The sequence below is a fragment of the Candoia aspera genome, chromosome 7, assembly GCF_035149785.1.
Source record: "Candoia aspera isolate rCanAsp1 chromosome 7, rCanAsp1.hap2, whole genome shotgun sequence".
NCBI lineage: Eukaryota > Metazoa > Chordata > Lepidosauria > Squamata > Boidae > Candoia > Candoia aspera.
The window spans coordinates 7725-77871 of NC_086159.1; the positions used below are offsets into that span (position 1 = coordinate 7725).

The window sequence follows — 70147 nt, forward strand, 5'->3', positions numbered from 1 at the left end:
AGGACTGAACTCATTTTCAAACACAATTAAGCTTGATATGCAAGTTCTCTTTTTGATTCACGCTTCTACTCTGCAAGATTGCTGTTAGCTGCTTGGAATTCTTTTATTAACATTTAAAAACTCCATCAGTCCGGAGGAGGATGAAGATTTCTTCTGGGATGTGGGGAGTGTGGAGCTCCTCTCCCGGGCATCTCCTGAGTCCTCTCCTGTAGGTGCCTCTCAGGGGGATTCGTGAGCCAGGCCTCAGCTTTGGTCCAGCCCTTGGAGTTCCTGGGATGGGTTTAGGGACTGCTCCCCTCTGCGAGCTCGCAGTCTCTCACAGGAGGTGCTCAGCTCCTCACTAGCTGTCCCCCCACTACTGTCATGATCACCATTGCGATGCTTGTAACACCGCAACGGCTCGCATGACAATACAGGGTAATGGGTCCCTGACAGATTAAGGCAAAAGGCAACCATGAAACAAAAGGGAGCAACAGGTGCTGGAAACAAAGTATCAACCCAGGCCCGTGGCACGGAAGATAAGGATACAAAGTTGCAAAGAGGTAATTGACAAGACAAATGGAGAGGCACGCCCAAGCTGTCAAAAAGATTAAGAGCCTGATCGCCCAGCAATGAACCATCACCGGTCAGAAAGGCGATCGAGGCAACGCCCGGAGCACAGGAGGGGGCTGCACGACCCCTCACCTATCGAGGACGAAACCGGTGGGGCTCGTGGGACGCACCTGAAATAAGGTGGGGTGGAGTGCTGACCGGCGTGGGCTATTTAAATCCCGTTCCGGCGCGCTCCCCTCACTCTCAGCTTTCTAAGGGCATGCATTCTATTCCCAGATAAAACCAGAACCTACAGTCTACTCTAGCGTCTGTGTTTTTATTGGGTCTCAGGCAGAGCCTGACAACTACCTATTGGGCAGGGAGTGTGCCAGACGTGCATGGCGACTTCATGGACATGGATTCTTCTGCCAGTCCTGTGTCCCGGGAGCAACTTATTCAGCAGCAGGAGAATTAACTGGAAAAAGAACGTATTTACGGAACGTATAGTTAAATGAAGCTCACTGAAGTTGGATGTGGCAATGGTTGCCAAGTTAGAACGGTTTCAAAGGAAAGAGAGAACACATTCATAGCAGATGCAGACTAGTCTTGATGGCTGAATCATAAGCACCCTACCCTAATCAGCTGTTGGGGTCTGATAGTGAAAGAAGGTAAATATCCTTCTGTCTATGCCTATGAGTTCTTAATGCACTTGATTGCCATTATAAGTCACAAAAAAAGCTCTTCAGCTAATATGGTCTTAGGGTTCTTCTGATGTTCTGATATTTGTTATGCATCAAAAGTATAAAGCATTCTACAGATTGTTCCTTATGATGTCAAGACATTCCATTACCATGGATGCACACAACTTTCCACAGGTGTTAGTTGCTCTCAGCTGCTTCCTTACCATTTTCTTCATGTTTGATAGACTCCTACTCGAAAACAATTATTTAAGAAGTAGGGAAGGCAACTTTACAATACAGGTTAGTGCTTTTCACAGGATTCATGGTGGAATTGCATAGGACTCCCCCTGGATATTTGAATCTGCTTTCCACAGTCACTGTTGGGAAATGCTTTATTTACTTCACAATCAAATCTAAGTCTCTGAAAATTGAAGTAATGGAGGCTTCCACACTACAGATAAACTTCATGACCTGCTAATAATTCAACATTCTTTGTGGACAATTAAAAATTATGAGCATGGCTGACTGTGATGCCCTTATGAGCCTATGGAGGACAAAGGGAATGTGCTGATAGAATGTATGAAGCTGATACACTATCAGTAATGCAAAGAAATGTTGGAATGCAGGGAAGACATTGCAGAAATATAATGGAATTTAATTCTTTTAGAGAAGAGTTTTCTAATACCATGGTTGACTGGGTGAGAGAGTGTGAGAAACACTGCCACTGCTTTTGCTACTTCTGTCACATTTGAGGGTGGGGTGCCATTGCAGGGCAGCTATTTTGAGATTGGTCAGAGGAGGAAGAACAAACCTGCAGTTTGTGCTGGAGGATAGCAAGCTCATAATAAGACCAGTGGGAAGTGAAGTTGGAGTTTTTGAGGGGGGCAGTTGGGCTGTTTGATTTCCTTAAGAAAAAAGCTCTGTGCGTATTGTGGGGACAGGGAAATGCTTTGGTCTATTTTGAAGCGAGATAAGGGTTGAAGAATATTTAACTGGATTGCTTTAAGGGTTTGGCTGATTTTATTTATCTTTAACTATTTGGATTAAAATTATTAAGGTAGAATAAAGAAAATAATAAATGTCTGGTTTGGGGTTTAATATGATTAAGATTATTAAAATTGTTGTATTATCAAGTACAATGGCAGACCATTTATATGTTTTTTAGTTTGATCTTTATTATAATAGACAGGAATGTATAGAATAGTAGTAGGAAAGAAATAATTAAATAAATGTTATCTTTGGGGGGGGAAGTTGATTAGGAGGTGTTTTTTTTTAATATAAGGGGAGGGAGCACCTTTTTTTTTATAATGTGCCAATGGAATGATTTATAGAAATAATGTGATCTTGGTTTAATATAGAGTAAGAGATTGATTATGGAAAATTGTTGTATATCCTTGCTGTTAAAAGTTGGAAGTCACCTCTTTCTGTAACACAATTCCTTGTGTTTCTACACCTTTTTAGTTTTTTTTCTTTCTTTGTAGTTTTTGTTGTTGTTGTTGTTCTGTAGTTTTTATCTTTGCTTGAAATTTAATAAAATTCTTATAAAAAAAATAATAAGACCAGTGGGAAGCTATTGCTTGAAATCCAACAGTAAAAACAAAAACAAAAAGCTATGTTATTCCTGCCTGGGAAGTAAAGCCTGACAGCATGAATTACAGAGGCTACATTAACCCTATCCAAGGAGAGAAGTTGGTGATTAAATGCAGCTCAGAGTAGCCACTCCTTGCCATCACACTCCCTGAGAATTCAGGGACAGTGTGTGGTGAAGAAGCCTCCCCAGGCTGCAGGCCTGCTCTTTTAGGGTGAGATCCCCATCCAGAGCAGGTATTCCCTCTGATGGGACAGAATCAACAATAACCAACAATCCAGTGTGACTGAATTCATCTTTAATTTGTACTGGCTTCCTTCTTATCATCCTATTATCATTACACTGTAATTAAATCTGATCGCAGATGTGAGAGATTTTCTCTGCACAAAAAAATTCAAAAGTCCATCATAGTTCATCACCAAGGCCTTTGACAATCCTCACAGGTTGAATAAGACCCCATGTCATCTGGACAGCCTCCTTGAGTGACTTTCTCAGAAGCTGAGACAGTGAGAGCGGTTGGGAGATTTGACTTGGTACATGACAAAGTGCAGGTCACCTCAACAGCGAGTGTAGTTTGAAATTCAGTCACTGCCTGGATCTTATATAGAATGGTTAGTTGTGAAGTCAAGTGAACATGGGGGACATACTCCTTTTAAAAGACTAGGTGGTCCAAACTAGCTTGAGCCCACCGTATGTCTTCTAGGAATCAATGCATGTGGGATTGACAATCATGCTAAGACTTGACATTAATACATTATATTCAGTACATGCAAACAAGGTAATATATTTGTGAGGTAGACACTATTGCCCTCCCATTTCTGAATCTACATTCTCCCATCATTCCGTATGGACTGCTGTCCTCCTCAATGCATCCTGTTCGAAGGGTGCCACCACAAGGGCCCTTGAAAGTCTGACTGTATTTAAACAGGCTGATCATAGAATCATAGAGGTGGAAGGGACCTTGGAAGTCTTTCAATCCAACCCCAAGCCCAGGGCCAGAATCCTCAGACTACCGCAGACAAATGACTAGCCAACTTTTGCTTGAAATCTTCGAGTGATGGAGCACCCACAACTCAAAGGGACAGGCTGTTCCACTGCTTCATGGCACTTGGGACCTATAGAAGATAAATACCCACCCTCTTCTTGTCATGTTCACTGATTCAATGTAGTTTATACATCGTAACGTTTCACATGCCATGGCGCTGACACGCATTTCTGTTTGGGAGGGAGCTGCTGTGAGACCTTGTACCAAGCTCTGTATGTGAAATCAGGACAATGGAATGTGTTTGGGTTATTTTCTCTACTCAAGGACTTTTCCCACAGACCATCAGAAACCGTTAGGAGCACCTGGGATTGTGGACTTGAGAAGATTCTACGGGGGGAGGGATTTCGTTTGCACCGAGGGTTTTTAGTTTGAATTTGGCGTGCTTTCATCATTCTCAGCTTTCTCTGTGATCCTGCATACTGTTCTTTAATAAATCAGGTATCTTTGAATTCCTACTTATGAGTCTGATGATGTTTTAGAATAGGCAACCATTACACTTCTTCCCTGTGACAGCCCTTCAAGGATTGCAGCCTTTTCCCCTTAAAATATGCTTATTTCTTTTAGCTGCTTAACCTATTTATTGTCAGAATCAACAATGCAAGATCCTTTTCAAAATCATGGGCAATTTCCTAATATATCACTAGGAATATTAACTCAGCTTCTGAAGTTTGGCTCAAATTGCAGCATAGCCTATTTCTCTAGAAGCAACCCAGGGCTTACCACAGCCATTGGGGCCTCTCTGCCACCTCCCTGGTAGAGCATTTGCTCCTGCCAACACGCAGCTTCCACCTCACAATGGTTGTCATGTCATGGGGCATGTTTCTTATTTCCAGCTTTAGCTAAAGAAGTTCCACAGGGATGAGTCAAATGCCTTGTTCCTTGGACTATGCCACATTCACAAGAACTTCTGAATCCAAAACTCCTGAACAAATCATCCCTGGTTATATTAGTGATTATGGTATGTGATATATTCTCAGCTGCTATGTATTTTAATTTTTGTATTATTGTAATTCTTTTTACTTTAATTTTGTTTGCTGCCCAGAGTCTTTCATTGAGATGGGTGGCCATACGAACTGAATAAACAAACAAATAAACAAATAAATAAATCCCTCTTCTGGGCCTTCACCGAGGAAAGAGGCACTCCTTTCTTTTAAAAGCTTTGCCTGTCATCATGCATGGATGTTTGTAAAAAAACATGGCCTGGCCTGTCTATCCTTCAGGGCCCCAGTGCTCAACTCTTACAGTTAACTACTGCATTGAGTTTTGGGCACACATTCAGTGACAGAGCAGGAATGTGCGTTTTTCCATTGCAGGTTTTTCCCTTGTATGAAAAATACAATCTGATGGCAACTGAGCAAGGACTGGGTGTAATGGTTGCCTATTCTAAAGCACTATCAGACTCATGAACAGGAATTCAAAGATATCTGATTTATTAAAGCCGGAAAAGCAGATAGGAAAGATACAATGTTGCAAAGAATGACATTGACAACGCCCGACCACTTGGCACGCCCGAACTGTCAAGAAAAGCACGAACATTATCGCCCGGCTTAAACTCATCACCGGCCGGGGGAAACGATTAAAGAAACGCCAGGGGCATCCAGAGGGGGCTCCGCGACCCCTCACCCACCGGCAACAGGACACTCGGGGCTCGGGGCACACCCAGGGTAAGGAGGGGTGGAGCGCTGACCGGCGCGGGCTATTTAAATCCGTTCCGGCGCGTTCCACTCACTCTCAGCTTTTTTCCTAAGGCATGCATCCTATGCTCAAATAAAATCAGAACCTAAACTCCCAACTAGCGTCTGTGTTTTATTGAGTAGTAGGCAGAGCCTGACATATCTTCATCCATATGTCATGGCACCTCTACTGGTTCTCACAATTTCTGTCAGTTCTCTCACTTAGTGCTGCCCTCAATCATTTTCTTCTGTTTGGTGTTTTCCTTTTCTTGAGGAAATAAAGCAATAAATTATTACTACCTGCCATGCAATCATGAAAGATATATCCTTCTTTTAGTTTGTTTCCATTTATCAGCTCTGATTGGTGCTAAGGGATTGTTTTATTTATTTATTTATTTATTTATTTATCTATCTATCTATCTATCTATCTATCTATCTATCTATCTATCATCTATCTATCTATCAGATTTCTATCACCGCCCATCTCTCCCAGAAAGGGGACTTTCTTCATTTCTTATCTTTTCTTTCTTTTGCTCTCTTTCGGCCACCTCTTCTCAACAAATATAATAGAAGGAAACCTATAGAGAATAGATGGTAAAGAATAAAACTATTGTGGCAAAAATACAGAAGCATATATTTCATTATGACTCATTTCCTCTGAAGGTACAGGTCTGTGATCTGGGGTTTCTTCTGGACTCACAGCTCCTGCTGAAGCACAAATGGAGATTATGGCACAACAGCCTTTGCCTAGTTAAGTTTGTGTGCTAGTTGTGGACTTTTTTGGAGTGAAATGTCTTGGCAATTACATGTGCCTTTATCATCTCATGACTGGATCACTACAATGTGCTCTATTGGGGGAATGTTGGTTGTTGCAAAATGCAGCAGACTGCTTGCTGGCAGTACTACAGGTGCAACATTAGCTGCCACTGTTTCCTGATACACTTAAAAGTGCTGTTTATAAGGCCTTTTGTGGCTTGGGCTGTGATTATCTGTTGGAACATCTTCTCTGCATCTTCCAGTCCTAGTGTGCAATCCAAGAAAAGTATGCTACATATACATTTTGCTCAGGATACAACAGAGGGTCACAGGGGTTGGGGGGGAGATGGGCAGTGGCAAAATTTAATAATAATAATTTTTTTAAAAGTAACGAAGAAGGAGATTGTTGGGCATTCCTAGAGTAGTTCATGTGGAACATGGACTGGTGATACTGTGTGTATCAAGGAGGAGGAATCTGCATTTGAAGCAAACAGGTCCAGGAGAGCAATCTGCTGAGAGAACAGGCTGGTGGAAAGGACTGCAGTTTTTGGAGAACAGGCCAGATGCCAGCGAGGACAGCTTGACAAAGGAGCTGGAATCCCAGAAGCTGAGAAAAGAGTTATTTTTTTCCCCTCATTCCATTTCCAACCCTAGGATAGAGGCAAGCTCAGAAATGAAAGCACAGAAAGAAGCTGCATAAGGGAGGGAGTGAAACATTTAAGACACTGTACAAAGCTCCATTTAAAATTGTCTGTATAGAACTGTACATGTATCATTTGTTAAGCTAATACCACTGCAAATACAGAAGAACAGTGTGTGTGCACATCTGGAAAGTTCCTGTTCTTTTTTCCTAGCCTTCAACAATCCCCTTGACCTGTATGACTGGCAGCAGCTGTCCCAAGTCTCATGCAGGAAGGCATCTTTCCTCTTGCCTGCTCCATGATACTTTTAAATAGGTTTCTTCCTGTTGCATCTCACCCTGCAATGGAAGGCTAGCATGGCTTTCCATGTGCAAGTATCTGCCTAACATTAAGCCCATGACCTCTCAAATCTAAAACAGAGAAGCTGGTGCAGCCAACCCATAGCACGGTAGAGATAAGGTTTTTCTAATACACATGCTTATCTTACCATGACTTCATCTGTATCCAAGTACCGAGTTGCTTGACACCTAACTTGTAACCAATCATCTATAATTTGAGTCTTTTTGTTCCTATAAAGTAGATACAGCCTGTATTTGGCAATCAGAGGGGGTCTTTCATCTTGGGAGTGTTGGTAATGTGATAGTATTGCTTTGTGTGAGTGACCAGGCTCTGTAGAGTCTTAGAAATAAACTATTTGGAGACTGTGTATTAGGTTTGTGGTCTTCACTGAGTAGATGAATGAACCGGGATGAACCTCTCTGTAAAGACAGCTGAGAAGGGAGAGGTTGCTATGGTTCTCATGAATTTTCTCTCAAATACCAGGCTGCCAAATTCACAAGATAAAACAGAGAGAGAGATGATCACAACAAAATCAAGAGTCACACAATAACACAATGGTTGAATATATTTATTTAACCAAAAGGTAACCACATGTTTTTAAAGTATAAACAAACCAACTGCTTATGTATCCACAGGCCAGGGTAAAAAGAATCTTAATTTGCATTTCAATAGCCATAAATATAAGGCACAATGAAACTGTCTCTTAGCACAAATCCAAATTGGAATCAGATTTAACACGGTCCCAAGGGCTGAGCTTTTAATGGTTAGAAGAACAAGAACTCCCATGTCTGCAACTTAGCTTGGAGCTCCTTGGCATTACAACCACAAGACAAGGACACAAGCTAAGTTACAGACCATGGGACCAATCCCCCCAGAGCAGCAGCTCTTTGCCAAAATGTAGGAAGTGCCATCTCCCTGGCTGAGCCACTCAATTAATTGCCAAATGTCTCCCTTACTTACTCTTGGCTGCCTGCCACTGGGAGCTGCGCCAAGGCAGCCACTCTTGCTCCACTGCCACGGCCACCGCCATCATAAACTTCTTGTTCAGTAGCCACTCTTCTAAAACTTTTAAACCAAAGAAGAATATTGCAGAAGGCTCCCACCAATATGAGCTGCTGAGACATGTGGAGGCAACTCTAGGAAGTGGCAACTTACAGATGGCTGTGATGCTGCCTGAGGGCAAAGATCTAAATGAATGGGTTGCAGTGAACACTGTGGACTTTTTTTAACCAGATCAGCATGTTTTATGGGACAATAACAGACTTCTGCACAGAGGAGAGCTGTCCAGTGATGTCTGCAGGGCAAGAATATGAGTACCATTGGGCAGATGGGACAAATATAAAGAAGCCAATCAAGTGCTCAGCACCAAAGTACATTGATTACCTTATGACCTGGGTTCAGGATCACATGGATGATGAGACGCTATTTCCATCCAAAATAGGTGTTCCTTTCCCAAAGAATTTCGTGTCTGTAGCTAAGACCATCTTAAAGCGTATCTTCAGAGTTTAGGCTCACATATGTCACCAGCACTTTGATCCTGTTATCCAGCTTCAAGAAGAAGCACATCTCAACACATCCTTCAAGCACTTTATCTTGTCCACTTTTGTATGTGGGTTACACTTCAAGAGCAGTGAAAACAAGGATCTGTGAACACAAAAGCTGTATCAAATGTCAGAAGGTTACTTCTCCTCTTGTGCAACACTTCAGAGCCTCGAACCACACGGAGAGCCAGATACGTTTTTGGGTTCTGGAAAAAGTTCATGCTTCAGGTACTCAGCTTCTTCACAGATTGAAAGCTAGAGAGACTTTCTGGATTTTTAATTTGCATACCTCCATTACCCATGGAATGAATGAGGAGATAGATTGGTTATGTTTATGAATCTATCTTATCTTTGGTTATAAAGTTTATCTTTTTAGTTTGTTATTCTTTTCTCCCACTTCCCTCTCCTCTTCTACATCAGCTAGGAGTTTCACTTTAAATTCCTTGTACTGAAGTCAGATGTTAGTCATTACTGCACCATTCTATACTCCTTATTTAATTTGGCCAGGTTCATTTCATTTTATTTATGCAGATGGTATCTTTCACCCAGCTTATGCACTTGCTTGGATGTAGGTACACCCCTAAAAATAAATAGTGTATCTTCTTACCACTATGAATATAATTTAAACTTATATTTAATCATTTTAAGGTGTGGAGTGGTCTATTTTACAGGAGTTTATAACAAATTATATTTTAACTATACTACTCAAGTAAGTGCTATTTTTATTTCTATTTTTATGTTATGTTTATGTGCATTATTTTAATTGGTTATGATTAGGGCGAGGATTTCTAGGACATGTCATATTTTTTCTGGAACCTTTATTTGAATTTATAAGTAAGTTAAAACATGTTTTAGAGTAATCTGGTAAGAATTAGATGCTTTTCATTTTGCCTGAAAAGTCATATTTTGACTTTTTAAAGGTGTTATGTCATATTTCTGCTTAATTTTGTAACCAACATCATATTTTGGTCATTGGCAACCCTCCTGATAACCCAGCAATTTCAAGCCAGCAAAGAAAGTGAGAATTCACCTGTTTTTTTTCTTTTTCTTATTCAGACCCCAACTCAGGGAGATGTGAGTGTGTGTGTGTGAGAGAGAGAGAGAGAGACAGAGAGGGAGAGAAAAAGAGAGGGAGGGAGGGAGGGAAAGGGAAAAGGCTTCTCCCCTGACCAGGCCTGAAAAAAAGGTGAAAATTTGCCTGTTTTTTTTCTTTTTCTTATTTGTTCCCCAACTCAGGGCTGTGTCTGTGTGTGTGTGTAAGAGAGGGAGAGCAACCTTTTTTAAAATGACCTCAGCAGGCAGAGGCTTCTCCCCTGGTTGCAATACGTAGATGGACTAGCTTCTTTATCCCGCCCCGTCCAGAGGCAGGTAGCCCTTGCAAATTTCCCACATTGCTCAGGCAGGGGTGGCATGCGTCAATTCTGAGGAACGCCCTAGCCTTCAGGTCCAAAATTTGATGGGACATAACCATTGATACGACTGAGGTACACTTCAACCGATGCGTCACTCCATCTGCCGTTGAAGGCATTTTATACCTACTGCCAGGTGTTAATAAGAGGCCGCTCCTCTGGAGACCAGATCCTTTTTGCAGCCGCTTCACTGAAGTGCAGACACTGCTATGTGAAGATAGTTCTTCCACTTCATCTGCTGTTGGGACGTAGGGTCCTCCTCCACCTTCAGAACCATTGACCATCTTCTCCTGTGACCCTGGAAAGGGGCCCTTACAAGGTGCTACCAGCCGGGCCAGCTGGACCAAGGTTTCTTAAGGAGGTGTTGCTCCTCCATCACTCGCCCTTTGTCCTGGCTTGTGACAGGCGCAGCCTGGCTTCCCAAATGTTGGGCCCAGGATGGCAGGTTTCTTCTCCCCTGACCAGGCCTGAAAAAAAGAGTGAGAATTGGTCTATTTTTTTTTTCTTTTTCTCATTTGCTCCCCAACTCAGGTGTGTGTGTGTTTGAGGTGGTGGAGTCACGTGAGAGCTGCAGTCTGATTTCAACATGCCTAAAAGTAGATGTTCAGTGAGTGTGAAATTACAGCGTCTTGTTCAAGAATTTGGGGAGCAGATTTTCAGTAGCAATGGTGATATTTTGTTTTCTAAATTGTGTGATGTTAAGGTATCGGCCCAAAAGTGTGTTAATACTCAACAACAGTGTGACACCATGAAACACAAGAGTTGTTTAGCAAGATTTATCTTCACTGAGAACAGGCAACATCTCCTTTTCAAGAGAGCTTCTTCAACTGCAGGTTCATCAAATACCCAGTCAGAATTTTGTAAGGATCTCTGTACAATTATAGTTACTTCAAATATTCCCTTAAGGAAATTAGGTAGTGGTAGCCTCAGGCATTTTTTGGAGAAGTACACCAATCACCCAATTCCAAATGAATCAACTGTAAGGAAAAATTACATCTCTGCCTGCTATGAAGGTGTATTAGGAAAGATCTGCTGTTGACAACAATAAGATATGGGTTTCAGTAGATGAAACAAGTGATGTAAACAGAAGATATGTAGCCAATGTTATTATTGGTGCTCTGAAATGTGACTAGCCTGGTGAAGTATTTCTTCTAACATGTGAAACTCTACAGAAAGTAAACAATTCCACTATTGCTATGCTCTTTGACGATTCTATGAAACTACTCTGGCCAGATGGTGTAAAAAGGGGAAATATCCTTCTCTTTGTAACAGATGCTGCTCCATACATGACTAAAGCAGCCAAGGGACTTAAACTTCTTTATCCAGAAATGATCCATATCACATGCCTTGCACATGGTTTACACAGAGTGGCCGAAGAGATTCAAAGCAACTATCCTGATGTAGATAATTTCGAATGGGAAAAAAATGTTCATTAAAGCTCCACTTTGTACAAAAGTGCTCCTACTTTGGCTCTCCCTCCCCAACCTGTCTTGACACATTGGGGGGACTTGACTGCATGAGGCTATGTATTATTTCACAAATTATGCTTCTTTGCAGTGGATAATTAAAGAATTTGACTGTTGTGAATCTTCCTCCATCAAGATAGTGCAAGATTCCTTTTCTGAAACTTGGCTGGAAACTTAGCATATATAGGATCTAACTTCAGTGGATTATCAAGAGCAATCACCCGCCTTGAAACTGTAAGAATGGAACTTAGTGATGCACTGAACATTGTAAAACAAACTGAGAGTGATTTAAAGCAAGCAAGGGGGAAAGTGGCTGAAAAAATTAGTGATAAAGACTTCAAGCCAGAATTTTCTCCAGATGAGTTTGCTTTTTTCAAATTTGTTCCTATAACCTCTTGGGATGTCAAATGGAGTTTCTCCAGATACAAGAACATACTGGTGGACAACAGAAGGAGTTTTGAGTTTGATAACCTCAAGATGCACATGGTCATCCAATGCACTTCTGCTGGTAATGAAAACTAATCCAGGGATGACCATTTTACTCTCAAAATGTTCATTTGATTCTTTCAATAGTAGCACTTTTGCACTGGAAGTGAAGAAAAATAAACCTTTTAATTCGTGTGTGTGTATGTAAGCACAGTTTTTTAAAAATTGGGTGCTAATCTCAGAAAAATTGTAAAGTCATATTTTTACTTTAATTAGTCATATTTAAATGGTCTTAAGGTCATAAATGCTTGCATCTTCAGGTCCTAGAAATCCTCACTCTAGTTATGATATATGATTATTTATACTTTTTTCCTTTGTTTTTTTCCAGCATTATTATAACCCTCAATTTGTGACTACTGATGAAGGCTCATAAGCTGAAACACATTTAGTCAGGTTTTTGCATGTTAGCTAGTAGGGTTGCTTGATTATCCTTGTTTTTGTATTTATTCATATATATTGGCTGTTTGGAGCCTTTTTCACTGTTTTTTTAATGTTACTATTGTATGTATGTTTTTATAATTCCACATCCAACACTAGTAAACAATATTGTACAGTATAATTTGCGGCCCATCATATTGTTACTTGACCTTGTTGCTACCTTGTTTTTTTCTGGTTGTGTGTTCCCTTCTTTTTTGTTCCCTTACTCACTTTGTCATCTCTCCTCAATCCCCCCAGAATGAAGTCTAAGTTCTCCTCGACATCTTGTAGCACCTCTAATTACACTCTCCAACCTGTTTGTTTGTTTCCATACAGAATACACAGCCACTGTGTTTCATCCTGTTCTCCTTCATTTGACCAGTATCTTAACAGACAGCATGGCACAAAAGACAAAGCCAAGAGTTAAGAAAAGTATAGTCAAGGAGCAAAGCACATCTGGGCAATTTATCAGTGAGAGAGAGCAGTACCTGCAGAAGGAATATGCCATCCTGACAGAGCATATCAAGACATGTTCAGATCGAGTGGATCACTTTCAGGATGAAAATGAATTCCTAGACAAGGAAGCCCAGGAGATCCGAGAAAACAACAAAGCTTACCTTGCCTACTTAACCAAACACACTATCTGGTGCCAGAATGCCATAATTACCTTAAATGACAAGAACTGTTCAGATCTAGCATATGTCCTAAAGCAGAAGGATGAGCTAACTTCTCAATATACAGACAAAGAGAAAGAAGTAAGGAGCCAGTTGATTGAGATGGAGACCAAGTATTCCCTCATGAACAAGGAGGTTGATGAGCTGAGGCCCTTCAAAGAGCTGCAGTCAGAGCAGCTAGCCCATATCTGGGAGCTGGAGAAAGACCTGCTGGCCATGAAAATCCACCATTCAGAACAAATGCACATGGTGAAAAGCCAATTTCTGCAACAGAAGGCAGAATATGAAATGGAATCCCACCAGAGAGTCCAAGCTTTGGCCAAAAAGGCTGAGAAAGAGGCCGTGCGCAGTCTGATCCAACATACCAAGCAGATAAAAGCTGAAAATTGGAGACTGCGCAATGAACTGCTGAACCTCATTAAGAGAGCCCAGGGCCTAAAAGCCATTGTACATCAGCTCCAGAAGCAGAAACAACAGCTTCTTTGGGAGCTCCAGCATGGTAAAGGTCTGGCCCATATGAATCGCTGGCTCACTCAACAAAGGGGACCAAGGGGCAAGACCAACCTATCCACCAGGACTAAGCTAGGCTTTCCTCTCCAACCACCCATGAACAAAAGCCCAGAATCTCCTACAAGTATCCAAGTGGCAGCAAAAAAACAGTCAACAACTCAGACTCAGAAGACCAGTGTGGGAGAAACCATTATGCCTCTGGCACAAAGTTCCCATAACTTGAACAGCTTGCACGAAAGGCTTTAATGGAAGCAGCATGAAGGCTGGTTTAGCCCTGTCATGGCATTCAGAAACAGTCTTAGCACCATCTCCCTAATTAAGAAGATGATGAGGTAGCATCCCTTCTAGGATTTTTCTGTCTTAGAAAACAGTAGTAACAAGTGCATTCTACTTTTCACTTTCACAGCTAAGGAGGTGGGTAAAATAAAAATAAAGAATTCTGAAAGCCACTGATAACTGGGTCAGATGGTTTAATTCATGCAATTGGGCACCTGATTACTGATTGAGAAGCATGCTGTTTCCAGATTATACTATATTTGACTCTCAATTGGACTGTGCTCTTCCAGAGAGGGCAGGCTTATAATCTGGGGATCCTCCTGGACTCATGATCTTGCTGTAGGAGTGGGTGGAGGCCATGGCTAGGAGGGTCTTTGTTCAGCTTTAGCTGTGTGCCAGTTGCAGGCTTACATAAAGATCCTTGATCATATTTATGACTGCTTGGACAGGAATGCAGCATTTAACAAGAGCCAGCATGGGCTTATTGTGAACAAATTAATGCCAAACTAACCTTACCTCCTTTTTTTTTTACCATTACTAGCTTAACAGATCAATGGAATGGCATGCACATACTTCATCCAACTCATGGACCAAAACTCTAACCCTAACCCTAACCCTAACCCTAACCCTAATGATGTTAAATAGCACAAGGCCCAGAACAAAGCCCTGAGGCACTCCACGTGATTCTTCCCTCCAAGCTGAAGCCATTAATGAGCACTCTTTGGGTGTGGTCATTCAGCCAACTATGAATCTGTCTACCGGTAATATCATCTAGCACATATTTTCTATTTTATCTGGCACAATTAGTGACAAATCCATGCTGCTTCCTGTTAATTGTAGCAGTCCTATCCAAGAGCTCACAAACATGCTGCTTGATAATCTATTTGAAGAATTTGCCCAATGTAGACATTAAGCTGACAGGGTCTTCCTCTTTTTGAAGATGGGGAAGCATTTCTTCTCCTTTAATCTTTTGGGACTTTGCAGAACTGCTCTCAGCAATCTTTGAGAAAAGCAATCACCTCTGCCAACCCTTCAATGATATAATCCATCTGGCTCTGAAGCCTTGAATTAATTTTAATCAGGTAAATTCTCTCTGTCCTCTACCTATGTATCCTACCCTGCAAATCCTATGTCTGCCCCATGCCATAATGATGACCAGTTGGGGCTCTGTTTCCCTTCTTTTTTAAAAAAAATTATTAAGAATTATAAATGGAAAGAATAAAATTCAATACAAACTACAAAAAAACACAAACAAAAAAGGGAAGGGGTGGGAATGTAGAAAACAAAGAGGAGGGAGGGAGGGAGGGAGGAAAAAAGTAACTTCCCCCTTCATCCCAGCAGGTAAAAACAATTTTAGTAGCTTATCACCATCTCTAAATAAAACATATTCTCTCTTCTCCCCATAACTCATCTCTTAGATTAAAAAAAAAAACAATATCCAAATGCTTTGTTAACCATTCTTTGCCAGCAAGCATCCAGTAAAGACAACTAGATATCACTATTTTCTTCTTTTAGCCCTGGTCAAACAAGCCAACCTTATAAACCTTCCATGAATTTTTAAAATTATTCTTTGTTGTTGTTTATTCGTTTAGTTGCTTCCGACTCTTCGTGACTTCATGGACCAGCCCACGCCAGAGCTTCCTGTCGGTCGTCAACACTCCCAGCTCCCCCAGGGACGAGTCCGTCACCTCTAGAATATCATCCATCCACCTTGCCCTTGGTCGGCCCCTCTTCCTTTTGCCTTCCACTCTCCCCAGCATCAGCATCTTCTCCAGCGTGTCCTGTCTTCTCATGATGTGGCCAAAGTATTTCAGTTTTGCCTTTAATATCATTCCCTCAAGTGAGCAGTCTGGCTTTATTTCCTGGAGGATGGACTGGTTTGATCTTCTGGCAGTCCAAGGCACTCTCAGAATTTTCCTCCAACACCACAGTTCAAAAGCATCTACCTTCCTTCTCTCAGCCTTCCTTATGGTCCAGCTCTCGCAGCCATATGTCACTATGGGGAACACCATTGCTTTAACTATGCGGGCCTTTGTTGTCAGTGTGATGTCTCTGCTCTTAACTATTTTATTGAGATTGGTCATTGCTCTTCTCCCAAGGATTAAGTGTCTTCTGATTTCCTGACTGCAGTCAGCATCTGCAGTAATCTTCGCACCTAGAAATACAAAGTCTTTCACTGCTTCTACATTTTCTCCCTCTATTTGCCAGTTATCAATCAAGCTGGTTGCCATAATCTTGGTTTTTTTGAGGTTTAGCTGCAAGCCAGCTTTTGCACTTTCTTCTTTCACCTTCATCATAAGACTCCTCAGTTCCTCTTCGTTTTCAGCCATCAAAGTGGTATCATCTGCATATCTGAGATGGTTAATGTTTCTTCCAGCGATTTTAACTCCAGCCTTGGATTCCTCAAGCCCAGCATGTCGCATGATGTGTTCTGCGTACAAGTTGAATAAGGTAGGGTGAGAGTATACAGCCCTGCCGTACTCCTTTCCCAATCTTAAACCAGTCCGTTGTTCCGTGGTCTGTTCTTACTGTTGCTGCTTGGTCGTTATACAGATTCTTCAGGAGGCAGACAAGATGACTTGGTATCCCCATACCGCTAAGAACTTGCCACAATTTGTTATGGTCCACACAGTCAAAGGCTTTAGAATAGTCAATAAAACAGAAATAGATGTTTTTCTGAAACTCCCTGGCTTTTTCCATTATCCAGTGGATATTGGCAATTTGGTCTCTAGTTCCTCTGCCTTTTTTAAACCCAGCTTGTACATCTGGCAATTCTCACTCCATGAATTGCTGAAGTCTACTTTGCAGGATCTTGAGCATTACCTTCCTGGCATGTGAGATGAGTGCCACTGTTCAATAGTTTGAACATTCTTTAGTGTTTCCCTTTTTTGGTATGGGGATGTAAGTCGATTTTTTCTAGTCTGATGGCCATTCTTGTGTTTTCGAAATTTGCCTGCATATAGCATGCATTACCTTGACAGGATTTTGAACAGTTCAGCTGGGATGCCATCGTCTCCTGCTGCCTTGTTATTAGCAATGCTTCTTAAGGCCCATTCAACCTCACTCTTCAGGATGTCTGGCTCTAGCTCACTGACCACACCGTCAAAGCTATCCCCAATATTGTTATCCTTCCTATACAGGTCTTCTGTATATTCTTGCCACCTTTTCTTGATCTCTTCTTCTTCTGTTAGGTCCTTGCCATCTTTGTTTTTGATCATACCCATTTTTGCCTGGAATTTACCTCCAATGTTTCTAATTTTCTGGAAGAGGTCTCTTGTCCTTCCTATTCTATTGTCTTCTTCCACTTCCATGCATTGCTTGTTTAAAAATAATTCCTGATCTCTTCTGGCTAACCTCTGGAAGTTTGCTTTTAATTGGGCATATCTCCCCCTATCACTGTTGCCTTTTGCTTTCCTTCTTTCTTGGGCTACTTCTAGTGTCTCAGCAGACAGCCATTTTGCCTTCTTGGTTTTCTCTTTCTTTGGAATGTATTTTGTTGCCGCCTCCTGAACAATGCTGCCAACTTCTGTCCAGAGTTCTTCCGGGACCCTATCTACTAAGTCCATTCCCTTAAATCGATTCTTCACCTCCACTGCATATTCCTTAGGAATATTAGTGAGCTCATATCTAGCTGATCTGTGGGTCTTCCCTAATCTCTTTAGTCTGATCCTAAATTGTGCAAGAAGAAGTTCGTGATCGGAACTCCAGTCAGCTCCAGGTCTTGTTTTTACCGACTGTATCGATGTCTGCCACCTTTGGCTGCAAAGGATGTAGTCAATCTGATTTCGGTGTTGTCCATTTGGTGAAGTCCATGTATAAAGCTGTCTCTTAGGTTGTTGGAAGAGAGTGTTTGTTATGCAGAGTGAGTTGTCTTGGCAAAATTCTATCAGCCTATGTCCTGCTTCATTTTGTTCTTCCAGGCCATGCTTACCTGTAATTCCAGGTGTCATTTGACTGCCCACCTTAGCATTCCAGTCTCCCGTGATGAAAATAACATATTTTTTAGGCATGTTGTCCAGTAGGTGCTGCAGATCCCATAGAACTACTCTACTTCAGCTTCTTCAGCATTTGTGGTTGGGGCGTATATTTGGATCACTGTGATGTTAGATGGCTTGGCCTGAATTCGAATTGAGATCATTCTATCGTTTTTTGGATTGTATCCAAGCACTGCTTTAGCCACTTTACTATTAATTATGAAGGCTACTCCGTTTCTTCTGTGGTCCTCTTGTCCACAGTAGTAGACCTGGTGGTCATTTGATGTGAAGTGGCCCATTCCAGTCCATTTCAGTTCACTGACGCCCAAAATGTCTATCTTTAATCTTGACATCTCACCAATAACCACATTCAATTTGCCCTGGCTCATAGATCTTACATTCCAGGTTCCAGTGGTGTGTTGATCCTTAGAACATCGGATTTGCCGTTCACCACCAGCACCGTTAGCCGCTAGCCGTCCTTTCGGCTTTGAGCTAGCTGTGTCATCACGTCTGGGGCTAGTTGAACTCATCCTCTGTTCCTCCCCAGTAGCATTTTGACCATCTTCCGACCTGGGGGGTCTCATCTTCCGATGGTATACCGACGTATCTCTGGTTGTACTGATCCATTTAGTTTTCACGGCAAGAATACTGGGGTGGGTTGCCATTCCCTTCCCCAGGGATCGCATTTAGTCTGACCTCTCTGTCATGACCTTCCCGTCTTGGGTGGCCCTTCACGGTTTAGCTCATGGCATCATTGAGGTGCTCAAGCTCCAGCACCACGACAAGGTAATGATCCTTTGCTGAAGAAAATTATTCTTTAACCCCTTCAAAAAAAAGTCCCGGAGGTAGTTTGCTGGTCATCTGTGTATCCAGGCAAAAATCATTCAGAACTTCAACAGATTTTTGTGTATGTCCGTAGGTAACATTCATCATTTTGTTTGTCACTTCTAAAAAAGTCTTTCCAAACCTCAGCAGAGCTCTTTTGTATATCTAGAAAAAAAAATATCCAAATCAGTTTCCTGGTTGGGTATCTATTCATCTTCTTTAGGGAATAAGTCATCCATCAGATCCTTTTGTATTACATTTAAATTCCCCTTCAAATTAATTTCATAGACATCCATTGCAACTTGTTCTTGTTTTACAACTTCATTAAAGCATATTCTGTCCAGTTTCTCAAGAGATTGATCCATTCTGTCCAGTAACTTAGCTGAGAGGTATTCAAAAGTTTGCACTAAGGATTTCTGCTTCATTTTCTTCATCCTTTGGCTCCGTGTAATGTCCAGCCTTGAAGGTTTCCTTATCATAAAAAAACCATAGCAAACACCATTTTCCTGTGAGAAGATATCTTCCAATGAATTCAAAACTATAATTCCAAATCCCTCTGGCCCCTTAATCCATTATTAACTTTCCAAAATCCATATACTAAGCACCCGTTCGCTGCATAGTCCAAAAATATCATATATGTTCAAAATGTTTAAAATCAAATTTACACCATTGTCTTTTAAGGAGGCAAAGACTCACCCGATGAGTAAAACTTTGCTGGTGAGGAGGGTCTTAAACTCTCCAATATACAAAAAATATTTTAAAAATCCAAAAAAGTTATTAAGATATAAGGCTTGGTCAAGCTTAATGTCCATAAAGCTGCTTTGCAAGTGTGAACTTGACATAATCCCAACTCCCAACCACATAAGCCGGCCATAAAATGGCAGTTTCCACAGTCTACTCATGAGTAGCGGCTGTCTGGAATCACATGATCTCAACTATCTCTCTTTTGTTCTAGAGAGATTATGCCAGCCCAGATCCAGCATCCAGCCACAATTTCCCTTGCAAAAGCTGTCTTCCTAGCCAGCAAGCCAGCAAGACCATCAGCTCACCATGTGGCTCACAGGAAGTCAGGGCTCTGTTTCCCTTCTGAGAGAAAACAGATGCAAAAAGAGGTATTAAAAAGTTCTGCCTTCTCACTATCATCCATTACCAATTACCAGTGTTCTCCTTGCAATGGACTTACAGTCTCTTCAAATTCCCTTTTTTCCCTAATGTACCCATCTATATATAGCTTCGTGCAGGGCACGACGGGAAGGCAATGGCAAACCACCCCGCTATAGTCTGCCAAGAAAACGTTGCAAAAGCGGCATCCCCCCAAAGGGTCAGACATGACTTGGTGCTTGCACAGGGGACCTTTCACACTCACACACTCATCTATATGCAGATGATACCTAGCTGTCTATCTCAATCCCAGGCTTACCAAATGATGCTGTCACAGTCTTATTGCAGGCCTCTACTTCAGTCCCAGTGCCACCTCAAGCCCCACGCTGTGGCCACCTCAAGCCCCACACTGTGAGGAGTGCCACCTCAAGCCCCGCACTGTGGCCAGTCACCCCAGTGCCACAGTGCAAACTCTAGCTGCCCCGGCCACCCTGCACTCAACAGGTCCTGCCACGCCCAGCTAACCTTTGCTGTCTTTCTCCTGCTGCTGACGAGGCATGCCTGGCCTGGCCCTATGTGAGGCAGCTGCTGGCCATGCCAGGCTTTCGTCCCAAGGCCACTCACATCATTCTCCAAATAGCACATGTTGTTCTCGCAATGCTTCAGAGGGTCTCAGAAGCTTTCTGAAGGCTTTCTGAAGCATTGTGAGAACTGCATGTGAGATTTGGGGAATGGTGCAAACAGCCTCAGGAAGAAGGCACCAGCTCCCTTGCATGGGGCCAAGCTGGGCACGCCTCGTCAGCAGCAGGAGGAAGACCACAAAGGTCAGCTGGGCACGGCAGGGCCTGCGGAGAGCATGGTGGTGGGGGCAGCTGGGGCTTTGTGCTGTGGCACTGGGGTGGCTGGCCACGGTACGGGGTTTGAGGTCATACTCCTTGACAGCAGCACCAGCAGCACTGGGGCTGAAGTAGAGGCCTGGAGTCTGTGGTGGCCAGCTGAGATTGAAGTATCTGAGCACTGACTTGACACTCTTTTATTAATAATGATGGCTATTGATAACTAATCAGATCTATTGCAGTAAAACTGATATTCCTGTAATGTAAAACAACCCATTCCAGTCCACCGCAATTCACTGATTCCCAGAATGTCTAATTTTGACATTTCGGTTCTTGGAACTTCAAGGTTGTCTTGGTTCATAGTTCTGAGATTCCACGTACCCATGGTATGCTTACCTTTACAGTACTGAACTGTTCTTTTGCCTCTGGACACATTAGCAACTAGATGACCTCTCAGCTTTAATCCAACCATATCATGAACACATCCTACTAGTACTTGCAGTCTGCTCTTCCCTGGTAACTCATTGGTTATTTTCCAGCTTGGGGGAGATAATCATCAGTATCACATTTACTCTAGTTGAGAATGTCAATTTGTTTTCTTGGCAGTAAGTTGGACTGGGTTGCCAATTCCCTCTTTAATTGGTCATATTTAATTTTATTGCTTGTCTGTGACCTTGTCCATGCCTCAGAATATACTGTAGACGCCCAACAGTATAGCTCATAGTATCGTTGGGATGTGCAAGCCCCTTCACCACTACAGCGAAATGATCCATGAAGATGAATCATGTCCTAGGTTATGTATTATCTTTGAGAAATTCTGTAGAATTGGCAAAGTGCCAGACACTGAGGAAAAGCAAATGTTGTTTCTCATTTCAAAATGAGGTAAAAAAGGAACAACAGACATCAAAGATTCTAGAGTGGGTCACAGAGATGGCTTTATACGGCCTTTGAAAACAGTGCTACACTGCCAACTTGGTGTGATGATTCAAGGCACGGGACTAGAATCCAGATCGTGCTAGTCCTGCATTAGACACAAAGCCAGCTGTGTTGCTTTGAGCCAGCCACACTCTCTGAGCCCTAGGAAGAAGATAATGGCAAGCCACTTCTGAAAAACATTGCCAGGAAAACTGCAGGGATGTGTTTAGTAATCACCAGCAGTAAAGATTGACTTGCACCAAAATAAATAAATAAATAACCAAAACCCCACATAATTTGTCCAGAATTAGTTTTGCTATGCTAATTTTATCTCAGTTTTGATCCAGTGACTTTAATAGATTGTAAGAATATTGTTAAATATAGCTGGAATTCAGCAAAGCATTTGACAAAGTACCCCATAATAAGCTAGCAAGCATAGTTAAGCATCAGCTGGATGGTATACACTTGAGTAGCTGGCTCATAAATAGTAATCAAAGAGTGCTTATAAATAGTTCCTATCAAATTGGAGAAAGGTATCAAGTATAGTGCTACAAAGTTAATCCTGAGTCCTCTAGTTTTCAATACTTTTATTAATGTCTTGATGGAAAAAATGGAGAAAACACTTACCTAATTTGCAGATGACATGAATTTCAGTAAGACAGCTTACATCCCAGAAGGTTGCTTTCAGCATTACTGTATTGAACATTCAACATCTAACCATTTCCACTGCCATTCATCACCTCTTTTGATAGCCAACGTGTTGATTTCATAGTATTCTCTATTTACTTTATCTACACTTTATCTACACTTGATACAGCACTGAGATGTTGCTAGTTGTTTCAGATGGAGGCTACACAATCGAGTGCAACAGCTAACCACTATCTATAACGTAACAGAAGTATAAAGCAGTATATTCTTTGGATTGTGTTTCTGGTACAGTACAAAAAAAGTCCTTTCCTCAGTGTCATCTCATTAAGTGATGCTGCTCCTGGACTCTAATTAGCTAACACAAAAGGTGTGGTGAAACTGCTGGTTGGGAATATAAAGGTATTATTCCCTATCTCCAATGGCTTATTCTCATGTGACAGAGGAATAGTCCTGCTTCTGCTCTGCCACTAGAGAACACCGTAGTTTATTTTGCTGAAAATTTCTATCTCATAAATTGTTGTTGTGAGCCACTCTAAGATGGGTGGCCATACAAATCTTTTAAAGATTTTAAAGGTTTTTAAAACTCTGGAGCCTTCTAGAAATAAGCTAGAGCAGATGGGAATTGGAATCTGACATATTTTAAGAGTTGAGATTCGGGAAGGTTACTATAGAGAACCAATGCCATATTTATGCCCAATCAAATCATTAATTAGAAATAAAATAACATTCAAAACATAACAGCAGATCAGTTTATTAGTACTTAGAAACACAAACTTGATTCAAAGCCCTAGGAGCAAATGAGCTCAAACATACAAATAATATTTAAAAGCATGCAAGAAAGGAAGGCTGTTATGACGAAGATCTTCCACTGGGCTTGGCCTCCTCCTTCTCTACCTCAGAAAACTTCCTTCTTCAGCAACAGATTCCTTTGCTATACAAGTCCTTCACTAGAATAGTCAAGGGTGGTTGGCAAAGTCTGCACTGAGTTTCTTCATTATGGCTCCGTGGCTCAGGCCCTGCTGCGAGCGCTTTGTGGAACTATAGTTTTCCTTCACATATTTTGCAAATGGAGCAAGTGGTGCTTTAGCTGGTGTACCATCTTTGAGCTTGGACTGGCAAAGCACAAGCTGCCCCTTGCAAAGAGCACAGACAAAGCGCTGCGTGTCCAGGGATTTGGAATGGCGTCCAATTCTGAAAACCAAACACAAGAGGAGCCTTAAGACAGAAAGCTGCTAAGTGAGCACCCACCAAGGAAAGGAGAATGCTGCATGCATTTACAGACAAAATTATAGAAGTAAAACCCTTAGGAAAGACTTGTGCCTTCAAGTCAGTGTTGACTCCTGATGATTGCTTGGACAAGTCCCTGAAGTTTTCTTGGCAAGATTTTTGGAAGTGGTTTGGCACTGCCTCCTTCCTATGGCTGAGAGGGAGGACTGGCCCACAGTCACCCGGCTGGCTTTGTGCCAAAGGTGGGACTAGAACTCGGTCTCCAGGTTTCTAGCCTGATGCCTTAACCATGACACAAAACTGGCTCTCCAGAGGTTACAAAGAGATTACAAAAGGTCAAACTGCAAGGAACACAAAGCATAAGGCTGACAGTGAGGCTTTGGGGTAAGAAAGAGGTGAAGAGGTTAGGTGTGGGGGGAGCTCTAGACAGCCTTCCTTAGGCCGGCTCTGGATCACTTTGCACTCATTAAGCTTAACACACCTGAAGCAGCCCCAGCAAGTATGGTGGCCACATGATCTATAAATTCCCCAGAGATGACAAGGAACTAGAATCCTGCATCCACTACCACATTTTGTGCTTCTGCAACATCACACCTGATACTTCTTTTGTACTGTGATACATAAATTCAATCAGTGAATGTGGTAAGAAGTGGGGTGATGGCAAGATCAAAGCCTGCTAAAAACAGAAAGGAAAATAAGGATGCGATCAAAAACCCCTCTGTTTGGGGGGGTGGGGGGAGAGATAGAGTTACAAGTGAACAGAAGTATGGTTTACTCCAGTCTGAAATCAGTCCTTCCCCTGAAGGGAAATTCTTAGGCAGAAACAAGCTCTCCTCGGGTAGCCTTAACTAGCCAGGGATGGCACTGAGCATCTAGTGTGTTTGGTCGGGCAAGTGTTCCAACATCTCATTTGCCTCCTCAGGGGTGATCAGTTGAATCCACCCACATTGTGAATATCCACAGGAACTGCTTTAAAGGCTATACCCTGATGAGATAGCAATGAACCGACTAATACTGCCAGAAGGAAAAAAAAATCCCATCTGCTGACAATGATGCTAGGCAGGCCTGTGCAGGCACTATCGCCTGGCTGAAACCTTCAAGGAGCACACTACCTGCTCAACAGGCATCCCAGAGCAAACATCTCCAAATGGCTACAAAGCCACCCCCACCCACCAATGAAACCTCAGCTCTGACCCAGAAACCTTCTCCTGCCCAGAGCCCAACCTTGCTTCTCCTAAAGACACATGCATAAGCTTTCCAAACTCTAAGCTAAAGAAAAGCATACTGGAGAAAACTCTCAGCAGTGTCTGGTAGGAAAAAGGGCAGCATTACATCATTAAATTCCCATAGCTCTAGGCCTACAAAGTACCAAAACAGAGTTAGAAACATCCAAGACATAAAACATCAACCAATATACCATGATAGCATCACCATGGAGGCAAGTTAAGCCTCCACATTCCCAAATATATTCCTAAACAGCCAAGTCTTTGTGGCCCTTCAAAAGCCAATTAAGGTGGAGGACTGGATAAACAGGGGTAAACTGTTCACAGGAGAGGGACCGTCACTGAAAAGGATCGTTCCGGGAGCCTCATAGATGGCATTCCCTCAAAGGGATCCTCAGCACATTTATCTTCCTGATCTCACTGGGTGGGCAGTGTTTGACCTCTCTGGTTCCAAGGACCCTCCATCTTCAGTCTTTAATGGGGTGGTACTTGCCCATGTGAGGCTGGTGTGCAATCTGGGGGTCCTCTTGAACTCACAGCTGTACTGGTTGCCAGTTAGCTTCCAGATGCAGTTCAAGGGGCTGGTTATCACCCATAAAGCCCTGCATGGCATAGGGCCTGGTTACTTGAACGCCCACCTGTCTCCATATGTTTCCACCTGTCCAGTAAGATCAGCTAAAGTGGGCATGCTCCAGGTCCCATCAGTTAAGCAGTGTCATCTTGTGGGACCTGTGAAGCATATCTTCTCAGTGATGGCTCCTGCCCTGTGGAATATCCCCCCAGAGATTTGTGCTGCTCCCTCCCTTCTGACTTCTTGTAAACTGCTTAACAACTGGTTGTTCCCCCAGGCCTGGGCTAGGATGGGGGCTGAGCCCCTTAAGTTCTTTGGGGGGGGCTGTTTAGGATTTTGTTTCCAATCAATTTACTTCTTTTTTTCTTAATTTATTTGATAGTCAGGCAGCCTGAAATAATAAATAAAACTAGAAAAGGCAGTCTTGTAAGTATCCAACAATAATCCATGAAGTCACAACCAGCACCTTGAATTGCACATGGAAACTAACTGGTAGACAAAATGGACAAATTTCAGTGTGCCTGTCATTACACAGGACACTTCATGCTATACCAATTGAAGCTTCCAAATAGTTTTCAGGGACAGCCCCTTCCACAGAAAATTGCAATAGCTCAGTGTAGTATGAAGGAATTCTCCAAAAGACTATCACACAAAAATCTACTAATGATTGTTTAGAATTAAAAGTTCACCTGGAAGTCAACTTAAATCCCATAACCAGGAGAGGGAAATGGCTGATTCCAAGGTGATTGAGAGCGAACTATTAACATCTCCAGCATAAACAATGAATGGTCATCAAAAACTCTGCACATGTTAGATAAATAATTATATCTTGAAAATACTGGCTATATATACCGGCTAGACTTCAGAAAACAGTTGAAGACCTGGTTTTGTAACCATGCTTGGAGGGGGGAGAGAAAGAGCCATTCTTGGGGCTGGTTAGTTCCCTAGTCCAGCTGGTCTTACCCCTTATGGGCTGAATTAGATCTGCCCTTACTTGGATTTTACTGTATTTTACATTTATTGATTACTGGTATTATTTATAATTTTATTGAATTTTAAATTGTTTTTACTGTGAACCGCCCAGGGTCCCCTGTGTGGGGGAGATGGGCGGTGATAAAAATATAATAAAAAAATAAATAGCCCATGTCATTCATATTGAACTATACAGCACAGTCAAACATCAGGGCTGACCACAGGAAATGTTTTATGAGCTTTTATATTATGTCATAAAATATTTTATGATAATTTTTATGTCATAAAATGTTTTATAAAATTGCTAAATTTCAATTCCACAGGAGTCATGGGTCCCAGATTTTGGACACATTCTGCAAGTTAACCCATTTGAGGTACCTTGGTTCAAAAATTGTTGGCCTATGATGCACCATTTTGCCCAGTTAAAGGTTACAAACAAACAGACACAAGAGTTTTGGTGGTATTTGACGGTCAAGAGGATTACCTTCTCCTGGCTTTACACTCAGATATGAGCTGATGAGGGCTCATGACTACGCATAAACCTCAAGATCTAGAAATGGCCACAACTGGCAAATACCCTCCGCATGCCATTATAGGGTATTCTTAACCTTAACCTAATTCCTCACAATAGCCCAGTAGCAGAACTTCTTTTCCAGACTTACCCATTCAAGAACAAGTGACTCGGAAAAAAGCAGCTATCTATAAATATAAGAGCAGAGAAGTAAACTCACTTCACTACTCTCACTGATAGGGTCTAAATCTAGCCCGCCTGTTTTTGTATGGCCCAAGAGCTAAGAATGGACAGTTGGGTGAGATCACCATGCCCAAGCCTCAGCCAAGCTCCCAGGGTGAGGGGCAGGGCATCTTGGGTGCAGTGGCCTATCAGCAGCCTCCTTGCTGGTGGGCTGGTCCTATCAAATGGTTGCCACACTCCTTGTCCTGCAGATCTGCCAGCTGCACCTGCAGAGGTAGAGGAGAGGTGGGTCTACCAGAGTCTCCAACCTCGCCTAGGACACCACAGCTAAAATATTTACTATCGGGCCCCCTACATAAAAAGTTAACCCCTAGCATAGCTTAACTGTAAGCAGTTATCTGTGTTCAGTCCCTTGGTTCTGTGTGTCACACCAGCATCTCTCTAGGTATCTCTTCTCCTACCTCATTTCCGAAGCTCCATGATAATCCAAGGAGCCACTCTGAATTGGCAGTAGAGAGAGGATGCTTAACAGCTGTCCTGTCAAGCATTGTTATTGACCACTTATCCCAGTGGTCAGCTAATCACTCCATTGAATTTCCTGGCAGAGCTTCAAGAAACTCCTGAAGTGCCCTTTGGAAACTTACTGGATCTATTAGGCACCTGGGAAAGGCCAATCATCTTTCCTCCTTGCACAGAGTGGTGCTATTGGAAAATTCTATGGAAATCAAGGAGTGATCAAAGTATGACAAAGGACTAATAGAAATGTCCCCTATCACATGTTATAGTCTTGTCTGAGTCCTGAGTCAAAGGCTAAAGAGGCAGACAGACAGCCCAAAGAACCAGCAGGCAATCAGGCCCCTGTGGCAGCTTCAGAGTCAATAAGACTTAGCAGGTAAAACCTGATTCAGATGAGGGGCAGGGTTCTGGCAGGGGTTAGAACACATCAACGACCACAAAGGGCTAAGCAAAGGCTTGGCACTCAAGCCAGCTCATGGAATTCTCTGGTCCTCAACCTCAGAACTGCTGCAGAAAACTCTCGTGGCTCTGTCTCCAACTCTCTCCTGCTAGCAGTTTGTTGACTTCAAGGTAAGTTATGAAATCTGTGAACTTTCCAGATCTGTGTAATTACTTACCCAGCTACTTTCAAGAAATTTACAACACAATTTCACCTTTCAAATTTGCAATTGCCTGGCTTTCTGTCCTGCACTGACTGGCACAGGACATCATATCTCAACTGCTCCAAAGATTAAAAAAAAAAACAGGTCTAATGTGGAGCCTCCTGTGTGGTTAAGGCCCATGATCACCAGGAGCAAACCAGATTGTCGTGGTAACCAAGAACGTATGAGTTGCCTCCCCTCCCAGGGAAGATCAGTTGAATTCCCCCAGCACCAAAAGCCTGGGGCACTCCAGTCCCAAGCCGCTTCAGCTCCTATCACACTTTTAACCATTTTACCAGATATGCAAGAAAAGGATCAAATTATCCCAAATTCAGAAAAGCACAATGCACACATTCTGATAGCAATGACAAATCTCAATAAAATAGTTAAGAGCAGAGACATCACACTGACAACAAAGGTCCGCATAGTTAAAGCAATGGTGTTTCCCGTAGGAACATATGGCTGCGAGAGCTGGACCATAAGGAAGGCTGAGCGAAGGAAGGTAGATGCTTTGGAACTGTGGTGTTGGAGGAAAATTCTGAGAGTGCCTTGGACTGCAAGAAGATCAAACCAGACCATTCTCCAGGAAATAAAGCCGGACTGTTCACTTGAGGGAATGATATTAAAGGCAAAACTGAAATACTTTGGCCACATAATGAGAAGACAGGACACCCTGGAGAAGATACTGATGCCAGGGAGAGTGGAAGGCAAAAGGAAGAGGGACCGACCAAGGGCAAGATGGATGGATGATATTCTAGAGGTGACAGACTCGTCCCTGGGGGAGCTGGGGGTGTTGACGACCAACAGGAAGCTCTGGCATGGGCTGGTCCATGAAGTCACGAAGAGTCGGAAGCGACTGAACAAATAAACAACAACAAACACATTCTTCATTATCAAATTGGAATGGACTCCATCTAAAAAAAGCAGATGAGTGGAGCCACTGGGAGAACAGTTTACCAAACAGCAGACAATGTAGAATCCAAGTGGAAGTAAAGGTCATTGCAAGATGTTTGACTCTCTAGTCTGCATCAGAAAAAGGCAGCCTCGCTAGGCAAAAGGAAATTCTCCACTCACGTGTTTTTGCATTGTAAGCATTCATAAGTAAACTTGTATTTTATCTCATAGTTGTGGCACCGTGACACCACTGGGAGCTCTGGATGAATCATAGCAGCCCTCTTGGCATATAAATTCCAGAATCGCCCATGCCCGTCTCGAACACCATGGATCAACCATGTAGCTGCATGACACAGTTCATGGATGAGAGTATCCCGAAGTCGATCTAAGCATGACATAAAATAAGAGAAAAATTAAGAATTCTGGATCAATGAAACTTATTTCTGATGGCTAAGCAGGCACTCATATGCCAGGCTGCTACTGCTAAGGGTGGGCATAGGGAGCTGAATGCCACCATGGGTACCCCACATTCTCTTGTCTGTATGCCATGAGTTTTGCTCCAAGTCTAAAATGTTAACTATAATGCTCCAATTAATACTTGGCATTATGCCAAAGCTGAACATTTAGCCAAGAACAATGAAAAACCAACCATCTACACCATGTAGCATATGCTACCTTATAATACAGTATCTTTATTCATATATACACTAAGGCAGAGAATATTATTGCAGTTTATATCCATGAAATGATATTTTAACCAAGCAGGCCAATTTCTCCTAGGTTGGCCTGATTTCTTGCCACCATTAATGTACAGGTAGTCCTCGCTTAACAACCATTCGTTTACTGATGGTTTGGACTTACAATGGTGCTGAAAAAACCGACTTACAAGTGGTCCTCATACTTACAAACTGTTGCAGCATCCCCCCATCACATGATCAAGATTTGGGCGCTTGGCGACCAGTTCGCATTTATGACCATTGGAGTGTCCTGTACTCACGTGATTGTCATTTTTGACCTTCCCAGCTTCTGGCAAGCAAAATCAATGAGGAACTGGGTGATTTGCTTAATGACCACATGTTCATTTAATGCCCATGGTAATTCGCTTAACAACCACCACAAAAAAGATTGTAAAATTGGGTCAGATTTGCTTATGACCGCTTCAATTAGCAACCAAAATTCCAGTCTCAATTGTGGTCATTAAGGGAGGAGTACCCATATACCAAAAATGATCAAGCCACATTATGCTCCCATTAATGTAGAATGGGAAGCTGGAAGTTGCCTGAATTTAGAAGGACAAGAGCCTGGTTGCTGCTAAGAACCTCCAGAAAGCCCAACTCCTATAAATATTGGGCGGGGGGGGGAGTGGATAAAATAAAAGAGCCAAATGGCTTAGACACTGCAATTGCCCAAATTGTATTAAAATAAGAACTGTATATCTGCAACTCCTCCTCCCTGCCTCCCCATTCTACAAGAAATCAGAGGAATGGTTTTCAATTTCACACAAAGAAAACATGGCTGAAACTTAAAAAAAGGAACACACCTCCGCAGGACAGCCCAATTCCAAAACCAGACTAGTGCTGGAGACATGCTATTGCCCACCAATCAAATTATGCATAGGACTTCCGGGAAGAAATGGTGAACTGAAGTGGAGCTGATGACCACAGTGGAATGACCGGCTCTGCATAATTCCTCTCTGGACAAGAAGAGGACTTGAGATCACCCACAAGTGCTCCAGACAATTGCTCCTCACGAGAGACTGCAAGAAAATGGTCTCTGGCGGGTTTAGAGCTCTGGGAGACAAGGGAATAGTTACCTTTGCTCAAACCACAGTCAGCGCTTTTACGGACAGTGGGTTCACATATTTCCTTTTCTAATCACTTTTGGAAATTGCTTGTTAATTGCTTTTCAGCTATTAGGAATCTTTGGAACAAGTTTTACAGCACTGGGTGAGTTTCCTTCAATTCTTAACAAAAGAAGTTTTAAGTACAAGTTTAAGGACTTTAAAAAATTCTTTTTTTGGAATAAACAGCAAAAGGGTGATTAGAATGGACTAAGGGTCCAGATGGATTTGAAATAAGATTTTGAAATTAATTATAAGAATCCTTCCTGTGAGAAAATGCTGTTGTTTTGAATACTTAAAAAAAAAAGATAGGATAAGACTTTGAAGGTTGGACACTAGAGAGAACCAGATGGAACTAAAGATTACAATTAAAGGAGAAGAATACTTAAATTTGACTTACTAATACAGAATGGAGCAAAATACTTTAACATTGGACATATTGAAGGATATTTGTGAACAATGGACCCAGAAGTTAATTTTAAGACTGTCTGCCATTATAGACAGACTGTTTAAAAGATGTTATGGAAGAAGAACAAGATTTACCAGACAAGACTGAGCCTGATCTGAAAGTGGATTTAAAAATGACAGGCTACAAGAATGATATTGAAAAAAAGATGTTACACTGGATATACAAATGAAATCAGCTGATGCCTCAATAATTAAAAGGGATGTACAAATAACAAACCAAAAGAGTGACCTGGTTAACTTTCCTGTATTGAATTTATAAAAGAGACTTGTTAAAGTTTTGAAGAATTTTGTGAGAAGAAACAGAAAAAAATGAAAAGAAATCAACTTCTAGGTCTAGGACATTATTTGAAGGGATTAAAGATCAAGATTCTAAAAATAAAAGGAAGGAATATAAAGTTGGTTTATTTGATCAAGGTTAAAATAGATATGTTGTCATCTCTGGTAACCCTTAAAACTTTTGCTGACCAGGACTGAACAACGAAGGATTTGTTTATAGATAAGAGATGAAATATGGGAAGAAGAGATAATTTGTTGTATTTTAAGAGAAGGTAATAAGTTATTAAAATTGTTTATACTTGTTGTGATGAAGGGGGAGGTCATTTCTTTATATATTTCTTTTCTTTTTCTTTACTATATTCTTATTTTTTCTTTTTCTATTTTTCTATTTTTTCCTCTTTTCTGCACTTTCTATTTTTTCTTTTTATTCTTTTATTTTTTTAGTTTGTATTAGTTTTTGTCTTTTTAATTGTAATGTTCAATCAAATTATTCATAGTAATTTAGAAATGGAAAAGATCAAGGATGTATTAAAAGAAGGAAAGGTTGCAATAACGAGGAAACTCAATTATCCTGGCATTGAATAAATATGTGCAACTGCTTCCTGATGAAGAAGCAGAAGATGCTGCAGACACTATAGGAAGTATATAAGGCAGCCAGACTCCAGGAAGCCAACAAACAAGGAAAGCTAACAGAAGACTGGTGGGGTAGAGAGAAGTTGCTAATAAGCTGTGTCATGATCACCGTTGCGATGTTTGTGACATCGCAACGGCTTGCATGACAATACAAGAATATGGGTCCCTGGCTGATAAGACAAGGGCAATAGAGAAACACAAAAAGCAGCAATGGGTCTAAAGAAACGAAGTAACAACTGAGGCCGGCAACCCAGGAAGCAACAAATTAAGGTAACTGACAAGAAATTGAATAACAACTGAACAGGCGAGGTTCAGAAGGGCGCGCCCAGGCTTTCGAGGAATTAGAAGCCTGATCGCCCGGCAATGGATCATCACCGCACAGGAAGGCGATCGAGGCAATGCCCGGGGCGCAGGGGGCTGGACGACCTCTCACTTGGCAAGGACGAACTGATGGGACTCGTGGGGCGCACCTGGGGTAAAGTGGGGTGGAACGCTGACCGGCGCAGGCTATTTAAATCCCGTTCCGGCGCGCTCCCCTCACTCTCAGCTTTCTAAGGGCATGCACTCTAGTCCTAAATAAAACCAGAACCTAAAGCCTACCCTAGCGTCTGTGTTTTTATTGGGTCTCAGGCAGAGCCTGACAGCTGTCCCTTTAAGTCCGAAGTGGGCACTAACTAGTCCATGAGCTTGAAAAGAGAACAAGCCTTCCTAGTTTAGTAAGCATACATACATAAAATACAGGTAGAACAAAATAGGACTAAAGATACAAAGAAACAGATCAAATCATCCGTACGATTAAAAAAGGGTTAGGGTTAGGGTTCCACGTTTCTGTAGATGGCTACTTCTTTCTGATTCTCTACCCTTCTCCAGACTGGGATGTGTTTCTTAACTGGCAGGAGCTAGACATCTCTTTGTGAGAAAGCAAACGAAAAAAGGCAACATGGAAGCGGCCCCTTCCCCTTTACAAGCTCATCTGTAATGATTGCCTGAACCCAAATAAAATGCTCAGACTCAAAATCAAAGTTTAAGTTCTGATTTTATTTAGAATAGAGTGCAAACAGAAAGAAAGCTGAGAATGAGAAAAGCGTGCCTAAAGTCAAACTAAATAGCCCCACTTCAAACAGCGTCCCACCCACCCCTTCATTCATTACCATCCCACATTCCCAGGTGCTCCTAACGAGCTCTGCTGATCAACGGGCAAAAAGACCTTGACATTAAAGAGATAACCAAAACACATTCCTCCATGGCATAGGCAGATACAACTCCCCGTACAAGGTTTATCAGCAGCACCCTCCCAGCCAGGAACGCACGTCAACACTCTGGCATGCGAATCGTTACGATGTACAGCACCATTGAAACGGTGAACCTGACATCATCTGACCGAGGGAATCTTTTTGCTCCAAACTGATTGCTCAGTGTCTGAAGTTCCTGGGCTTTGCTGCTCTCTCTCCATTACCACTGTCTGTCCTGACTGATTAACTCTTTCTTACCTGAACCTCTGGAAGTGTTTTCTCCCCTTTCACCACAGCGTGCTAGAAGAGGGTTTGCCTTTGCATCCATGTAATCTGTGACCACAGCAGGTCTAGCCAGAGAAACAAGGGTGCTTACCTGCAGAATCACAGACTTTTTCTGAGAGCATTATCTTGGCATAGCGCTGTCTCTCTGGATCCTTCAGCTGGCCAGTTACACAACACCCTGCTGTTTTCTGCATCTTCTTATTCCAGATAATTTCCATTCTCCCTGGCAGCTGAGAGAAATGACAGAACACAAAGAGACCAAGGAAGGTGCAAGGCTACAACAGTTAGCTTCAGTTTTTCTACTTTTGTAAAGCCCTCACTACACACGTCTTTTGCTCCAAAAGCTTCACATTCTTTGATGCAGAAATAGGGTTGAGAGGCAAGCAGCAGACACCTACACCTGACCAAGGCTGATGTATGACTCCAAAGGCAAGTTCAAGGCAGAATTTCCAGTTGCTGCTTGGCACTGAGCTCCCATCCAGCCACCCACTAGGAGCAAACAGTTCTGTCTGCACTACTGTCCAAATGGCCAGCATGGATGTGCCAACTCTTCCCACCTCTCTCTTCTGGAGGAGAAAGAGAGATAATTTCTTCTAAGCCTGGCTGGTCTTGTGCAGCAGGTGCTGCATCTGCCTTCTGCGAAAGCCCAGCACCAGAACACATGCTTCTTCTTCTTCAAGTTCTTGGCAGAGAACACCAAGTTTAGGAGAAGAAACAGTTGTGAAAAGGAAACAAAGGTTTTGGGAAGCTGAGCCAAACAATGTGGACCCTTTGCTAAATTTAGCTACACCCATAAACCTAAATACACTACCTTTTCCTCAAAGACAGAACAGTTGTAAAAGGAATACAGCTTTTGGGCCAGCTCTTCTTTTTTACTCTGGAAATGCTTTGCTAGTTGGGATTCTGGGTCTGACAGCTCCTGTAAGAAGCAGCCCTGCACATGGCATGGTCTCCTGGGAAGAAAGAAGTCAATAGAAAGCTGAAGGAACAGCCCGGCTGTTCAAGGCACACAACACCCATTTCTCTTCATTGTGGAGGCAGGATACTGTCACACTTGCCTTAAAATGAACCCTCAGAAAACATTTTTGTGATCTTTCCACCCACAATTCTACTTCCATCTAGGTTTAATCCTGAAAAGCATGTTAAAAATGGCAACAAAAATAAAATAATGTCATGTTCCCGTTCCGATGTTTATGGTTCCTCGTAACGTTTCACATGTCATATCTGCAGTTGCGTGCCTGCCTGGCCACGCTGGTAAATTTCCTTTGTGCTGACTTGTGATCTTCTGGAATGTATGTTTGGGTTATCTCTGCTGTTCAAGGTTACTTTCTCAGGCCGATTCTAACGGTTGCTAGCATCTGGGGTGGGTGGTTGCTATGCTAGCCTGAGGGGAGGGTTCGCAACGGGAGCAAGGCTTTTTAAGTTTGTAATTGGCGCGCTTTTGCTCATTCTCAGCTTTCTTCGTACTTTGCATACTATTCATTCAATAAATTAGTTTTCTCTAGCAATTACTGATGAGACTCCTTTTATTGGAATAGGCAATCATTACAAATAATAAGCTCCTGAAGAACTAGGCATGGTTGAGCAACTTTCAAGATCCACCCATGTTTGCCTAAGCAGGCACTCTGAAGAAGCCCCAGATCTCCTCAAACAAATGATAATTAGCCTACGTCTAACCACAGTACACACAGACACATGTTCTATTTCCTTCATCATTAATCTCTGTCTCTCTCTCTATCCCAAACATTATATATTGCAACAGAAACACCAGGCCAAAACTCAGATATTAAAGACACTGCCTCCTGTAAACACTGTACTGTTCTTTTGTGTGTGTGTGTGTGTACGCACGCACCTTCAAGTCAGTGTTGACTCCTGGTGACTGCCTGGACAAGTCCCTGCATTTTTCTTGGCAAGGTTTTTTGGAGGTGGCTTGCCACTGCCTCCGTCCTCGGGCTGAGAGTGACTGACCCACAGTCACCCAGCTGGCTTTGTACCTAAGGCAGAACTAGAACTCATGGTTTCCCGGTTTCTAGCTTGATGCCTTAACTACTACACCAAACCACTACACCAAACTGCTCTACTCGCTTAATATGTCAAGGAAGCTGAAGGAAATGTTAGGTAGTACAAATGAAATACGGAGATTTAGAAAGAAAGAGATAATGTCACTAGCGCCTTCCATATGTCTTGGCTCCTAGGCTCCCTCAAGACCGCCCTCCAGGAAGCTGCTCACAGACCCACATTTTCCGGAGAAGCAGAAGCCAAAATATGCTGTTTTTCTATCATGATTCTCCTACTCTCTTTAGAAATGATGCTAGCCCCCTCCATGATGGCTTTCCAGAGGATAGTGAAGACTATTCGCTTAGGAACACCTTTGGGGAACAACTGAGTGCTATCTGAAACCCTATTTATTTAATTCAGAAATTAGTTCATATTGTGTTTTATTTGTTGTAGTTTGTTTATTTTGATCTGTTGGTAATGCAATGTTCTATTTTGTTATTAGCCACCATGAATCAATTACAATTCAGCAGCATATAAATTTGATAAACAAACAAACAAACATACCTGGAAGGATCCAAGCCCAAACAGTGCTACATTACAGCAACAACAACCAACAGCTGTCTAATCTGTTAAAAGCTTTCAGCAAAGTCATCAAGCCACTTTGCAAGTTTTCTCTACTGGTGAGCAGCTCTCGCTGTGAAGAAGTTTCTCCTAATAGGTGGGTGAACAATTGGTCAGCCACTCTAACACTCGAAGTAATAGTGTAGAAGCAGGAGAGACTCACCTCATTTGCATCCAGGGGGACTGAGTAATGTCCGAGAGCACCTTGTTCTTAGAAGTCCCCGGAGAACATGGTGTCCCAGGAGCAAGGATTCTGGACGCTGACAGAAGGCTGCCCTCCCTCTTCACAGCTGGAGCTTGAGAAGGCCCGAGGTTTCTCTCCGCTGTAAGTCACACACAGGATGCTCAGCACAGAGCTGCAGATCACACTGACCAGCCTCGGCCTACCAAATGGAAGCAGCCACTCGGGACAACTTGACCACAAGGCAAAGTGCCACCTTGGCTTCATAATTAAGTAACTCCAGAAAGCTCTTTCGCTCCCAAACCACAAGTAAGGAGAGCAAAAGCGGAGTATACAAGCAGCCTTGCTCACACAGCATGACCAAAAGACCAGTTGTAACAGCCTGCACAAATCAACAGGCACTGTAACAAAGCCGGCCCTTGGTCATCATTTGCAAAATGCCCCAAGTGTGGGAAGGGCTAGGAACCCAGGAGCCGACACAAAGCAGGGCTGGGTTTGCGCCTTCCTCCTCTGTGAATTGCTCTCCTTGAAACTCTGCAGAAACAGCTTTACTTCAGCCTGTTACTGGAAGCAGAAAGACAACTGCCACACACATCTTCCCTACCAATATTCCCACCACTAAGAACCTTTATTCCAATGTACCAATTACGGTCTCCCACCCACACTCATACTCCTCCTTAACTCAGACATGTATTTTCTTGGGCCCACGTGCTCCCATGTGAGTCCAGGAAAAGGAACTAAATATGTACATTAAGCACCATCTCAACATAAAGCACCACGGTCCTTATGTTTGCAACCCAACTGTTCAAGAGAGCATATCCAAGCACAGCCACAGACCCTCCAAGCAGCAAAGAGCACCAGAATTAGACCAGAAAAGGGCCCTCTCTTACCACAGGGGCTTTGCTGGATCCCGGCCCTCTTGTCTTCAGGAAACAGCATCCTTTGCTTCATGAGAACAATAAGACTATTCATCTCCTCATCAGAGCTCTCCAGAACTAAGCACCCGCTTGAGCTATGCAGCTGGCCCTGGGCAATGCCTTCCCCAGAGCTCTTCTTGCTCTCCAGGAGGAAAGGATCTGGCCCCTCCCAGGAAGCAGCACAGCCACTCTGAGGGGAGGCAAGAGGCAGGCAGCTCCAAGCCCTCTGGCGACGGCCTGTCTCCCTGAGCTGGGATGGATTCCTGGTGGGGCCTTGGACAAAGATGGAATCATCGTTGCTGTTGGCGTCGTTGCATGTGAGTGAAGTGAAAACAGACCCAGCAGAGCAAGCAGCCACCTTTCCGGTGATACCAAGGGCCTTTGCCGGGTAGATCGGTCTTGGATCTGCAATGCAATTAAACCTGCTCAGAACCTGTGTCTTCTAAGCCAAATTGGGCGCATTCATAAGGTAAAAGTAGAGTTTCCCTGGAGCACTGCTCAACTTAGTGACTTCCTGGACACATCCATATAGTCTTCTTGCCAGCCATGCAGAAATGGCCAGCCCCTCCCTTCTCCTAGGGTGTTTTCTCAACTCCCCTGTCTAGCCTACAACTTTGCATTTCCTGGCGGTGTCTCATGCATGCATTATCCCTGATCTGTTTTATGACATTAGCCAAGGTTAGCTTGGCATCATGACCTAGCTGGGCATAGACTTTACACAAAATTAGTCCATGTTCACGCAGACTCATTTATTTCAAACTTACAGCAACAGCCAAAGACCAAGGAGACTCTGCTGGCACCTTTTCCTCAGAAGACATGCGGTGTTGCACAACTCTCCCTCTGCTACCCATCCCACATTGACAGATGTCAGAGAAGAGCCTGAAGCCCCTTGGACCAGGTAAGATCACTGGGGGTGGGGAGGGCAGGGAGGGGAGAGGGAGGGGGCTTTGCATAGCTCCCAGGGCGTTTAACTGAAGGACTGTGACCCCCTTAGCAGGACTACAAGAGTGCCATCCAACATTAGTCAGAATAATGGGGTAGGCATAAAAAACACCATTTCAAAATTCTAGTCTTGAGTCAGCATTCCCGACTGACCCACAAAAGGAGCTTGTCTTGTTCCAGTGTACCACTGACCCAGCACTGCCTCCCTTTAGGACTCCGGGGAGAGAAAGAGCAGATAAACTTTCCCAAGCCTTGCTCCCCAAGCTTTTTGACTTGCTTGCCTTTTGTGACAGATCCATGCTTGTTTTTGAGAGAGCTGAAAAAATTCTCTTTTGAACTGTTCAAACGGAGAGATGAGAAAAAATTAGAATAAAACTCTGAAAGCAAGTAAAGATTTTTAAAAGCTCAACCATACCCACCCCTTCCATCCAATGTTCCTCAGGGTGTTGGACTGTACCTTCCATCTCCTTGGGAAGTTAGCAGACCCCGTAGCCCAGTACTTGTGGGAGGCCCTCATCTTTTCAGAACTGCTGACTCCCCCAGGCATTCACATCCCTGGGCCAAACCCAAACACGCCCACTCAGCCTTTCTCCTGGCGCCCCTCTGGCTGCCCCATCGCCTCTTGGTGTTCATGAGAAGCCAGTCCCCCCTCTTTCACAGGACAAGAAATAGGGTGTTCTCCCCTCCTCTGCTTTAAGAGATTAAATTAATATCTGCCTGACTTTTTTTTACCATTGTTAAAAGTATGTAGCTCATACTGAAATTAAATTTACAAAAGCAAGCAAAGTTTCACTTTAACCTTTTTAACAAAGGTTTACATATTAAATCTGAAATTAACAGCCCATTTGGCCACTATTGGCAACTCAGTAAAACTTCCCAACAACCCTCCATCCCAAGGCTCATCATGCAGGGCGATGGCCCAAAAGAAACACTTTACGTGGAAGACTGTAAAAGATCTCCCCACCAACCCCTGGCAAAATCCTTTGTTTTGACCTCACCTGAAAAATCAGAATCAGCCCAACCAACAGAGTTCTTGAAATACAACTGGCCTTGTTATGGTGGTGATAAAAATGCTGCACTGTCTCCAATAGGTTGTTGCTCTTAATTGGTTCTATGGTTATGTATTTAATGTAATTTCATTTTCTACTACCAGCCCTGACTGATCTCAAAACGTTCAGAAGAATCAGACCCGGCTGGTCCTTGGGTGGGAGATTACCAGGGAGTCTCAGAGCTCAAGACCATGGCAAACCACTCCTGTATTGCTCTCAGGAAAATTGCATGGATCTTTCCATGAAGCCATCAGGAATCCAGCTCGAAGGGACTTTATTTTTTGCCTTTTACTACAGCCACATCTCTTGGATGCCATTTGAGAGAAATGTGGGAGATACAAAAAAGTTGCTCAAGGGTGAAGCAGGAAGTCTCCCATTCAAAACACATCCTTTCCATGAACTTCTCAAGCAGCCACGGGAAGCCGCTGCCCTCTGAGCTCTGCTTGGCAACGTGGAAGTGAATAATGCTGGCAAGGCTACCCTTGCAAAGATGCAACATGCACAGAGCACTGAGGACAGGTGACAATGCTAGAGGAGTACCAAACGTTAAATATTGATCCAAGATGACGACCGAGAGCAAACGCCAGTCGCTGCTTCAAGTGGGAGACGCTTTATATTAACAGCTTTTTAGCGTCTGATTATTGTGATGGTTTTAATCACTTGTTGTAAACCGCCCAGAGGCCTCCGACGGGAGATGGGCGGGGATAAATTAGATAGATAGATAGATAGATAGATATAGATATAGATGATAGATAGATAGATAGATAGATAGGTAGGTAGGTAGGTAGATAGATAGATAGATAGATAGATAGATAGATAGATGATAGATAGATAGATAGATAGATAGATAGATAGATAGATAGATATAGATGATAGATAGATAGATGATAGATAGATAGATAGATAGATATAGATGATAGATAGATAGATAGATAGATAGATAGATAGATAGATAGATAGATAGATAGATAGATAGATAGATAGAGGTAGGTAGGTAGGTAGGTAGGTAGATAGATAGATAGATAGATAGATAGATATAGATGATAGATAGATAGATAGATGATAGATAGATAGATAGATAGATAGATAGATAGATGATAGATAGATAGATAGATAGATAGATAGATAGATAGATAGATATAGATGATAGATAGATAGATAGATGATAGATAGATAGATAGATAGATAGATAGATAGATGATAGATAGATAGATAGATAGATAGATAGATAGATATAGATGATAGATAGATAGATAGATAGATAGATAGATAGATAGATAGATAGATAGATAGAGGTAGGTAGGTAGGTAGGTAGGTAGATAGATAGATAGATAGATAGATAGATAGATATAGATGATAGATAGATAGATAGATGATAGATAGATAGATAGATAGATAGATAGATAGATAGATAGATAGATAGATGATAGATAGATAGATAGATAGATAGATAGATATAGATGATAGATAGATAGATAGATAGATAGATAGATAGATAGATAGATAGATAGATAGATAGGTAGATAGGTAGACAGACAGACAGACAGACAGACAGACAGACAGATAGATAGATAAAATATTCGGCTAAAGATTTGTGCTAGCACTACATCCAGATCTACAGTGCTTGCAGGTATGGCTGCTCTCTCTTTCTCTAACCTAACTCACCATTTTTTCTTTTTGTTTAAAACGCAGCTAAGAGGGCATTTTGGAGAACACAGAAGGTTTCCTATTACTTCATGACATTTTACGGTGCTCCTGATCAAGGAATTCATCTAATGGACCAAAACCCATTTCCTGAGCACAGAATCATCTACTAAGCGGCATCCCTGGCATCTTGGTTTTTGGAACAAGGAACATAGGAAGACTAGAGACAGTGTTTCTGCATTTCCGGAAATCTGGAAAATACTGATTTTTTAGAGTTAGGTTATTTGAATCTTTACCTTTAACTTCTTTAACGGCTGCTTCTGAAGCTTGAAGAAAAGAAAACTTCTTGGAACACTTACTAATTCAAAAGATGAGACATGCAGCTAGAATCGCAGAATGGCCCCTTCTTATATATGCTTCTCCCTGAGTGAATCCCACAGAACTCCACATGCTCAGCCAAAGCAAACCCAGCTACTTCTTGACCAGTAAGTACCTAGATTAGATGAGTACCAGCTGAGTCACTGTTTCCTCTCACCCAGCCCTCCCCCTAGTCACTGCTGCAGAGGACTCAAAAATCACAAGCAAGCTAAGAGAGGACATTCTTCCTAGGCAGGGTGCCACTGCAGCCTCCTTTCCTCCTCCTCACTTCCCTGTTCTTCTGATCATTCCTCCTTCTGTTGCATATTTTACAGGGGTATAAATCTTGCCTTTCTTAAAAGGAAGTCCTGCTCAGTATTACCTACCCCAAAGAGATACCTTATAATGCACACACACACAAACACACACCACTCTAACCCCTTCCCTGGATGGGCTACAACGACAGCCCTCAGACTCCAACATCTTTTCATTTTACTTTTTTGTGTCATTTTCCCCTATTCTTTTCCCCCTTCACCACCCATCTTCTCTCCTTCTCTCCCCTTTAAAAATTAGCACTGGGGAAATCATATGAATTTACAGTTTTTGCAAAGGATTTAATTTAATTTCAAAGAATTTGCATACTTGCAAAGGACCCCTTCACAAGATAATTCCCTATCTAAACTGGCAAAACATGTACGATTCCCACTTCTAACTGAAGTTGTAAAGGTTTAATGAATGTAAGATAAACTTTGATCTGGTCTTAAAGACAAAAGTCTTTAACTGACAATAAACTTAAAGAGACTATCTGTGACAGATTTGGATCCTAAATAAACTGATGTAGAGGGCATAGGGAATGGTCTGGAAGGACAGGAGGAAGAGCTGCTACCAAGGCAATGGTCAGATAAGCAGGGCTTGAGCCCGGGCCAAGAAAGTAGCGTGAGAAAACATCTCACACAAGTCCCTCCCTAGTTCACACAAAGATAAGTGAGGGACAGGGGAAACTCATTCAGACCTGCAAGATTCTGTTACTAAAGCTGTTATAATAAAAGTAGTCCTGGCCTATATGGCATTGGTTTCTTAGTCTGGTCTACCATGTAATGCTGACTACTGACAAAATGGCTTCAGTGCAAAATCTGCAACACAGACACACACACATAGCAGAATACAAGCCCTAAAAGATCTAGAAATAGCTTGCATTCAGAATATTATGACTAATGTTAGTTCTATAATATTGGCTGCCAGTTTGCTTCTGGGTTCAATTCAAGGTGCTGGTTTTCACCTTTAAAGCCCTACATGGCATGGGACCAGGCTACCTGAGGGACCGCCTCTTCCCTACTACATCTACCTGTCCCATCAGGTTTGGCAAGACAGGTATGTTATGGGTCCTGTCTGCTAAGGAGTTCCATCTGATGGGACCCAGGAGGCAGGCCTTTTCTGCCGTGGCACCCACCCTCTGGAACATTATTCCCCCTGAGGTGAAATTAGCCCTGTCCTTACCAGCCTTCCAGAAAGCCCTTAAAACATGGTTTTTCCAGCAACGTTGGGGATCCCATGAGATCACAGGGAGCCTACGAGATGGTTGTATGTGTTTAGGATATTGTCCATTCTCCCACAGTTTTGGTTCTATTTGTGTTTGTCTTTTAACAGTTGTTTATATTTGTTTTTAACTGTTTGTTTTTGGTGTACACCACTCAGAGTCACGTTTATGAGATGGGCAGCTATATAAATTTGCTAAATAAAATAAATGAATAAATACATTACAGAATTATTACACATAACTGCAAAATATTTATATAGAAATTAGCATGGCTCTTTTTTAGTTTGTTTTCTAAACATTAATCACACACCTTTGTCAAATCAGATCTTAATTACTTAAAACTGAATGTTTCAGAAAACCCAAATCAATGTAAAGTACAAGATTTCAAACATACCTGCTGTTTCTTGTCCTTGGTGTGCAACACGAAGCAGGTTTGGGGGTCCTCATTCGAGACAAAACTAAAGGAAACCATAGTAGGAAAAAAAAAGTTAGCCTCCTTAAAGCATTACAGTCCTAATGTCTCCAAAGGGACAACTAGAAAACAAATTAGATTTAATTAAGAATTCACTTCCCTTTTAGGATCTTTCAAACCTAATGGGAGGCCATTTGACTTGCCCTTGGGAAGGTTATGCTAGGCTAGCCATTTTTAACTTGCAGACAGTGGGAAAAGAGAAGCAACCAGGGTCATGGATGGCTGAAAACACTGAGGGCAAGATGTGTACATAGCAGCAAAAACAGAGAGGGAGGAGAGTGTTTCCCTTCAGACATTTAAGGCAAAGACTAGATATGTTAAGAAAGCTTCTAGATCACACAATGGCTGAATGGATGCACAACATGCACATTATATACACCGAGGTATGCAATGCAAGAGGAAGATGACCCAGAGAAAATTATGCTGTTGGCAAGGTTCAAGGAGGACAGCAGCTAAGGTGGAGGGCAGGATACACAGATGGCTAGAGTGTCCTTGAAATTATCTCCACCAGTGGGAGCATGTAACACATTCTGCCATTGTGATGACTGCCTACTCGTTTACCATTAAATCCGATTATACATATTACGTAGAAATCTCTTTAATGGATTGTAGTGTGCAGTACAGAGAAAAAGTTGTGAACAGAAGTTCCCACGCTTTCCCCAAGTTAAACAGTCCAATGAATTCAACCCCTTCCCCCTTCTTCGGTATGCAGCCCCCCTTTTCATGCCAGTCAGTTCAGCTCCATGCGGATGTCTCCACCGACTCGGCAGTTTGACCTTGGGTGCCAGAGATAGTCCAGACAAGATGCTTTCACACTCCTGGCTTGTCCCCCCTCCCACTTCTACTGACTCGCAAGTCTTAACCCACTTCTACTGACTCACAAGTGTTGATTCCATTCATGCATGCGAGTCGGATCAGATGTTCTGGGAACATTTGATCTGGGAGCATGACAGCCATAAAGATACACTGCAGTCCCATCACCCTGCCCCTATTATAATCTCCATGAAACTGGAGCAAGAAGTTAACAAAATGTAGCTGCTGTCTTCCTTATATTCTTCTTTTCATTTAATCCAGATATACCTATGAATGCTGCGAACAAATAAATGGAATCAGCAGTGGGTTAAAAGGTGAAAATTAACTTGAAACATTTCAGCACACTGAATGAATGAAAGGAAGAGCAAGCAAAAGTTTGCCAATAGAGTTCAGAGGGAATTCCCCCAAAAAAGTATTTCTAAGTCATAAGAACATAAGAACAGTCATGCTGGATCAGGCCAAGGTCTTGTCTAGCATTCTGTTCCTCACAGTGGCTAATCAAATGACTTTGGAGTGCTCACAAGCAGGAAGTGGAAGCCTTCCCCTCTCTCATTTTTGTCTCCCAGCAAATGATATTTGGAGCTATGCTGCCCCAATATGGAAATAACATTGGTACACATATGTGAAGTTGGTGGGGGGTGGGAGGGTTGCCACAATGTCAATTACTTTTTATTTAGATTTATATGACTGCCCCTCTCACCACAGTGACTCATCTTATGCTTGTCTACATGAACTGCATTTGTTTTTTTCACTGACTATCCACCCACTTTAAACAGAAGCTTCTGGAGTTCTTCACAATTATTTTTGCTTAGGTTCATTTGCAAACCTACCCAGCTCACTGCTTACCCCAAGTCAAAATCATGTATGAAGAAATTAAAAAGAATAGGTATGGGTCCTAATGCAAGAGTCTTTGAGGAGCATCTTTGTTGAAGAGTTTCTGAAAATTCAGCTGTAAAACAGGGACACCTCTATACATAGGCCTCTTAAAACTCTCAAAAACCTCTAAAAGATTCGTGACAAAAAGGATGTACTTTCCATGACACTCCCTGATTTTCATTAAACAAGGCTTGTTCCAAGTTATGCTTATTTTTTGATTATTTCTCTCAATTTATTTATTTATATGATTTATATAGCCACCCATCTCACACGGGTGACTCTGGGTGGCTTACAAGATTAAAATAGAGAAACCCAGCAAATATAAGTGCCCGATACCCAAGGATAAGTTGCCAACCCCATTCACCATCAATAGTAGCGGAGCTCGTCTACCCCCCGACCCAAATGCCAGGCCTTGAAAGGCTAACAGAGTTGGGGCCATCTAAATTGCTCAATCTTTTGCCTAGAACAGACATTATAGTGAGCAGCCTATAATTTTCTAGATCTACCCCAGATCACTTTTAAAAATTGGTTTCATATTGGTCATCTTCCAGCCCTCAGGCATAGAAATGTGCTTCCTATCAGGAGCTTAGATCAAAGATATAACTGAACAACTTCTAAGGCTTATAAGGACAGCTAACCATTATCCCTTCACATATAACTCAATGATAGGAAAGTCTTAGTTTTTCTTTCAGCCATGTAATCGGCACATAGCTTAAGCAAATATACAGATCTTCTGCCTTGAAGCCACTGCAAGTGGCTACAAGTGATGGGCAGGAGAATGAAGTACAGCATAGCAGGTGGTGTTTTCTTCACTCCTTCTTTTTGAAGGCATGGACCAGGAGAGGAAAGAATATTGGGAGCAACTGGCTGCATAGATGGTGTCAATGTCAAATGTTTGTCCCCCTCCTTGGCAACACTAACCATTGGTGCCTCTTCTTTATCCTCTCTTCTGCCTTGTCCTGCTCCTCAGTTGAACTCCCCTGCCAAATTCCTGTTTGTTCTCTCAAATATAATCTATCCTTCATATCCTTTAATAAGTGCCTTCCAGCAATTAAATGGCACATTCTCCCTGCTTCCCCAAGCACGACTTGATGTCTTACATAGGAAAAGGAGAAGAGTCATATCCAAGTCATAAGCTCTAAAGCGTCTTCTATGTCATCGCAGGCACTTGGTATGCTTAGCAAGAGATGACGGAAAATTGCTTTTGGGGCACAGAGTGTTTTTTTCCAGATCTAACTGGTCTGCAAGTACCTCAACTCCCGCACTGGCAACTTCAATATTAGATTCCTTATGTGCAAGTGACTACTTTTGAGGTTAATCAAAGCTGCAGGTGCTGCAGAATGCCACAGGGAGGCTGCTCAGACCATACAAGGTCCAGGTAGGGCAAGAAAAGACCTTAGTCACACAGAGCAAAATGCAGTTACTGATTGACAAAGGATACACAGAATCCTATTCATTTATTTAAAAGTTGCTATCCAGTTTCTCAGCAGTTTCTACTGTTTTCTTTTAGCGTCCCCAAATAATATTAACAAAAACAACTTAAGTATTTAAGAACAAGTGTTCCAGATAACCAACAGAAGAAAAATCAGCTTTTCATTAAGAGCTTGGAATACAAAGAACTGTGTTATAAGGATCTTCAGAAGTGAATAGCAGAAAGAAAAACAGGCAAACAGAGGTCAAAGTCTTATACCAAAAAAAGTACTTCTATATTTCTGCAGGTTATCTTTTACAGTACTTACATGTTTCAAATTCATCATCACTGCCTGAAGATGATGAGCTGTAAAACAAAGAGTATGAGGGCTATATTACTAGTCACCAAAAAAAAAAAGGGGATAAATCTGTCAGTGTCCAAGGTTAGGCTTACGTATCTTGGACGAGCAGCCTGCTCGGTCACCAGCATAACCCGAAATGGCAAACCTTGTTCTCTAATGCTGTCTTTTAAAATTGTAATTAAATGTGCAGCCAGAAACAAAATCTGCAGTTGTAAGAAAAAATGCACTTCCAGGAGCATCCATACAGTTTAAAATGCAAGTACTGTAACGCAAAATAGGCTGCGCCCTAATAAAGTCAATGGGAAACTAAACGGTTCAAACCCTGAGCGAGCACGTCCGTTCGAACCTCCCTGCGGTGCAAAATACACACACACCCACGCACCCCACACATGCCTAGAACAGAAGGGGCAGCCTGCAGCGCGCGCGTGCCCCCCAACCCCCGTTTTGCGTGTCCACAGATCACCCCGAGACGGTTCGCCGTTGCCAGCCCTCGAAAGGACGGCGTTACCCTCCGCCAGGCAAAAGGACCGCTCCGAGTCGCCGCCCGACCGCGAAAGCGCAGCGTCTCCCAGCCGAAGGCGGGGCCTGAGACCCCGCGCCAGACCCGGAGACGCGCTCACCCTCCGCGCCGGGCCATCGCCCTCCAGGCCGAACCCGCCGGCGGCGCGCCGAGAGAGGGGCTCCGCGGTCTGGAACCGAAGGGCCCGCGCCGCCCGTCGAAGTTCCCGCCTCGGCGCGCGATGATGACGCGACGCGCGGCCCGGACCATAGAGAGGGGCGGCCGGCCGGCGAGGAGTTCCTTCGTTCTGCGAGGAGGGCCGCCCGTCCTCCCTGCCGCGGGGCCCGCCCTCCGCCGCCGGTGGGCAGAGTCCGAAGCGGGCGCAGCTCTTCGGCGAGGAGGCCCTGGGGCCGCCGGAGGGCGCGCGGGCGGAGGCTGGGGGTGCGCTTTCCAGGGGGGCGTCCGCGCGGACACCAGGCGCAGACGCCTCCGGACGCCCGAGCGCGCAGCGCCGGAAGCCCCCAGGCGGCGGCGGGGAGGGAGAGGCGTTGCGGGGCGCAGAAAGTGGAGCTGGGCACCCCGCGAGGGCGGGGGGGCACGACGTGGGGCAGACGAGGGGGAATCCACGCCCACCTCCAATGGGCGCGGGTCACGGCGCCTGTTCCTCTTGTCTGGCTTCGCTTTCGCCAAACCCTGCGGCTTCTGCTTCGGAATCCGGTTGGATTGCTGGGAACCAGGAGCCGTTTCGTCAAGGAATTTTGTCTTCAGAAGACCAAACTGTGGCCGTGTCAGGCTTGCACAACAACTGACAAACTTGCTTGTCTAAGGAGCAACGTGCGTGAAAAGTACAAGGGCTTCTTCAATAAAATAGGGTAATTTAGAAACCCATCAGTCACGATGCATGGTATCCGAATCTGCCTTTTCACTACTTTTTCTGTGCAGGTTCCAGCTAAAACAGGGCTCAAAAATAAGTCTGCATGCTGGGATTGCATCTTGCACCAGATCAGCCCAGACCATCCCATTACTACAGTAATTGTTTGCAGCCCAAAGCATCTTGGTACATGCAACTGAGTCCCTCTTGAAAATAAATTCACATTGGGGTATGTGATTGATCGATCGATTGATTGATTAGATTTATATTGCCTTTCCTTCAGGGGCTCAAGAAGGCATGCATTGTGTACTCTCCCATTTCTTTTCACAGCCAACCTGCAAGCAGCTTGGGATGAGTAAGGGGCTGGCCCAAGGGAGCCTCCACAAGTCCAAGTGCCTTCACCCCTTCACCATCTGGCACCTTTGGGACTAGCAGGCCTCTTTGCAGTTTTGAGAATAGGCTGTGGCGATTCATGCAAAACTCCTGCTGGGAGGGGCTTGCCAAAGGGATGCTATAGGAGATGCAACCTGAGTAAAGAATGCTCCCCCCCCCAACTTCTCCCTGCCTTCTTTCACTGGGTGGGTGGGAACACTTCCAAGTGCTTGGCCTTGGCGCCCATCATTATTTCCAAGAAAGAGTTCAGAGGGCCCCGGCATTCCCGAAAGGAAGGACTGGCAATCAATCACTTAGCAGTGTGACACTTCTGAGAATTGGGGAAGGGAACTGATGGGCGATGGCACAGCCAAGTTTATACCTGTCAATCAGGGTTTATGGAAGGAAGGACAGCATAGGCAAGAAGTCTGCATCCAGGAGAGGAGAAGCAATTCTCCCAGTGCTGCAACCCCCCTTCCCCCTTTGGGGGCAGAGTTCTCTTCCTGCCTGCAGAACATTGCAAGAAAAAACCAGCTCCTAATTGTCTTTGGGAAGTAAAAGCAGCAGCCAGGGGCATGACTGGTGGGAGAAAGGCAATGGCTGAAAACCCAGTCAGTACTCCAAACAGCCAGTGGAAATCCTCCTGGGTGAGCGGGCTCCGGATCATTGCCGCTGGACAGTGGCATCATGGGATTTGGGAGAAACCTCCAGGTGAGTCAACCCAGGTGGGAGCCACCTCCTGTGTCCCCTGTCAGGCAAGCCTGCCTGTAAAATCTCCCTGTTGATGCAGGAAACTGCTGACTCAGTTTCCATCCACTTTGCCTTATGATTGTTCTCAGAAGGCCCTTAGCCAGCAAAGTGCCCATGGCCCTTGGACCCGGGTACAAGCTCTGCAGTCAGAGACACTTCTGCCTAGCACTCTGAGGACACCAACCCTCCCTTCTGTTCCATCTGACCCTTCCCTTCACCAGCCAGGCATATTTTCCAGATGGTCAAATTTGTCTTATTGTTCAGACCCTCAAGGGAGTTTATGGGCAGAACAAGTCTCAGAGGGAATTTGGCCCCATGCCCTGATTTATCAACCTGGGAACCTCTCTCATTTCTTAAAAGGCAGCTTTCTTTCTAAATCTTTTCCCTCTGAGGTAAGTGTGTGAAGAAGACAAGTTCAGCCACTGCCGAGCAGTCCTGGCTGCACCCAAGGAGGGCTATAGCAAAATGCCTTCCTTGCCTGCCTGGGAAGAGTGTTCAGAAAGTGCCACTCACTGTCATGTTCCCCATTTCAATGTTCTGTTAACATCGTAACATTTCACATGTCAAACCGTTTTTCCGTGTATACCAGCCTTGCACATGGCTGGGTTTTTCCATTCCTGCGCTCTGTTTTGTTTTGGAACTTTGGAATGTATGTTTGGGTTTGCACTCCTGTTCAAGGTTACTTTCCCAGGCGCGTGTAACGGTTCCTAGCACCTGGGAGGGGGTGCGTGCTGACGGGTGCTTGGGGCGGGACTGGATTGAAGGCAAGGCTTTTAAGTTTGTATTTGGCACGCTTTTGCTCATTCTCAGCTTTCTCTGTATTTGCATACTATTCCTTAAATAAATCAGTTATCTTTAAGCCCGAGCTTGTGAGACTGGGTATTTGGGATTAGGCAACCATTACATAAAGCTGAGAATCGTTCATATCATTTCCACTAGCCCCATCCAAAGTTTGGGTAAAGAGGAGCGCTAGCGATGATCGAACCTCCGCTTCGCGAGAGTGAAGGGAGCGAAGAAGAGCCGGACTCGACGAAGACTCTGATAGCTCCAACTTCGAGAGCGCAAAGGGCAGCACATCGGGAGAGGCGAAATGTCCAATTGGATGATCTATTGTTAGCAGTGCAGGGTGCCACAGGGGGTGTACTCCAGCCCCAACCCGAGGTGGAAGCAGCACCGGGGAGGGGATCTCCACAGCCATCCTGGGAACCCAAAATCCCCTTATCGCCGAGGGTGGTGGTAACCAATAGACCCTTAGAAGAGCTGGCCACCCCCGCCCACATGAAAGCAATAGAGGACAAAATGGATATGATAGTAACCCTCCTAAAGGATGTCGCCAGAGGCTCGGGGTCCCTACAGGAAGACTGGGAAGAGGACCCCTCTCAGCTGGTTTTCCCAAGACGGAGTTCCCTGTCATTCAGGGGAAGAAGTAAGACTCGAGCTCCCCGGCAGTTGGGAGGAAGAGAGTCAAGGGCGTCCAGAGATCGGCCACCACTGGCGGCTCGACGCACGTTGTTGTTTGCAGAGCCACCACAGCCAGTGGAGCCGGTAAGGACCTTCCCACCCTTTGGGGTGAAGTTTGATGGGGACCCTCTCACGCTCTCCTTCATTACAAATGCTAGACATTATATGGAGGATTGGGGTCGAAGTTTTCGCTCTGAACAAGGCAAGATTAATTTTATTGCTAACAAGCTGAAGGGGAGGGCAGCTGATTGGTACATACAGCTGTGCCAAGCTGAGGCCACGGAGTTAGAGGACTTTGATGAGTTTCTGTGGGTGCTAAAACAGCACTTTGAAGACCCATTGGCCCAAGAGAGAGCGAAGAACTCCCTGAGAAAACTTTACCAAGGAACCCTCTCTGTCGCAGACTACGCTTTGGAATTTAAAGCCCTGGCGGGGAAGGTGGAGGACTGGTCCCAGTCGACTTTGGTAGAGATGTTCAAGCAAGGGCTGGAGACGGAAATCTTCCGTTGGGCTTTGTGTAGGGATGATCCTAAAACGTTATACACCTGGATTCAGTTGGCAGGCAGTGCGGAAAGCGCTCTACAAATGTATGCCCATAGCAAGGAACTGAGACAAACCCGAGCCGCTAAGGGGGCTCGTGCTGCTGGATATTCGAGTCGCCCTAAACCAAAAACCTGGGAGGAAGAAAGGGAACGACGATTTGCGAAAGGGCAGTGCTTAAGATGCGGGAAAGATGGGCATCATGCTACTTCGTGCCCAAGACGCCGACCAGAGGAACGGCCCGGGAAAGCGCCGGGAAAATCGCCATCCCTGCCACGCAAGATGAAGGCTGCCTGTGCTGAACTCGACCCTCCAGATCTTCCATTCGGGGAAGAGGAAGAAGAATTACAATTTGACCAGCCGGCGGGAAAAGCCTTCCACCTGCCCTGAAGGGCGCTGTTGGGCAGGTGGAAGAAACTGGGCGCGACCACGATTCGGTGAGTGGGAACTTCCCTACAATGACTGTCAAAGTAAAATTGGGCTCTAGAACCAAAACTGTCAAAGTCTGGGCCATGCTGGACTCGGGTTGTTCTCGTTCGCTGATGCATCCTGATGTTGTAGCTGCCCTAGAACTGCCCACGTTCCCTTTGCCACGGCCCATGATCTTCACGCAATTGGATGGGACCATGGCGGGAAGGAAAGCAGTCACTCACTCTACAGGACTGGTGGCTTTACAGATGGGCACCCATTGGGAGAAATTGCCTTTTGTCATAGCTCCAGTGGGGGGGCCTTTGGTGATTTTGGGAATGCCTTGGTTTGTGCAACAAAACCCTTTCATCAATTGGCTGCATAGAACTGTGACGTTTGCTGATGGATTTTATAAAGTACCTGAAAAGGACTTGTTAGAGGACATGGAGGGAGGACGGGTGGCTAACACTACAGTACAAACCCTTCCGCCGCTAGAAGGGCTGCCTAACCAATACCAGGATCTGGCTGATGTGTTTGGGGAGAAGGAAGCAGATCGCTTGCCACCTCACCGGAAAACAGACTGTGCCATTGAATTTTTACCTAATGTAAAGTTACCTCACCCAAAAATCTATCCCATGTCTCCCAAAGAGCTAACTACGCTGAGGGAATTCATTGACAAAAACCTGGCTAGGGGTTTCATTGAGCCTGCAAACTCCCCGGTGGGGGCCCCTGTTCTCTTTAGACCAAAAAAGGATGGCTCATTGAGGCTGTGTACCGATTTCCGCGGGCTCAATGCAGTCTCAATATTAAATAAATATCCTTTGCCCCTTATCAAAGATATGTTATCACATCTGGCCAGAGGCAAAATCTTCTCAAAATTGGATCTGAGAGAAGCCTATTTTCGCATTCGCATAAGGGAAGGGGATGAGTGGAAAACAGCGTTTAACTGTCCTCTTGGGGCTTTCCAATACAAAGTCCTGCCCTTTGGTTTATCGGGGGCACCTGGGGTTTTTATGCAACTTATCAATGAGGTCTTGCACGACCACCTGTTTAAGGGAGTACTGGTGTATTTGGATGATGTATTGATTTATACTGAAACCATGTCAGAACATATTCACTTGGTGCGTCAAGTGCTTACTAAATTGAGAAAAGCTGAGTTGTATGCTAAACTGTCCAAGTGTGCCTTCCATCAATCACAAATCGATTATCTAGGATATAGAATTTCCGCTAAGGGTATTGAAATGGACCCTGCCAAGGTTGAAGCGATTGTGGCATGGGAGCCTCCACGTACCAGGAGGCAATTACAAAGTTTCCTTGGATTCGCCAATTTCTACAGGGCATTTGCCCAAAATTTTGCAGAAATCGCCCTCCCCCTTACTGAACTGTTAAAAACTAAAGCGCAGGGGGATATGCGACGCTCTAAAAACCCAGGAGCGCTCCTTAAATGGACTCCAACTTGCCAACAGGCATTCGAGGCGCTCAAACAAATCTTCACTACCGAACCCATTTTGCAGCATCCAGACCCCACCAAGCCTTTCGTAGTACAGGTGGATGCCTCCAATTTCTCCGTTGGGGCACTACTGCTCCAGTCAGACCAGTCTGACACCTTAAAACCCTGTGCTTACCTCTCTTGCAAGTTCACCGAAACAGAGAGACGGTGGCATGTTTGGGAAAAGGAGGCTTTTGCTGTAAAAACCGCTTTGTAAACTTGGTGCCACTTATTAGAAGGGGCTTCAAACCCTTTTGAAGTCTGGACTGACCATAAGAACCTGGAAGCATTAAGCACCAGTCGAAAACTCAGCCCCAAACAACTTTGCTGGGCTGAATTTTTCAGTCGTTTTGATTTTACCCTCAAGTTCATACCAGGCAAGAAAAACTTTTTAGCTGATGCGCTGTCACGCAGACCCCAAGATGCTGGCCCAGGGCCAACGGTGCAGGGTACTGTGTGGACGGAAAAGCAACTGAGTCTGGCAGCGGTGACACGCAGCCAAGCGCGAGCGCAACAAACTCAACCTCAAGCCGCTCCGCCTCCCTCCCGGTCACCACGCTTGCCAATTCCATCAGACTTGCAACAACAGTTGCTATTCCACCTTAAAAATGATACTTGGTTGCAAGCAAACCTACACACTGTAACTTTCACTGACAATTTTGCCTGGCGAAACGATCGTCTCTATGTGCCTGACGTTTTGCGGAAAACGATCCTCCAGCGTTGCCACGACGACAAGTTGGCTGGACATTTTGGATATCTTAAAACACTTCACCTAGTTCGGCATCAATTCTGGTGGCCAACTTTGCTAAAGGACCTTAAGGCATATGTCACTGCATGCCCTGTCTGCGCGGCTACGAAGCGCAAGACAGGCAAGCCTCAAGGTCTCCTCCAACCGGTTGCCACCCCGTCCTTCCCATGGCAGGACATATCCATGGACTTTATTGTTGACCTACCGCCCAGTCAACGAAGAACTGTCATTTGGGTGGTAAAAGATTTTTTTTCTAAACAAGCGCATTTCATCCCATGCGCCTCTATCCCCACCGCGCAACAGCTGGCACGCCTCTTCCTCGTTCACGTGTACCGCCTTCATGGAATCCCCGCCCGTTTGGTGAGTGACAGAGGCACACAGTTTACGTCACAGTTTTGGCGGGCATTTTTAAAACTGCTTGGCACCAAACAAGCCCTATCCACCGCTTGGCATCCGGAAACGGATGGATCTACTGAAGCAGTTAATTCTACTCTTGAGCAATACCTTCGAGCTTTTGTCAATTACCAACAGGACAATTGGGTGGACTTACTCCCATTTGCTGAGGTCGCTTATAACAACGCCGTGCATCAAAGCACTGGTCAAGTTCCCTTTAAAGCTGTCTTCGGGCATGAGTTCGTCCCGATCCCTGAACTCCCGCACCCGCAGCCGCTCCCAGCCTCTCTCACTGACTGGGCTGACACTCTCAAAGACTCGTGGCTAAACATTCAACAAGCTCTGAACCATGCCCAAACCACCTACAAACGCCATGCCGATGCTAAACGCTCCCGCGAACCTACTTTTGCTGTGGGGGATAAAGTCTACTTATCCACTAAATTCATCAAATCATCACAACCCTCCAAGAAACTTGGCCCTAAATTTGTGGGTCCTTTTCCCATTGTTGCACAAATTAACCCGGTTACTTTTAAACTGGATTTACCCCATAACCTCAAACGTTTACATCCTGTTTTCCATTGCAGCTTGCTCAAGCCCTACCTGCATTGGGACCGCTGGCATCCCCAACTGGCTCCACCACCTCCGATCATGATTGATGACCAACAACACTTTGAGGTTACTGAAATCCTTGACTCCCGCCGCCAGCGTTCCACTTTGCAGTACCTCATTCGCTGGAAGCATTTCCCTCATCCTGAATGGGTTTCTGCCCCCGATGTCCGCTCACCCCACCTGGTTGCTCGTTTTCACTCTACCTACCCCGGCAAACCGGCTCTTTAGCACGGTTCTGGGGGGGGGGGCGATATGTGATGTTCCCCATTTCAATGTTCTGTTAACATCGTAACGTTTCACATGTCAAACCGTTTTTCCGTGTATACCCGCCTTGCACATGGCTGGGTTTTTCCATTCCTGCGCTCTGCTTTGTTTTGAAACTTTGGAATGTATGTTTGGGTTTGCACTCCTGTTCAAGGTTACTTTCCCAGGCGCGTGTAACGGTTCCTAGCACCTGGGAGGGGGTGCGTGCTGACGGGTGCTTGGGGCGGGACTGGATTGAAGGCAAGGCTTTTAAGTTTGTATTTGGCGTGCTTTTGCTCATTCTCAGCTTTCTCTGTATTTGCATACTATTCCTTAAATAAATCAGTTATCTTTAAGCCTGAGCTTGTGAGACTGAGTATTTGGGATTAGGCAACCATTACACTCACACAGAATGCGGACAGAGGGGGCTGTTATGTTCAGAGTGTTTGTTACGGAGGTAGGCAGGGTCTGGAGGTTGAAATTGCCTCTTGTTCCTGTGGGTTCGGTAAGAACAAACCTGGATTCTGGGTAAAATGGATCCCAGGACTGAAACCCTTCTGGGGACTTTAAGAAGCCCACCTGGAAGTGGGATCAGGACTGTGCCCTGCACCCCTTCAAAACAAAATGGCAAGCTCAACTCAGCCCTTAGACATGACTTGGCCTTGACCATTTTGCCTTCTGACTCATCCTTGGTGGCCATCAAAATGTCTTCCACACCTGAGCTAGCTCCTCCTTTCAGAAGACCAGTTTGCTCCCATTCATAAGATGCGGTTTTCTGCCATTTTGCTTTTTGACTAGTTTCAAAACGTTTATTTTACTGTATGCACTATGGAAGGCCCCTAGGGGCCAAAAGACAGCCTGTACATTTGAATGCAAGTGCTTTGCCCAGAGAAGAGTGAAACATTCTGCATCACCCCACCAACTTCACCTCACCCAGAGGCTGTGACCCAGACTAACCCAACACAATGTCTTGAGTTTCTGTCATGTGCTCTGCCCAAACAAATAAACCTATGATGGCTTAACAAGTTTCATTATTTAACAGGACACAACCTGCCAAAACAATAACTTCATTCCCACTATGCTCTGAACCAAACTACCAAGCCCATTTTAGCCTGTTCTAATGTCATGTGAACTAGACCAGCAAGCATGAACTGCTGTCGAGCAACACAACATGGGTGCCAATAGTCTTCTGCACACCTTTAATAAAAACTCAAATGTTCTGCTTTTTCCAGGGCAGGTTTTGTTATGTAGAACTGACCACAGTTGCTTTTCAGTGCCTAGAAGGCACAATGGCCTGCCTTGTGTGGACCCCAGAGCCGTTAATCAGATCACTATCTGAGGTGACCTTGCTGGGGCAGTTCCACGCACAATTTTGCCACCACATGGCAGTTGTGAAAAAAGGGTGCACACCTGGTGACCCAAAGAACAGCCCTGGGTTTGAAACGCGCCCTGCATTAACTCTCTTCCATAACATTGGGGGGAAAGTCTGCTGAATTCAAATGAGGCATCAAAGCCACAGACAATGGGCTGAGGAGATGAGGGCCTTTCCTTGCAACCCCAGCCAGTCTCACTTTCTCACAGACACACATGCATGTGCTCACACAGACGTGCACTTGCACACGTTACCCAGGCAATAGCAGCAGCACTTCCATGTGAGACATTCTGGTGGGGGAGGGACTTTCAGCTTGAGGGATGCATCCTTTTGAAACAGACACAGCCCCTGGCATTCCTAGTGGCTCATCCTCTCTTATAGCCCAAGCTTTGAGGTGGTGCACGCAGAAATAAAATCCATGCTTAGACATTTTTATTAGTTTTCAGAATGCATGCAGAGAAGAGATTGACTAACTGAAAGCCAAAGTTGGTTCGGTTTCTATAATGCTACCAGTGTTAATATGGAATTATATCTTTGACAAACCTTTCTCTCCCTCTTGCTACTAGAAAGGGCGAAGCAAGGCTATCATACAGCTACACCCAGCACACCTCCTGAGAGAGGAAAACGGGGGCTTCTGCTGCTCAGGCCTCTCCAGCAGCAACCTCCGTCCCACTCCTGCTTTTTCTCAAGACTGGCCTAGGCCCATGTCCCAACCCATCCATCAGGGAATGCCCTACAAGGCACATCCCCTTTTGTAGGTCCAGCAAGAAGATCGGTGACATGGCCATCAAGGCACGGCAGGCCTCGAGGGGGAGAGTGCTGTTGGAAATGTTCGGAGCAAGGAGCAGATGCCTCTCCAGTCCTGGCATCATGCTCTGCCTTCAACCATAGCTGTGGGGGCTATTGGGACTGATGGGAGAGGAGTCCTGACGTCCCAACTGGCCCTTCAGCTGCCAAAGCCGATGGCTAAGATTTTGCACTTGGCAGGTGCCCAAAGCACAACCAACGCGCATTAGTTGGGCAGCACGGCGCTTTCGACGAAGGGCTGGCATCAGTGTGGGCTGGAGCAGAGGGCCAGAACCAAGCTGCAGGAGGTCCAGTCTGTATCTGGGGGGCTCTCGGATGGGGAGCAGGCTGTCTGCCGTCCCAGGCTGCTTCTGAGCCAGCCAAGGCACCCCGTTCAAAAGCCAGGTAAAGCTGTGGTTTAGGGCCCAAGATTTCCTGCAAGAAAGGAACAGGAGAGGCTTAGAGGGCCTTAGAGAGGGAAAGAAGAGGCAGAGGAATGCTGGGTTCAGGCACTTCCAGGTGAGAAGCAAGAACATTCCTTCCCCTGTTCTAGAACTTGGCAGTCTGAGTTTGAAAGGTTGTGGGAATCCACTGGGTATAGACCAGGCTATCCGTAATATGATTAATCTTGGGGTTATAACATGATATGTGCAGACAATAATTTGTTGTGTGAACTCTGCCTATGTATAGGAATAATTTTGCATTGGAGCTTATATCCCCCCATCTCAAGTGTCCCAGACAGGGCAGGCATTAGCTGAAGTCAAGCAGCAGCAAGACAGGCTGCATTTGTCACACCTCTGCCAGAGTATGGGGGTGTGGGGGTGGGGGATGGACCAGAACTTTCTAACATTGCCAGCCATGAGCTTCAAGTTTCCTGGGGATGGTGTCTGTTGGAGAAGAGCTACAGAAACCTTTAATTTGGCTCCTCAGACTCCATTCTGGTCCCCCTCCACCCCCAATAAACATATCCTGGCACCTCTGCTCCCTTCCCCTTTTTGTTTTGGCCTCCCTGTTTTTCACAGAGCTTAGATTCCTAGAGAGCAAGCCGAGATTGGAACATCTGGCTCTTCCGTTAGCCAAGGCTGATCAGGGAGTTCTTGCAAATATAAAGGCAGGAAGAAGAAAATAAAACTCTTAAGTAAACCTCTGCTAGAGCTTTGCACTGACATCTCTGCTGATGCCCAAACAAAGGAATAGTTTGTGAACACTGACTTATCCTGCGTGGGAAAGAACAGGGGAATAATTTTGCAGACCCAATGGGATCAGGACCCAGAAAGTCAGCATTCCTTTGGGAGCAGCTGGGCAAGTCATCCACAATCCTAACTCTCAAGGAGAAAGAGACCCTGCAGAGAACTGCTTGGCTCCCCAGGAGATAAGGCTAATGCAGTAAGCAGCTTCTTTCTGGTGGGCCTGGCAGTGCACCCAAGGAGCCAAGGTCCTTCTCTGCCACATCTTCTACAGGGACTCCAAGCATGCCAAGAAGTTAAAGCTGGTGTCCCTAGGCTGGACTTTCAGAATGGCTATGGCAATGGCTTTGCCTCTCTCAAAAGCATCCTGCTGCTGAGAATCTGGAGAAATTGCTTTTCCACATGGCCAGAGAACAATAGAATTTTCCATGCATGGAACCTGGGTCCCAATCTAAAAAAAAAATCAGCAGATGACAGCACTGAAACAAGATACTACACCCATTTGAAATCAATTTATCACAATGTGTACACATTGACTTTTCACATGCTGCTTTTGTGAGAATGTTTTTTGTTTCCTTTCATGGCGGGGGGGGGGGCAGAGGACCCCCTTCCCCACCCTCCTTGGTGGCCAAAACAGTACTACTGATGGGGCAAATTCCATTTCCTGAGCCACAGACAGAAGAAGCCCCCAGGAGCTCTCTAGGCAAACCAATGGCTCCCTGGAGCTCTGCAAGTCCTGCGTGACGTCAGGCACTGGAGCAGGCACTTCCCTCTGGGATGCCACTTAATCCCTTCCAGACCTCAAGACAGTGATGCAACCAGCTGAACACCTTCCATGGTTTAAGATGCAGGGCAGTAAGAGCAGGGGGCAGGGTGAGGAATGGGAAGGGAGAAAAAGGAGTGGAAATGGGAGGCCAGGTTGGAAAGTGGGAGGCCAGGGTGAGAAAGAGCCAAGGTCACACATAGAGTCCCTGGCAGGGCGCCTGGGCTGTGCTGAGCAGATGGGAGAGCCTGGGAGATGGCCAGAGGGCACGAGCAAGCAGGGAGGAGCACGTGCAGAGAGGAAAGGAGCTACCTGCCACAGGACACGTACGCTGGTAGCCACCCAGGGAGAGCGTGCACAAACACCAGTTGCATCACAGGCGTGAGCCTGCACGCAGAAGCCAGCTTACACAGAGGCTTTTCATAGTCAGCCCCGTTTCAGATGGCTCACCCAAACCTAGGGAGGGGCTGGCTGAGTTGCAGTGGGGTTGTGACTTGGGAGGCTCTATGGAAGCAGGGGAGGCCTGGCTTCCAAGGCTGTGCAGAGGACGAGGTAGGAAGGTTGGGTGTGCCCCTCTTGCTCCCTTCATACCATGTCCAGCCGATGAAAGCTCCTTCCTTGTGTCCTTTTCCTGCACCCCGCCCCCAGCCAAGCCCTTCTCCTCAGTGCTGAAGAGGCCTCCACTTTGTCTGCTGCACAGGCATCTCCTATATTTATTTATTTATTTATTTATTTTCTATCCCACCTTTATTATTTTTATAAATAATTCAAGGCAGGAAACATACCTCATACTCCTTCCTCCTCCTATTTTCCCCACAACAACCCTGTGAGGTGGGCTGGGCTGAGGGAGGGGGACTGGCCCAGGGTCACCCAGCTGGCTTTCACGCCTCAGGCAGGACTAGAACTCACAGCCTCCTCGATTCTAGCCCGGTGCCTTAACCACTAGACCAAACTGGCTCTCTCTTTCCCATTCAGATGCATATTTCAGGATGGCTTAAAAAGGCTTCCTGGAAAAACGACCCCCCTTTATTCAGTGTATGAAGGTATGACCCAGACAATGCGGCCAAAGATCCCTTGGCTTTGATCTGGGCTAGCCTTGAGCACCATCACTGTGCTATGCTTGCATTTCTTCTTCTGTTCCATAACCACGTGCCAGCAAGGTGATTCCTTCCTAACATAGCACTGGAGGCAGCTGATGAAATGGCCAGCAGTTTTTAGGGAAGCTGGAGAAGCCACTGGAGACATTTCTAGGTGCCTTGGTGAAAAAGCTTTACGTAAGGTTCCTTTGAGGTGGGTGGAGAGAACAGTAAGTGCCCCCATAGCAGGATGCCTCATTAGTGGTTGATTCAGACAGTACAGGGTCAGGTTTCAATCCTGGGAGGTGAAAGTCTCTCCCACAGCCTAACCTACACCACAGAGCTGTGGGTAGGTGGGGGTGGAGGGAAGGACCCTCAGAAGAATATGTGGAATACATTGTCATGATGCATAGTTTCTAATGCATAAATAGCAAAGATCGTTGCATGGGAAACCGCCATCACTAGCCAAAACAGCCTTTTCATTTGCATCCTTTTCTGTTTGCTGGTAAGGAAGAGCCGTAGGTTTCCCTTGACCAATGGCGCTGTAGGGGGAGAACCGTGACAAAAAGTCAGAAAGTGTCTGGGAGCACCTTTTCTCACTACCTGATGCTGACTAGCATATGCCTCTAGTCAGAAAAGGTCTTACCAGACTCCGCCTGATTCTTTGATCAAAGGGTGACCAAAGTCTTGCTTGGAGTGTCATGCTAGACCTAGACTGACCATACATCCCATTTTGAACAGGACAGTCCCATTTTTTTAACATTTCCAGACTGTCCCGTCATTTTAATATAAATGTCCATTTTGTCCTGTTTTCTTAAAAACCGTACTTAAAAATGTGAAAGTTCCTGCGAACCTGTCAGAATGCAGTCTGACTTTGAGTGGAAGGAGGGGGAGCTTAGCAGAAACGGCAGGGAAAAAAGCCGCAGAGCTCAACCCAGCAGGAAACCTAAAAAGAAAAAAACAGGATCAGCTGATAGGCTGCCTTGAAACAGCGGGAAGAAAAGAATGTAAAAGCACAGCCAGAGGAGGAACGGCTTGTCGGGGACAACCATTCACTAGACTCTCCAGCCCAGCCTTGCCTCTCACAAACGAAGGAATCTGAAGATTCCCAGCCCGAGAAAACCGGAGAAGTTCCTGCCTGCCGATCCAGCCCATTGCCCAGCCCTGTTTTGCCATCACAATGTCCCATTTTTAACCCTGTCCCATTTTGCCATCCTAATGTCCCATTTTTGTCTCAAGGAAATATGGTCAGCCTAGCTAGACCCCATACGTCAGGTGGACTACAGGGTGCTAAGCTGGATTTCAACCATGGAAGTGTTCAGAGACAAAGTCCTTGCTGTACTTGCTATTCTCCGTGTTTAAGGTAGCACACCAATTCAGCTCAAGAAAGTAGGTTGCCCAGACTCATGAGAAGCAGAAGCTAGCTCTAGCAAGCCTGGTCTTGCACCCACCGCTTCCTCTGTAGACCAGCAGAGCACAATGTACCACTCTGAATGTGAGAAACAGCAGACACATTGCAGCTCAGCTCCTGTTCAATCACAGATGCAGCCAGTGAGAGCTTTAGGAGCCCTGCAGCCTGGAGGATAGAAGATGTGGCCCTTCTCACAGAGACCACTAGTCCAGGTCCCTGTGCTATCCAACAGAAGAGGCAAACTTTAGTCCATTCAGCTCCTAGAATCAGCCCTGTCTTAAGGTTGGCTGAACTGAGATGGCAACAGCTGACCCCTTGCTGGACATGCACCACTACTTGTGCCTCTTGAGTGCTTGGCTGAAGAACATTTGTTCAGGTTCATTTCTCTACAGCAATCTAAGTGTAAGGTGAGTGGAACAGGGAGTGCACTCCTGCTTGAACTCTCACCCGCTCTCTGTAAGCTATAAAAATATCACAACCCCCTCTAAGTTGCCCAGGGACTCCTGGGCCTGCACCAAGAGCTCCTTAGTTATACTGTATGTACCGTCTTGGAATGAAAGGGGGCTCCGCACCCCTTCATGTCACTCATTGATGGCAGCCTCAGGTTTACTCCTGGTCCTGCAATTTGCACAGCAGCATGGAACATATGCATAGCAGGCAAATTGGGCAGACCAAGGTCTCCCACATACCTGCAGATACTCCCCTGTTCCATCCTTGTTGCTAAAACCCTGATTTATTCTCTTCTTCCTTCTCTCCAAGTGAAGACCTGTTGTCCTGTAAAGCATCTTGCCTCTCATGATAGGGAGCAGATTGGACTTTCCCAGCTGGAAGATGGAGAATAACCCAGGCAGCAGGCAAGAGTAGCCCCAGCCATAGGCCAGTAGAAGGGATGACCAGAGTTGGCCTTGGGGAAGGGGAAGTGGGATGCCGATATTGATCATTTCCAAAGATAGAAGATTATTGGCTTATTCTGTTTGTAACTGAGCTGCTTATAAATTCTCATTCTGGCAGAATAACTCCTACATTACAAAACACATCTTTTTCCCACACAGCAATTAGGCAGCATGCCAGAAAAATAGTAGTGAGGAACAGAAGAGGCCTTACCCAAGTGGCAAACAGGCATAAAGGAAAGCACCTGGAAAGGCCAAGGAAGCAGAAGCCATGAGAAAGGAGCCCATAGTGGGGCAGGGGCTTGGCAACCGTGCCTTGGTCGATATCATTTGCACACTTTGAGTTATGCTCAACACAGTAGCAGCTCGACACTATTTACAACACTGCCAGGTATCATCTACCTCACTCTGCTGTAGAAGCATTCTAGGGGTACAGTATGAGTAGCTCTCTGCCCATATAAGATTTTTTTTTTAATCTGTTCAATCATGTCCGATTCTTGGAGACTGCCTGGACAAGTCCCTGCAGTTTTCTTGGCAAGGTTTTTTGGAAGTGGTTTGCCGTTGCCTCCTTCCTAGGGCTGAGAGATAGTGTTAGGGTTAGAGTCACCCAGCTGGCTTTGTGCCCAAGGCTGGACTAGAACTCATGGTCTCACGGTTTCTCGCCTGGTGCCTTCACTACTACATCAAACTGGCTCTTGTAAGAAAATCAAGCAGTTGCTTAAGTTAAATAGGGCACCAATTTTTGAGGGAAAAAAACAAAAAAGCACAAACGGTTTTCATGGAAGTAGGGTCACCAGTTCTCAAGACTGCCTCTGCTGAGAGAGGTATAAAACATGCCCACAAGGCAACTTCTTCAGGAATTGGACAGAGTGACCCTGGGGTGGAGGAGGAACAAGAAGAGGTGGATGGAAAAGCCCATTTTCTCTCCCCCTGCACCACCCCCACACTCCCTTCCTCCAAGGGTTTCAGCTGCATCTTCCCCTTTCCAGCACCCTCTCTCCCAGGCTAGTATTAAAGGTCAGTTATCAGCCAATTGTGCCCCAGAAGCTAGCCCACTTGAGAGGCTGAACAGGTGGGGGAGGTGGGAGATGACACACCAGGGTTGCTTCCTGTGTATATGGCTTGCCCTCATCTTTCCTGCACCTCATCCCTGTTCATTTTTCCAGGCACTTATGCTTTCAAAAGTCAAAGAATGGACCACTTAGACTCTTAGAGGACTTTCACTTCCAAAAGCTCATTCTGTAATGATATTGCATCATTAGTGACAGAGGTGCCATGTTATTGTAGTGATTTCAGGGCGGTTGCTAGGACTTGTTTTTATACCAAATATTTTATTAGATGCTCATTAGAGAGCTGAACTCCACTACAGACAGACAGCCTAGGGGAGAAAAAGTCCAGAATGCCAAAGAATGTGGAATTCAGGGTTAGGGTTAGGTCACACTTTGTGGGTCGAAAGATGGACAGTAGCCCTAAGTACATTCACACCAAAGCCAATTGGGTGGGTTTACTCCAAGCTAAGAATGGATTCCAGCTTTTGTATTTTGCTGAGTTAAGTAAGCTTGAACCCATTGATTTCAAAGGGCTTAAGGACAATTAACGATGTCCCGGACAATCTGGGTGGTGGCCAGAGTACAAGGCAGATCTGGAGTTCAACAAGCCCAACTGGCAAGTGTCCATGGATTATCCAACCTCTCCCATCCAAACCTGGGACTGCTTGATCCCCACCCGTCCCCTCAGCAGGCCCCCTGCTTCATACAGGACAGTCTTGAGGAGAGGGAAAGAGAAGTGTGACCACCACTGAGGTTTCTCAAGGAAGTCCTGAAGCACACATGCACACAAACACACACACACACCAGGCTCCACTGCAGAACACAGAGGCAGAGCCACAGACCCTTTGCCAAGGAGGCAGCGCAGCTGGATTCCAGGACCTGTGTGGGTTTGGTGCTGGCTCTCTGGAAAGGTCCCCTGGAGGAAAGGTCCGGCAGGCCCAGCTTGTAACTCACTCTCTGCCGCCCCCCCTGCCTGCCCTCAGCGCTGGGACTGCTCTCACAGAGAGATCCCCGAAGTTCTTTCACCTCTCTAGGGGAAAATTCTCCCCACCCAACCTCCCAAACCAGCAACCAGGAGGAAGCGCTGGCAAAGCAGGCATGGGGGCAGGAGGGCAGAGGGGCGGGTGGGTCCGCAGAGGGGCTGCTCCCTGGTCCGGGGACCGCCTTGGGCCCCTTCCACGCTACCCGGGAAAGGGCAGCCTGAGTGGGAAGAATGGAGACTGCCCTGCCGGGAGGGGAGCCCTCCTGGACCGGTTAGCAAGCGGCTCCAAAGGGCCGCGCGGGGATGCAGCCGGCGCGCTCACCTGGGCAAGGACAGCCGCGCCCCGCTCCCGGGCGGAGCGGGGGGGAAGGACGACAGGAGTTCGGCGCCGGGCAGGTGGAGGAAGAGAAGGAGTAGCACCGGCAGGAGGCGGCGGCGGCGGCTGATGCAACTCGGCTCAGCCGGCGGCTGGCGCTTCATGGCGGCCAGAAGACGGGATGGGCTTCCGGAGAGATGCCCCGGCGAGCGGCACCCTTAACGGAGCCCGCGCTGCCCGCTCCCAGCGACGGCTTCCGAGACACGACGGAGGGCTGGGCCGCGCGGTCTTCGAGCCCCTCGCGGGGTTAGTTGCCCGTCTCTGCTGTCCCGGCCGGCCGGCCCCGGGTTAAATACAGCGCCCTCCGGCTCCTTCCCCGACGGGGCGGGGCGTCCGGCTACCACTGGCGGCGCCGCTCAGCTCGGCCCGCCCTGGCTAACTCCGCGCCTCGGCAGCCACCGCCGGCCTCCAGCCTCCCTCCGGGGTTGGCGGCACCAGAGGTGCGGAGGCCCGCACGCACGGGCACTCGGCCTAAGTGAAGACGCGTCCTCCAGCCGGCGCGGACTCTGCCCTGCGGCGGCCCCTTCTCGGGCACGGGGAAGCGAGGGAAAGAAGGGGTTGGACAGCCAGGCGGGCTCGCGTGCACAGCCTCCCCACCCGGGGGTCCCGCCACTGCCCGGGTCGTGCCTGCCGTCGGCCTCGCGCTCTCTTCTCGCAACAAGTCCGGGCTTGCAGCGCTTGCGCAGCCCGGCAGGGGGCAGCACTGGTCCGGGACGCCTCGCCTCTGCTCGGAGCTGTCCGCTCCACCGGGCTCCAGTGCGGCGCAGCTGCCGGGGAACCCTCGGGGAAGCCCCGGCGGGATTCTGAACGGCTAGCCCGGGGCGCCCACCGGCTGGGAGCGCAGAGCGCCCCCGCCGTCTCCGTGCGCAGGCGAGTGGGAAGCTCGGTTGCTGCGCGCTGGGCCGGCAGCCCTTGTCTGAGGCTTAAACCTGGTGGGGCTTCGGGCTAGTCTCGGGGGCTGGGAGGGCTCTCCCGGCGGGTTGCTCTGGCGCAGCTGCGGGCTCTCGTGTGGGAGGGCGGCTCCGTCCAGGCAGCTCTTTTCGAAGGCACGGTGGAAGGAAGGACGGCCCGGCTCGCCCACTGCCAGCAGGACTCCGGATCTGCAGAAGGTACCTCCCCGGAGTTATGCAGAATTTCCACGCGGTATTTGAAGTTGGGAAGAAGCTGAAAACAAGCCATTTGCTATCCTGAAGCTATGCCTTTTCTCTTAGACGTGTCAAGTGACATTTCAGTGGCCAAAGAAATCCTGCAACCAAAATTTAAAGGGAGGGGAACCCTCTCCACTTATTTGAAAATTCATCTTCAAACCCCACCCTTTGAAGCACAGTATCCTCAAAATCCTATCAAATATTCTCAAGATATCCAGGGTGACCTTTACAGTCATTTTTTTTTTAAATGTTCCTCCATTAGCTCAAGGTGGTATATTACATTAACTTTCAGATCCATACTCTCCTTGCATCATAAATTGAACATTCACTGCAAATCATTCAGGCTCTCAGCTAACAACACAGCATGCGGGGTTGCACTGCAATTCACCTTTCCCCAGACCAACACCCTAATTTCACCAAGGGCATTCTGGTCAGTCCCAGCCAACTGCTGGCCTTTCCGCACTAGCAAGTTCTAGTGGCCTACATCCACCCTGGAATTGAGAGAAAACTCTACAGTGGGATGTGCTGCTCCTGTTGTCACTCCCTTTCCTGCCTCAATTCCCCTCTTTCAAGTTACTGCAGTCCCCTGACATCCTTCAAGGGCAAAAGCCTAACAGATTTTATATGCCTCGGTTCTGCCCTTGGAGAGTATCTGAATAAGGGGTCTTGTTCATAAGCCGAGAATGAGAGGAAGGCAGTGCTACGGGAACGTAGCAGAAAATAGAGGTTTCCAAGGGCCACCTGCGTTTTGTTTAGCAGCAAGTGGAACCCTAACCCTAAACCTGGACAGCCCTTCTCATAAACTAAGTAAGTCAGAACATTCCCCTTTGTGTTTAGCTTGGGCAATCATAGGAATGATGCCCCATTTGAAATGTTGAGTCAGGCAAGTATAAACCCTTCATATGAATCTGTCTGAGTTTACATGAGACATTGCAGGGGAGAAGTATTTTATTGTACTTCCATCACTGTGGTCTATTCAAGAAACACTGCATACACCTTTCTAAATAAATTGCAGGGATGGTGGTATGGAACACTGTATCCAGGGAAGAAATGCCCAAGGAAAGTAGTGTAGGCAGTATCTGAAAGTAAAAGTCACCTTATGCTGAGGTGTATCCAAGGATTTCATCTTCACAAATTGAGATCTTCTTTGATCTGTTTAGGTACAGGGTTAACATTTAACTTTCTAAGCCCAGTGCAGCTCTCAATTACTTCCACACCCAGACACTTTATAGATCATGGACAAACAAAAAAGGACAGGTTGCATCTTGATGGAAAGGCATGCAATTAATTGGGAACCAAATTATGCCAGTTTTCTCTTCCTTTAGAGGAGAAAAGTTGAATCCTTGACAAATTAAGCATTCTTCCAGAAAAAATCTGGATTCAGCAATAACCCGTATCAAATTTCACATCACTGATATATTATGAAATCTGAAGGACACAATGGATAGCAATTACTTCTCAGTTTTGCTAAACAGGATGTAAATTTGCCTACTTTATATAAATTTGATCTGGTATAATATTGAAAGGAATAATGGAGTTCATTCAGGCCACAGAGATATCCATGCAGACATCTGTACTCTAGTTCACAGACTCAGGTAACACTGAGGTAGGTATGACTCCTGGTGACTGGGAGAGTCTTACCATCCCACCTGTCTCTCATTGTAACTTGTGATTCTTCCAAAGGCATTCTTTGATCTAAGGTTTTTCTTGAAGTGCTGTTCCAAGCCAGATTTGTGCAACTGTCATGGGAGTTTGGTGCCATGCCTTATCAATAATCAAATGAGGAAAAGCAACAAAGAGAAAAGATATTCAACTGGCAAGCTGAAGCAAACATTATTTGCTTTGTTGTTTTGGAGTCAGCATCCTCTTTATTAGTATTTACATGAATCCAAGGAAACAATGAAATATGCACACCAATACAAAACGCCTACATGTGTGGCAGCGTGTGAATAAACATTACATCTCATGGCACAGTTCTATGTTTTCCTTAGGTAAATCTCTATTTTGATCCCACCCATCCACATTATCTATAAATCTTCCCCTTCTTCAGCCTCTTTCAGTCTAGCCAAGATTGTTTCTTTTTATCCTCCAAGGCTCCTCAGGGTTAGAACAGCCAACCTTCCAGGAGGCGGAACAAACAAACTTTAGCAACAAACAAGTCAGCCCAGCCTGGACAGAAGAACCACCAACAGTATGGCATTGTGCCATCCCTCTGTTCTCCTAGGGAAATCAAGGATATTGCTGGGTCCAAAAAACAGGTTAGGCAGGGAAAGTGGTGTTAGGCAGGCAGAACCAGGTGATGGCATCCAGCCACCTCATTGTCTGAGTACAGTATCTTTGCATTCTGTTAACTCCAGTTTAAGATCTAGCATGGTCTGTAAATCCAGCTGTGTTACAGATTGATGGCTTGTTTTATTGTACTTCCATCACTGTGGTCTATTCAAGCAACACTACATACACCTTTCTAAATAAATTGCAGGGATGGTGGTATGGAACACTGCGAGCTTTTATAATGCAAAAGACAAATGGCATCTTCCAACATGTAACTCTTCAACATTTTTATTCTCCCACTTGTTATGGCTGATATTGGGGTTCTAATCTTAATTATCTCTACAGCTATCTAGCCAGTAGCATCCTATTTGGCAGACAGCTTTTGAGAGTAATTGGGTAAAGTCTGGATGAACCACAAAGGGATTCCATTTTACCCAGGAACACCTTTTGTTATGACTGTTGTTCTGTCACTTCTGACTCTTCATGACCTATTGGACATCCTTTCGCTAGGACTGTTTGTCAGTAAATTGCTTCTCTGAATTTTTGTAAGCTCTTGCTTGGGTCATCAAGAGAGTATCTAACCATTCTATCATCAGTCAGTTTCTTTGTCAATTACTTTGGATTTTTTTCTCCAATAATCCTTGCCTTCATATTATGCACCTAACACATTTAAACTTGTTTCATTACTGTTTCCAATAAGCAGCCTGGTTTTACTTCATCTAGTACTGAATGATTTATTCTTGTGCTCTAAAGTGTTCTCAGCAATTTTCTTTAGCACTTTAATTCAAAGGAATTAGTTTTCTTTGTTCAGCCTTTCTGATGGTCCAGGTTCCCAGGAAAATAACTGTTTGAACCATGCTTACCTTTCTTGTCAATGTCAGTTTCTGAAGTTTAATTTTATCCCGTCAAGATTTGTGTGTCTTTCTCTCAAGTAGCAGACATCTCTTTATTTCATGGCTACAGTCACCATCCCTGAGAATTTCTGACCTTTGAAGATAAAGGTTATTAGAACTGGGGTTCTGGGGTACTGAAGGAAGTAATGGAGGTAATCACAGAATCGCTCACTCAGTAAACTTTGAGAACTCCTACAGGACTGGTGAAATACCAGTCTGGAGCAAAGCGCACATCATCCCCATTTGCCAAAAGGGAAGGAGGAGGACTGGTCAGCTTGATGTCTATACTGAGCAAGGTCCTCAAACAGATTATCAAGCAGCATCTTTATAAGCAGAAACCAGCATGGGCGTGTAACAAATAAGAATTCAAGATAGTGACCGTGAGTGGACCCCATCCGTCGCTCTAAGGGGGTGAGTCCTAATTTTCTTCTGACCCCTTGGCTTGTTTGTTGAGGCTTAGGGGGAGAATTTGGAGGTCCCTAGCCCCATACCTGATGGGTCGGTGTGGGCTCGGACAGAACCCCCTGGACAGAGCATTGGGAGGCGGTGGGCCTCAAAGGACCTTGAGGACACAGCGG

General features: G+C 45.1%; 2 protein-coding genes and 1 pseudogene across 2 annotated transcripts; 2 read left to right on the plus strand and 1 right to left on the minus strand.

The window, feature by feature from the left end:
• Window positions 1–8236: 8236 nt before the first annotated feature.
• LOC134501117 (MOB kinase activator 1B-like) lies at window positions 8237–8903 on the plus strand (annotated as a pseudogene).
• A 3940-nt stretch (window positions 8904–12843) lies between these two features.
• On the plus strand, window positions 12844–14131 carry CCDC166 (coiled-coil domain containing 166). The gene has a single exon (XM_063308556.1). The coding sequence runs from the start codon at window positions 12971–12973 to the stop codon at window positions 14000–14002; it is 1032 nt and encodes a 343-aa protein (XP_063164626.1). The 5' UTR covers window positions 12844–12970; the 3' UTR covers window positions 14003–14131.
• Window positions 14132–23057: 8926 nt separating this feature from the next.
• On the minus strand, window positions 23058–49391 carry GCNA (germ cell nuclear acidic peptidase). The gene is made up of 9 exons (XM_063308707.1): window positions 49344–49391; window positions 47603–48303; window positions 43444–43507; window positions 37494–37962; window positions 36586–36745; window positions 34615–34756; window positions 33895–34033; window positions 29250–29454; window positions 23058–23522 (listed from the first exon to the last, which is right to left on the minus strand). Exons 1-9 carry the CDS (start codon window positions 49389–49391, stop codon window positions 23288–23290), a joined length of 2163 nt encoding a protein of 720 aa, XP_063164777.1. The 3' UTR covers window positions 23058–23287.
• Window positions 49392–70147: the final 20756 nt, after the last annotated feature.

Coding starts and splice junctions, on each gene's coding strand:
- CCDC166 (XM_063308556.1), top strand. CDS start 12,971: ATGGCACAAAAGACAAAGCCAAGAGTTAAGAAAAGTATAGTCAAGGAG.
- GCNA (XM_063308707.1), bottom strand. CDS start 49,391: ATGATCCGGAGCCCGCTCACCCAGGAGGATTTCCACTGGCTGTTTGGA. Junction 48,304..49,343: donor ATTTCCACTGGCTGTTTGGA/GTACTGACTGGG, acceptor GTTGCTCCTTAG/ACAAGCAAGTTTGTCAGTTG. Junction 36,746..37,493: donor GATCCAGCAAAGCCCCTGTG/GTAAGAGAGGGC, acceptor TGTGACTTACAG/CGGAGAGAAACCTCGGGCCT.